Genomic DNA, 71,727 nt, shown 5'->3' on the forward strand with positions numbered 1-71,727 from the left:
GGTCCCGGGTTGCAAAAGGAGACGGTTAAGTAACGAATAAGTTAGCATAATCAAAAACTTGAACACAGACGGATACATACCAGACGGGGCATTATACCCCATATCTTGTTGACGGGCATAAAGTCTTGGTCATCAGGGTGACACATCCACTCATCACCCTCCATGAAAAAATAACGACTTTTCCAGTTTCTGTTAGAGTCCGGGGTGTCGCACACGAGCCTCAGCAACAGGCTCCTGGGCACAAACTATACATTCCCTTAGACTGAATAATCTCAATCGGACGATAGCAGTGAAAAAATTCTTCCACCATCAACCTGCACGCCCCTTTGGAAATGGCCTTATTCAAGACCTCCACGCCAAGGAAAACTCTCCAGGCGTTTAGGGAGATTTGGGTGACGACCAACCCTAGGTACTGAAGGAGACGACGATGGAGGGCGCTCAAGGGGAATCTGAGCCCTGCTTTCATTATTTGGTCATAGACTCTGATGCCTTCGACGCCCTCGTAATAACACTTCTCTGATTTGTCGGGTAGACGGAGGGGTATGTGGTCAGGTATCTGGTACTTCTCCCTAAGCGTTTTGAAGTGTGACTCTTTGATGGTAGAAATGAAGTCGTTTACCATCCACAAAGGAAGTATTATAAACTCCCTAAGTTCGTCAGTGCCTATGACGGATTGGGTTGGGGGTTCAACACCAATTAGGCCATCAGTAGAATCACCCTTTGACCTATCCATGTCCAAATCTTCATCCCTTGTGGAAGGTGAGGTGGTCGACGGGTTCCTTTCTTCACTTGAGGTGTTAGGGTCGTTCTAACCTGACAGGAATACCTCATCATAGCCCCCCCCCCCCCCCCCGCAGACACACAATTGGTTACTTAACACACTAGACATCTATCACCTACACGTGACGGATAAACCCTAAGACACTGACGGATCTACATAGACGACGGGTGTGCAAAGTCCAAAAAAATGACAATAGAATTCAACAGAAGGTAAAAAAATACTTACTAGTTGAAGATAAGCAGCAAGAAAGGTATGGATGACGAATGCACCAAGTAGACAGTATGATGATTTACTGAAGTAGACAGTAGCACTCTGATTACGAATTCACCGCAAAAAGTGAAAAATGAGAATTAAGAGAGCAGGTTAAGGGAATTAAGGGAACGACACGGAAGACGAAGGGACGCTTCCTTCCAAGAGATTGGCCATTGAGGGAATGACATGTACCCCTACGACATTAATAACCCTAGGCCAGCCTGTCAATCTGCACACATTTCTCAGTAGACAAGTCTAACCGTCACTTCACAGGTCCGTCCAGGAAAGGTGACGGACCCATGGAGTGAGGGGGCAACTAAAGAGTATAAAATCAGGGATGACGAATCCATTTAAATAGACCTAACGGTACTAGACTAAGTGGATGGAAAGTCTCCATACATGGACGGATCTAAGGCACACAGACACGAGGTGGACGGATCCCAAGGCTGCGTGGTATCCATAGGACTTAAGTGGCCTCCAAGGAATCCTAAATGGAAACAACTTGCGTCTTACGCTTAACCCTAATCAGTAGAGTTCTAACAGGAAAAGGATCCCATAATATACGCACATTTATGATGATATTCCCCATAAGGAAATACCTTCCTACGCAAGAAACGGAGGTTGGTACTACACTGCTATAAAAACCCAAGGCCCTTAAGAAAAAAGGTACGCATGATTCACCCCAGCTCTGACGCTCTAGAGTTGTGAAAATATTTTTAACTTAACCTTTGGAGGGTCTTTGGCCGGTACCACACTGGTACTCCTAGGGCTTTGTTTTTGTTTCGTAGGTATTAGATCGAGCATATGAGTACTGTGTGATTAATTGATGATTTTCGATATCATCAACTAGGGTCTCACATCCTATTGGGAACCTTGATAAGGGAATCAGTGCTTTAGACCACCACAAAAACTACATTGACACCTAATTAGTGTCAAAATAATATTTTTCCTCTGCTGTACACCATTCATTCATGTTCTTGCACTCCATTTTCCATTCTACTATAACCTAGCCAGAATCAGACAAAGCATGAGTATATAAAGGAGCGTAGGACAATGAAAAGAAATAGTATTAGCACCATATAAATAGTGCAACATATAATTGTGATACCCCAATTTGATTGATTATGTGATGTGTGTAGGTGTGTGATGAGTCCCACACCGGGTATTTACTGGGTTGAACTGGGTTTTATTAACAATTGCAAGGAGCCTCAATTGTGACTAGTCCTTTTGAGGTATAGCGCAGATGTGGCTAGCGCTTTTCTTTGAGTTGTTACATATGGTATCAGAGTCGGCCCAGTAATCCCATGTGGGCTCAGAGGCACTACTCCACAAAAGTGGGCCCTAATGAGGACGTTAGGGATTTAAGTGGGGGAGATTGTGATACCCCAATTTTATTGATTGTGTGATGTGTGTGGGTGTGTGATGAGTCCCACATCAAGTATTTACTAGGTAGATCTAGGTTTTATTAACAACTACAATGAGTCTCAATTGTGACTAGTCCTTTTGAGGTATAGCGTAGATGTGGCTAGCGTTTTTCCTTGGGTTGTTACATATGGTATCAGAGCCGGCCTAGTAATCCCATGTGGGCTTAGAGACACTACTCCACAAAAGTGGGCCCTAATGAGGACGTTAGGGATTTAAGTGGGGGAGATTGTGATACCCCAATTTGATTGATTGTGTGATGTGTGTGGGTGTGTGATGAGTCCCACATCAGTTATTTACCGGGTAGATCTGGGCTTTATTAACAACTAAAAGGAGTCTCAATTGTGACTAGTCCTTTTGAGATATAGCGCAGATGTGACTAACACTTTTCCTTGGGTCGTTACAATAATAGCAGTCTTGAGTTTTTAATTTCTACATGATCATTCTAAGAAGATACGACACAAGGAACATTTTGTTGAGTAGAAACGTGTGAACAAAGTCCCACGTCAAATAATAATTGCAATAGTAAGTGGTTGATTTAACATAATTGGGCTTAAGCTTATAAGGTCAAGCTTTTGAATTATCTGGTATCCCTATATATTATGTTGACTACTCAATTAGAGTGTCCCTCATCATTTGTCTTCCCAACACATTTCATGATGCTTAAATCATTTTTTTGCTCCTTTTGGAAATTGTTGAGGGCCATTTGTGGAAGCCCAGGCAGACAAAAAAGCTCAATAATGAGGGCTACAAAGAATTGACAAGATAAATAGCAAAAAACCCATTAGGCCCAAACGGCAGGAATAATGGATCACAGGCCCAACAAATAAATAAATGGGTCTTGAAGAGGCAAGCGGGCTCAAAGAAGCCAGGAAAGAAAGAAATAGCATCCCATAGGCAGTGTATGAGGTAGAAAAGTGAGAAAGGGCCGCCGCAAGCCCAAGGCAATGCAAACTAAAAGAGTAAGGGGTTTATGGCAGGCCCATGAACCCCAAAGATAAGAATAAGGTTATTGGGCAGGGGAAGCCCAATGAAGTTAGTAAAAAGCCCATGGGAGTGTGAAATTAGCAAACGGGCCGAGGAAGCCCAAATAAAGCAATCGGGCCGTGGATGCCCAAAGGAAAACCCAAAAAGACATAGGAGCCCATAAGTAAAAGCAAAACAGTGCCCATAACAGGCCACTGAGAAAAGGGATGAACGGCTGGCCCAAAAGAGGTCCAGCAGGATTAAATTATTACGGCAGGAATAACAGTTCAATGTAGCAGGCAATAAAGAAAATCAAAAGTGGGCCAAAGAAATGTAAGACCCATCATCATACGAAACCCAGCTCCTGAATGGAGCGAGAAACCAAAGAAAAGCCCACATGGAGGGTCAGGAAACGCAGACGGAGAGTCTCCAGATCACGGCAGACGCATGAGCAGCAGGCAGACTCTTGAACATATCTGAAAGGGAAGCACGCGCAAGACCCAAGCACCACCAGCCTGTACCCAGCCAATATAGGACATGGTGGGGCCATGGGCCAGAGGTAAGAGGTAAGAGGTAAGAGGTAAAGGGGGTATGGTTTGGTGGTGGAGAGAGGGGAAAAGATCTATTTGCGGCTCCTGCCCAAGCCCTTTTGGGAGGTACGTCCTGCTGCGATGACAGACCACCCAAAAGAGGCAAGTTTGAGGGGGAACCGTTAGGTGCATGCCTTGAGAGTGGAGAGAGAAAGTATTTATACCGTGGCAAGAAAGAAATGCTACGGTAGAGGGAGAAATGAAACCTGCCTCTGTCTGGCAAGAATGAGTGGCACATACCTCTGGTAGTCGGCAAGTACGCCCAAACCAGACAGAGACGGTTAAGGGGCAAAATGGTAAAACATTGGTCACGGCAGGCACTATAAAAAGGCTCTTGCTGTGCCCTGTAAAAGGGATCGAAAAACAGAGCATTTACACAGAGTGAAAAGAAAAATAGAGCAAGAAGAAAAGAAAAAAAGATAAGAAAGAAAACAGAGAAGAAAAGAAAGGAAACTAAGGAAAAGGGAGAGTTAGTTCAATGGGCATGCACCAATAGATCGGTTTCCCTCTCTCCCCCTTTAAATCTTACTTTCTTTCCAAAAATGTAAACAAGGACTCTTTCCTTTTGGGCAATAACCATTCAGATCCGACTCCCTCAAAGCCATAAATCCCCACGGCAGGATCTCTTTCCTGGGGGATTATTTGCATTGAGAAGAGGCGTTCTTCCCTCTTTGGCTTTGTTCCGGCAAACTAAGCTTAAAACTTGATTTATGCCCATTTGTTTAGCTCGTATTATTTTCTTCACTTTCTCTGTGAGTGACATTATCATGACTGTAATCATGTTTTATAAGTAGAGATTATATAGCCATTTGTTTAAATAGAAAAGAATATTCTGTCATTATTATTATTATCATATCTGCCTGTCGTAACTCGTCTGCAACAGTTCCGCTTGCCGTAAGTTTACTCCTGGCAGACAAGACATAAGTTTATGCACAAACCGGCCCAAGTTGAGCTACAATTGGACCGGCCCCAACTCCCTTACTCAGAAATATTCGGGCCCATTACCGCAGGAGGCAGCCCAAGCCCAATACACCATACATAGAATAGGCCCCTACAAAAATTAAACATGAAGAAAATTTAATTAACTTTATAACTTTCAGCACTATCAATTAGTATTGTAGATATGTCTGAAAAGCATTCACTTGAAGAGACACCAGTGGAAAGGACATGCATGTTGATGACGTTGAGAATTGTCACCAATAAGTCACACCGTACTCGCGAGTCAACGAACCTGCACAACAAGAACGAACGGAAGAAGAACCCTTAGAGAGCACCGGTGTGGTGCCGGCCAAAAGCCCTCCGAAGGTCAAGTCAGAATTCGTCCCTTGAGTTATTTTGAGGCGTTAGAGAGGGTCAAATCATCTTACCTTTATTTGCGTGAATATTACTCCTTTTTATAGTGGTAGAGAGTTGCTTTTCTTCTTAACCTCCAGATCTTTCCAATGTGGGACTTTGATACAATTTCCCTTATTGGATCTTAGGGCTTTTCTAGGCAAATAGAGATTTCGGATCATGGGCCCTTACCATGTCTGTCTGCGATGGGCCTTCAGAGCGCGTGGGCCCATCTTTACAAAGACCAAACAGTACCCATCCGTCAGGCCCATTAAGATAGGCCCATCAGACTAAATTTTACTATCTTCAGTTGCCCCCTTCACCCCAATGGTCCGTCTGCTTTTAGGTCAAAGGACCAATGGGGTGACGATTCTAATGTATGGGCGTGACGGGTATTTTGATGACGGAGTGGGATTCGCGAAACAGAAGGTTGAAAATGTTTGACGGATCCAACCGTCAGATAGGACGACGGTTTCATATGGATTTAACCGTCAGACATGATGACGGGTATCTTGCAATTTCAGACGGTTTAATCGAGTCAACGGTTACAAACTGTTGATGCGAGCAGACAGGTTGTCAGCATTTATTAGCATGCCACGTGTCAATCTCTGAATGGCCGTTGTATAGGATCGAAGCGTCGCTTCGTCTTCCGTGCATCTCCTATATATATGAGGCGTCTCAATCTCTCATTTTCGCATTTCCAAACAGAAAACGTCTGCCAGAGAGAACCGTCAACCTTGTCAGAGCAATCCGTCGAGTACTGGTAACCACCAATTACCACAACCGTCACCCGTTCTACGCCAGGTGTGGTAAGTATTTACTTCAATTTCACATTCAAGTTACATTTTCGTCCAAGCATTGTTGTTAGGCTTACTATACCCGTCAATGTTTTTAAACCCGTCAAGTCTTAGGTTTCATCATTAATTGTAGGAAATGTCTAGTGCGTCAAGTAACCAATCGGTGGTTCGTGACGGGACGGAATACGAGAGTGTATACCCGTCCGGTCATAAAGACCAAGATAGTCCAGGCGAAGATAGGAGTCCGTCTGCATCCTCTTCGTCCTCAACAAGTGAGGATGTGGAGATAATTGAAATAGGGGGTCCTGCTGACGACGGGAATAAAGCACAGGAGTCCGTTGTGGGTGCTGATGGACTAAGGCAGTTTATCATGTTACCAGAGTGGACAGTGCATAGGTTCACGTCCGTCATCCGGGAGAGACACTTCAGTACCTTTAGAACCAATTTTCAGATACCAGATTACATTCCAATCCATCTCCCCTACGTGTCGGAGAAATGTTATTATGACGGGGTAGAAGGCGTTGGAGTGTACGAGCAGGTGTTGAAGGCTAGACTTCGGTTCCCGCTCTCAACACTCCATAGAGAACTCTTACATTACCTGGGACTGTCCGTCACCCAGATTTCTCCGAACGCCTGGAGGGTCTTCATAGCAATGGAGATTCTTTATGGTGCATGGTCAGACGGAAAAAGGAGATTGACGGTCCGTGAATTTCTTCACTGTTACCGTCCAGATGAGATTGACAGATCAAGGGGGTTGTACCGTTTTGCTAGTCGAAGTCCCCTGTTGAAGATTATCTTTGAGACCCCAGACTCAAATAGAGACTGGAAGAGTCGCTACTTCTTCCTGGAGGGTGACAGATGGATGAACCGTCTAGGAGAGACGGAGTACATGCCCGTCGATACAACTTGGGGAATAATAAACCAATTACGTATACATCCGTCTTACTTGTCCTTTTTTACATATCCGTACACTTTTATGTGCGTATTTTGACCGTCTGTCTTTGCAGGTAGACAGCGTCCGCAGATTAGCCTCGAGGAATTTAGTTTCCTTGAAGAGATTTGCAGAAAAACTAGGCCAGAGGAAAGGACCTGGGCTAAGTTAGTGAATCCAAAGACAATACACTGGTATTGTGACGGTCCAGAACCTACCCGTGAGGCCATTGCATACGACGAAAGAATACACAAACGTGAGTCCGTCTACTTTTACCCTTGAAATTGAAATTTTATTTTTGAAAAAATATCATCATCCGTCCTGTATTGCAGAAATGGACGACGCCAAGAGAAGGGCAATGATAAAATCTCTAGCCGTCGAGCAAAAGAAGACGGGTGAGATCGTTGTTCCCAGTGTGCCGGGGTCATCGGGTAAGAGGAAGCAGCCACCAAAGTCCGACCGTCCACTCAAGCAGCCAAAGGTGTCAATGGAGCCCGTGGTGGGCTTGATGGCTGAGGGCCCTAAGGCCGTCACCCAAGTTAAACAAGGGGCCGGTAAGGGCCTAATGCATGCTCCACCCGTCAGCGAGGAGAAGCCCCCTCCCCTTCTCCGTGAGGACTCGAAGTTCGCTTTGGAGAAGCTTACGTCCATACTTTCTGCAGAGGATTATGAGGATCTTGGGAATCATTCGACGGAGGTGATGGGGGAGACGGGGTTATTTGCCGTCGGACAGGTAACTTTCCTTATCCTTCAGTTTATGTCCGTCCACTCCCTAGTTTCATTTTTGACACTTCTAATTTTGTCTATTTCAGTCCTTGGTTATGATGAAGGGCTTGATGGACCGCTGCCTCAACCGTGAAGCGGCTCTGGAACGGGTACGGTTAAAACTTGGGCAGACGGAAGAGGAGCTTAGCCAGCTGCACAAGTGGAAGGCCACGATGGAGCAGAAGTTCGAACTCTCTGAGAAGACGAGAGAAGAACTTGAACAGAGGACGGAGGAGGCTGGGAAGGCCTTGAAGGTTAAAGCAGACGAGGTGAAGGATCTGAAGAAAAAACTCCGTCATGCAAGGGATGACGCCGTCAGCGAATATCGCAACTCCGAGTCTTTGTTGAAGGAGCTGGCAGGATCGTTCCTTCAAGGCTTCGACGATTCGCTCCGTCAGGTGAAGAAGGCCTACCCAGATCTGGACTTGTCCATGATAACACTAACTGATCAAGGTCAGACGTCTGCTTTACCCGTCGCCTCCGAAAATACGGAGGATCTCTTTGGAGAAGAGGCAGCTCAGGGTGACGGAGAGTCCGCTATGCCGAATGAGGTCACTGTTGTCGACCCCAATAAAGCAGAGTAACCCATATAATTGTTGATGAGGATCCGTCTCCCTTTTTATGTATTGTTAATAATTTGTAGACGGTTTGGTTGAAGTTTCATTTGTACTGAACAATGCTTTTCATTTATTGTCTTTTCGTGATCTGTATCCGTTAAGGATTTTCTCCGTCTACTTTTATTTTGAATTTTAATTTGCACAAGCTCGTCTGTTGATCCGTCCACTTATAAGCTAAACTATTGAAGCTGACTTATATCGTCATGTTGTCCGTCCACCTTGTGGGCGTTTTAGAGCCGTCTGCTTTATGTATGTACGTAATTTATTCACCGTTTTTGCTATGCCGTCCATTTTACAAACACGTAGTATTACTAAACGTTTTGTTGGTCCGTCCGCTTTTCGGACATGTAGAATTATTCACCGTTTTAGGTGCGTAAATATCTCTAATTTTAATTACGGTGATCCGTTCGCTTTGAGACTGATACCGTCTAAATTATGGACTTGTATAATTATCACCGTCTTGGTGATCCGTCCACTTTATGGACATGTAGAATTATTAAACGTTTTGGGTGATTCGTCCACTTTGAGGAGTACACCGTCCAATTTTGGAATTGTGTAACTACTCACCGTTTTGGTGATCCGTCCACTTTATGGACATGTGGAATTATTAACCGCTTTAGGTGATCCGTCCACTTTGAGGAGTACACCGTCCAATTTGTGGAATTGTGTAACTACTCACCGTTTTGGTGGTCCGTCCACTTTATGGACGTGGAATTATTCACCGCTTTAGGTGATCCGTCCACTTTGAGGAGTACACCGCCCAATTTGTGGAATTGTGTAACTACTCACCGTTTTGGTGGTCCGTCCACTTTATGGACGTGGAATTATTCACCGCTTTAGGTGATCCGTCGACTCTGTGGACTCAACACCGTCCAATTTTGTGGACTTGTGTAACTACCACCGTCTTGGTGATCCATCCACTTTATGGACATGTAGAATTATTAAACGTTTTGGTTGATCCGTCCACTTTGTGGAGTCTACACCGTCCAATTTGTGGACTTTTATAAGTAGACACCGTTTTCGGTGATCCGTTCACTTTGTGGACTTTTACCTAGCTTTCGTTAAGTTTGACGACGATTGTAATGACATCAAAGTAGAAGAAGATCATAACTGTATCTAATTGCGTAAAGGAAAAGTGCCTGGCCCCTTGGGCTTAAAAAAGGCACGACAGGATTGTAGCAAGAGAAACACATGTTAAAGAAAAAGGCCAAATGGAAAATTGGTTGCCGTTCGCAGTGTTACTATCACTGGTAGTATTTCCTCAAATTCTCCGCATTCCATGGATGCGGTAGCTTCTCCCCCTCTGTAGTCTCCAGGTGGTATGTTCCCTTCCTTTTCCATGCCGTGACTCGGTAAGGTCCTTCCCAGTTGGGGCCGAGCTTTCCCTGTGTAGGGTCTCTAGCTGCACCCATGACCCTCCTGAGCACCAGGTCTCCTACTTGGAAGTCTCTGTGTCGGACCCGGGAGTTGTAATGTCTGGCCATGCGTTCCTGATATCTTGCGATCCTTTGCTCCGCTGCCGACCTTACCTCATCTATCAGGTCCAGCTGTAGCCTCATCAATTCGTCGTTCCTGCCTTCGTCATGGTTGTGAACCCTGTAACTTGTGAGGCCAACTTCTGCGGGGATGACCGCCTCATTCCCGTATGTCAGTCGAAATGGCGTCTCTCCTGTCGGAGTCCTCGCCGTTGTCCTGTACGCCCATAGTATGCTCGGTAATTCTTCGGGCCATATTCCCTTTGCCCCCTCGAGCCGAGTCTTGATAATCTTTAGCAGGGTTCGGTTCGTGACTTCAACCTGGCCATTGGCCTGAGGATGGGCGGGTGATGAGTAGTGGTTTTTTATTCCTAGCTGTGTACAGAAATCCCGGAAGTGGCCGTTGTCGAACTGCCTCCCGTTATCCGAGACAAGGACTCTACGAATACCAAACCGGCATACGATGGACCGCCAAACAAAACTTCTAATGTTCTTTTCTGTAATGGTGGCCAAGGCTTCCGCTTCTACCCATTTTGTGAAGTAGTCAATACCCACTACCAAGAACTTGAGCTGCCTTACCGCCGTTGGGAAGGGTCCCATGATATCCAGTCCCCATTGTGCGAACGGCCATGGAGCCGTCATAGGGGTCAGTTCTTCAGCTGGCTGTCCGATAAAATTGCTGAACCTCTGGCATTTGTCGCAGCTCTTAACGTACGACTCGGCATCCTTCTGCATGGTTGGCCAGTAATACCCAACTCGTACCAGTTTGTGCACCAACGACCGCGATCCAGAGTGATTCCCGCATATCCCTTCGTGCACTTCCCTCATTACGTAGTCTGCCTCTTCAACCCCGAGGCATCTTAGATAAGGGCGGGAGAATCCTCTTTTGTACAGAACGTCTCTTATCAAGACGAATCTCGCCGCTTGGACTTTCAGCTTCCTCGCTGCCTCCTTCTCCTGTGGCAGTAACCCGTCCTTCAAGTATGAAGCTATCTGGGTGGTCCAGTTTCTTTCGGAGCGTATCTCCAACATATTGTCGGGGTCTATTAGTGGAAAGAGTTGAACGAAGGAAAGTACATTACCCGGTGTCGTCACTTGCTCTGCTGAAGCGGCTTTGGCTAGCCGGTCGGCGAGCTCATTTTCTCCCCTGGGGATTTGGACGACCGTCGCTTTTAGTCCGTCGACTCTCGTTCTGACTTGATCAAGATATCTCTTCAACCTTTCCCCCTTGCATTCGTAGTCTCCGTTTACTTGATTGGTCACGACCTAAGAGTCGCAATGGACGGCCACACTTTCAGCTCCGGCGGCTTTGGCTAGGTCGAGTCCTGCCGCCACCGCTTCGTATTCTGCTTCATTGTTGGTAATGGGGAAGTCGAGACGGACCATACATTCGATCTTGTCCCCTTCGGGCGACAGCAACACTATGCCGGCCCCTCCAATTCGCCGATTGGATGACCCGTCGGTGAAGATGCTCCACTTGGGGGGTTCTTCTGCCCCCTTGTCCTCGTCACGCGTAAACTCCGCTATGAAGTTGGCTACAGCTTGTCCTTTAATGGCCACACGCGGACGGTACTTGATATCAAACTCACTCAATTCTATTGCCCACAGTGTCAGTCGACCTGCGGCTTCAGGATTACTCAGTGCCCTTCGCAAGGGCTTGTCGGTCATTACGTTCACGGTGTGGGCTTGAAAGTAATGTTTGAGCTTGCGAGCCGCCGTTATCAATGCGAAAGCGAGTTTCTCCATAGGTTGGTATCTTTCTTCGGCGCCGCGGAGTGCCCGGCTGGTGTAGTATACAGGTTTCTGTGCATTATCCTCCTCTCTAATTAAAGCAGCGCTGACGGCGACAGAGGAGACAGCCAAGTAGAGGAAAAGTTCTTCGCCAGGTTGCGAGGGACTCAATAGGGGTGGTGAGGATAGGTATGCCTTTAATTCCTCGAACGCTCGCTGACACTCGTCCGTCCGCTCGAATGATTTCTTTAATGTGCGGAAAAAGGGCAGGCACTTGTCCGTGGCTCTCGACACGAATCTATTTAACGCCGCTATCTTGCCGTTAAGGCTTTGTATCTCCTTCACATTTCGCGGGGGTGCCATTTCTAGTATGGCTCGGATTTTGTCCGGGTTAGCCTCAATCCCTCTCTGGGATACCATGAAGCCTAGGAATTTGCCTGCCGTTACGCCGAATGCGCATTTTCCCGAATTGAGTTTCATGTTGTAGGATCGTAGCGTACCGAACGTCTCCTTAAGATCTTCGAGGTGGTCTTCCTCCTTCTGGCTCTTCACCAGCATGTCGTCAACATAGACTTGAACATTCCTCCCGATCTGCTGCGCGAACATCTTGTTCATTAGCCTTTGGTATGTTGCCCCCGCATTCTTCAGGCCGAATGGCATTACTTTGTAGCAGAATAGTCCTTGGCTGGTTACGAACGAAGTCTTTTCCTGATCGGCCTCGTGCATGCGGATCTGATTATAACCTGAGAAAGCGTCCATGAAGCTTAATAACTGGTGTTGAGCCGTCGAGTCTACTAGGACGTCGACTCTTGGAAGGGGATAGCTATCTTTAGGGCACGCTTTGTTAAGATCCGTGAAATCCACGCACATACGCCACTTACCGCTCGCTTTCTTTACCATTACCACATTCGCCAGCCAGTCGGGATAATAGACTTCCCTGATGAAGCTTGCCTCTTGGAGTTTGCGGACCTCCTCCGCTATTGCTTGGTCTCGTTCCGTCGCGAACACTCTCTTCTTTTGTCGGACGGGTGGAAATGAGGGTAATACATTCAATTTGTGTACCATGACGGAGGGATCGATTCCCGGCATATCGTCATGGCTCCAGGCGAACACATCTTTATTGCTCCTCAGAAAAGCTACAAGCTCTTGACGGATTGCGGGTTTGGCAAGCGTTCCGATCTTGGTTGTTCTGTCCGGATTGGAACTGTCAAGAGTTATCTCCTCCAGCTTCTCTGTTGGTTCCGCCACCGTTCGATGCTCTTCTATGTTCAAGGACTGGATTTGGTCTTGCATCTCCATCATGGCGACGTAGCATTCTCGTGCGGCAACTTGGCTTCCGCGTAGCTCTCCTACCCCATACTCCGTTGGGAACCTGATCATTAAGGCGTAAGTTGATATTGCCGCCTTCCACGAGTTGAGCGTAGGTCGTCCAAGAATAGCATTGTAGGCGGACGAGCAATCGACCACCAAGAATGTCACGTTCCTGGTGATTTGTTGGGGGTAATCTCCTACTGTCACCCGTAACGTTACCGAGCCCAGAGGGAATACCTTACTTCCTCCGAAACCAACGAGCGGGGCGTCTGTCGGTATTAGCAGGTCCTTGTCAATCCTCATCTGCTGGAATGCCGGATAGTACAATATGTCGGCCGAGCTGCCGTTGTCGATCAACACTCGGTGCACGTTGTAGTCTCCTGTCCGCATGCTGACGACGAGGGCATCATCGTGTGGATGGTGTAGGCGCCGTGCATCCTTTTCCATGAACCCAACAATAGGTTCTTCTCCGTTTGTTATCCTTGGCACTCCGCTCGTCAACTGTACATTCTGTACCATCCGAAGGTATGTTTTGCGAGCCTTCTTTGATGATCCGGCCGCAGCAGTCCCTCCGACTATCATTCTTATGTCTCCAATTGGGGGTCTTGGTCGCTCGTTTTCTCGGCGGAGGTGTTGTTCCTGTGGGGGTTGATCCGTTCTCCCCTTGTTGACGAACTTCTGCAGCTTCCCTTGTCGGATAAGTGCTTCGATTTGCTGCTTCAAGTCGTAACAATCGGCCGTGTCGTGGCCGTGGTCACGATGAAAGCGGCAATATTTGTCTCTGGACCTTTTGCTGGGGTCCATCTGCTCCTTCATAGCCTGCATCTCCGCGATGATGGATTGTGGAGCAGTGTCCGTCGAGGAAGGGATGCTTATGTCCCGTCTTACTGGTCTGCTCGGGGCGTTACTCCCCTGTGGTCCGTCCTGATTTCTCCTTTCGGCGCTGTTCCCCTCTTGATCCGCTCCTTGGTTATTGACCGCGGCATTCTTTTGGTTCAACTGCTCTTGTAGGTCGTGGTTTTCCTTGGTGAGGCGCTCCACGGCTGCGGCGAGCGTCCTGACCTGTCTCTCAAGGGCCGTCGTAGGGGCTTCTTCCTGAACGTCATTCGTGGTTGCCATTGAGCGGGTGAGTACCATGTAACTCTTTTGTCTGGGAATCTACGAAGTACTATATGTCTCTCTGATTTCCCACAGACGGCGCCAGCTGATGACGTTGAGAATTGTCACCAATAAGTCACACCGTACTCGCGAGTCAACGAACCTGCACAACAAGAACGAACGGAAGAAGAACCCTTAGAGAGCACCGGTGTGGTGCCGGCCAAAAGCCCTCCGAAGGTCAAGTCAGAATTCGTCCCTGAGTTATTTTGAGGCGTTAGAGAGGGTCAAATCATCTTACCTTGATTTGCGTGAATAGTACTCCTTTTTATAGTGGTAGAGAGTTGCTTTTCTTCTTAACCTCCAGATCTTTCCAATGTGGGACTTTGATACAATTTCCCTTATTGGATCTTAGGGCTTTTCTAGGCAAATAGAGATTTCGGATCATGGGCCCTTACCATGTCTGTCTGCGATGGGCCTTCAGAGCGCGTGGGCCCATCTTTACAAAGACCAAACAGTACCCATCCGTCAGGCCCATTAAGATAGGCCCATCAGACTAAATTTTACTATCTTCACATGTAAATGGGAAATATTTAAACAGATCAAATGCTGAAACAGGGAGTATTTTACAAAAAGAAGCTACCTGCTATTATGGGATCGAGTGCATATCACTCGTGAGGCATTAGAAAGCATGGCAGGTGAAACAACCACTCAAAGAGCCCATCTAACGGGTTCTGCTGAATGATAGCGCGTTATGGGAAGCCCTGGTAACTTGATGGGCCTGATTGGCCAGCGTTGAGCTCCTCATTTCTTGAGCTCTCATCTGAATCGATCTAAGCTTGTTCATGATCTCGTCCATAGATGATGATCTCTTCTTTTCGAGCTTCATCTTAAATATATGTCAAGTAATTAATTAAGGGCCATAGTACCAAATGCTTATGCCTCCCTTATTCAGAATATGAACACATAATGCATGTTTGTAGGGCGGGCTGAACCATAGATGTAATTAATGCAATCGCCTAAGGCCCCCAAATAAAAGAAGACCCTCATTTATAAAATAAAAATAAATAAAATTTATATATATAATATTCATCTATATATTTTAATTACAAAAAAAAAAATTAAGTACTTTTATTGGTCATTAAAATGCATTAAAAAGACCACATTGTATCTTAAAATGCAGAATACTGCACAGTAATAATGCACACAACTTGACAAGACAAAACTACACAATACACACAACGCTACACACTCTTGTCCACAGGTCACAGCTAGACCCACACGCCACATGGGCACACACTAATTAATAAGTTATCACATTTTTTTTAAATGCAAATTCTTACTTTATCAATTATTATAAATTATCACACCAATTAATAATTTAATATATATTATATTAACTCATTTGTATTATAGTGATACTAATTTATTGAAACATGTAATAAATTAATTTTTATTTGTGCAAGTTTAGACTATAAAGTTTAAAAAATAACTCACTTAAAATTTTCGCCTAAGACCCCAAAATTGTTGAGCCAACCCTGCATGTTTGACAAGGATGCCATAAACTATGAGAGAGAGAGAGAGAGAGAGAGAGAGAGATCCATAATCAAGCTGGCACAATTTGAGATGTGAAACGTAACTTTTTCCATAGAGACTTCTTATTTCTTAATTGTGAATTTAGCAATCCTGAAAAACTAATTCTTCTTCTTTAAACCATTGGACCATTGCAGGAGACTAATTGTTTAATTAATTACTTTAAGCCATAAGCATAATTAATTACTTAAAGCCATAAGCATATGTCTCTTACCTTACATTTTTCAGAAGTTAGGAATACTTAAAGCCATAAGCATATGTCTCTTACCTTATTTTTTTATTTTTTAAGTTAAGAATTGTTGTATATAGAATTACAGATATAAATATTGAGTTTCTTTGCTAAAATTTACGGTAGTTTTCCCAATTGAGACATTGACTTTATCTATTTATTTTTTTAAATACACTTTCCAACATATTTTCTATCATTTCTCTATCTTAATTAAATATTATTTTTCTATCATTTTTTATTATTTTTTAAATCAATTTTTATTCATTCCCAACTCCCAAGTCTCAACAACTATATTTTCCAAATTATAATAGCTACATTTTTAAATCTCCTAACAGTATAATTTTTAAAAATATTTCAATGATCTATTTTGTTAATGGTCTAATTTTAATTCTCACGCTTTCATTATTTATCTGTCCGTCATTATCAAATCTACCTTAGCATTATGCAAGTTCTTTGAAAATTCTATGTAATTTAAAATTTATCAAATCTAAGTATATTTGGAATGAGTTTATTCATTAAGAAATATTATCTCCACAATATATATTCAAATTATAGGTGACAGATTATTACAAGTTGTTATCAGTGGACAAAAAAATAATTTTAGTAGTAAGTTAAAATTTGAACTAATAACTTTGTAGAAATAAAAATATTATAGAAATAACATTTCTCTTAATTTTTTATATTATAAAAGACAGACTACTAATTTAAAGCCCACACCCGTTTGGGTGTTTCACTTAAACAAAACAATAGAAGCCATTCACAGATCTCCATTTTATTTGTTCTCATCTCAGACAGAGAGAGAGAGAGAGAGAGAGAGAGGGAGAAATCGTTGTTTTGCTCCATTGAGTGAGAGATCATCGTCTTCCTCGTCTGCTCCACCTCCACCACCAACGACATGCGGCCCAAATGGGTTAGTTCGGTTTTTTTGTTGCTTTTATTGTTCTAATTTCATTAGCTTTATGAGAAAGGATTGTGTTTTGTGATTTAATTAACTTTATAACTTTCAGCACCATCAATTTGTATTGTAGATATGTTTGGAAGACTGGAAAGTATTCACTGGAAGAGACTCTAGTGGAAAAGACATGCATGTAAATGAGTAATATTTAAGCAGATCAAATGCTGAAACGGAGTGTATTTTACAAAAAGAAGCTACCTGCTATCATGGGCCGAGTGCATATCACTCGATAAGGCATTAGAAAGCATGCCATATGTCTCTTACCTTATCTTTTTCAAAAGTTAGGAATACTTACCTTGTCTCTTAATTACCATAAGCATATGTCTCTAACCTTATCTTTTTTCGAAAGTTAGGAATTGTGGTATACAGAATTGCAGATATAAATATTGAGTCGCTTTGCTAAAATTTGATTACCTGGTTTTCTAATTGAGACATTGACATAGCAACCCATCCTGCACCTTCTCCATATTACTTCTAAGCCATGTCTTGTGATGAAAAAAATTTCAGCAAAAATTATTTTGTGCTGAAGCCAGATAACGCTAGTTTCTATGATCTCGGTTGCTTTCTCTTTTCCTCTGAATCAAAAGATTGTGAATTCATTGAGTGCTCATCAGAAGACCTTAAGGGAGGTTTTTGGAGAAGATGGTACATCTTCAGCTCCCTTTTTGCGCAGAAACTTCTTCTTAAGGTGGAAAACCCTATGAAAAAATTAGGGAAAGTATTAGAGCAATGGCTGAATCTTCTTTCAAGAAACGGTTGATTACTCAGGCTCTTCACCAATTTCTTAACAGGTTTGGCTTGTGTTATATGTAGCATGGTATATTGAGCATTTAATAGGTTATAAAGTTCCATTTATATAATCTGCATGCATGTACGGCAGGGATTCACATCTAGTGCAATACCTAGGGTATTGGACGGTGTGCAATACCTCAAATCCCAGCCATCCATTTAATCCAATGTCTCCTTATTTTGACACCTACCAGGATACGCTGGCAATCCGTGTACTCACTCAAAATTTCATTTTAGCTTCTGATTTTTGAATTTCACTAAAACTCTCTCTCCCATTTTTGAATTTCACTAAAACTCTTTCTCCTCTCTCTCAATACCTCCGAGCTCTATCTGTCACTCTCCCTAACGCTCCACTCTCTCAACCCTAACTGCGCCTCCACCACTCTTTCAACATCCACGATTGCTCTCTGCCTCTCCGTCAACCCCGTCTTCACCACTTCCCAAATACCCAACTCAGACCCATAAGCAAAAACAAAGAAAAAATGGCGGCTCACTATCAGAGATCCCGACCCCCAAACACGCACACCCTTTTTAGACCCAGATCAGAGAGAGTAAGGGTTGGGGTTTGGAGAGAATCGGGTGTTTGAGTGAGAATTTGATGCTTTTCAGACCCAAATCAGAGAAAGTAAGGGTTAGGGTTTGATGCTTTTTCAGGTTAGATCTATGGAGGGATATGAGATTGAGAGAGAAAGAAAGAGAGTTTGGTCGAAGGAGAGAAGAAGCCACCATCGAAGGTGGTGGTTGTGATGAAAATTATCCTTGCCGATTTGGGCTTGTTTCAAAGAGAGACCACCACTCGGTAGGGTTTTCTTTTATCTCTATTATTTTTAATAAACTCTGTTTTCTTTTATCTCTATTTTTTAATTCTGTTTTTTGTTTTTTTTGGTTTTTAGCTTAGAAATTGAAATCAAGTCTTATATTGCTTGCAATTTTTGTCAATTGTTTAAAAATGCTTGATACAAAAATAATGATTGTGGAATTAAAAATGCTTTCTCTGGCATTAAAAATCTACCAACGTGATACAAAAACAATATATTAGAACTGTACATCTTCCAAAAATAGTGATTGTGGCTGCTCAACTTAAGGACTCTGGAGGAATTTAGTGTAGATTTTACATAATGTTTTGTAAAATGAATAAGTAAAATAGGTAAAATAGCTTTTTGTGGTGCCAAATAGCTAAAAAAAAATAGCTCCACTGCTATGAATGCTCTTATATTCCATCAAAAAAGAGAAGAAAAAGAAAGAAGGTACCTATTGTGAGGACAAGGATGCACCTTGGACCTCGGGGACAAGCAGCTATGTGAGACGCATAAAGTTAAAACATCAAGAAGGGAAGAAAGCAGACTTGGCACGGAATACAAGAAGGATGAGGAAAGAATGGTGTAGAAGCCATCCCCTCCACATTAAATACAAGACAACCACTCCTCTGACCGCATTAATGAGGAAATGATTATGAACAGTGGTGGCACAGCTAATATTGCAAGGTAAAACTTATTAATATGTTCCAGATGAGACAGGAGTCCCAGGAGTACAATCTCAGCCCCCCAAGCGTAAGATTAAGATGATCTATGGTTGGGTATAAAAGGAAAAGGAAGATCCATATACAAAGGGGGGAGGAGGGAGAAAAAAGAGCTTTGTAGTCAAGAACATAAACATTTGTATAAGTTAGAAAGAAAAAAAAAACACACACACACACACACATATATATATCAAAAGATACCTTCCTCGGGCTTGGCCGAAGAGTGTTTTTCCTTTCAAACTTGCTTGTCTTAATCATTTTTTTTGCTCTCTATCCCATTGTGATTAACATTTAGCTCATTGAACGTTCGTTATCCAACCCACTCTATAACAAATCTATTATTGTGGGCTTATTGGGCCATTGTCCAAATCTCTTTTGGGCCATGGATCAAATTGGGTCCTTACACCTATGTATAAGCTAAATACTCAAAACAAAACAAAAAAAAAATTAAGAAAAAGTATTGGTCCAATACCTATATGTCTATATGCATTAGTATATACTAACAAATTAAAATAATAATAAAACAAAGATGTGATCATAATAGAACTTGCAAATTCTAAAAAGAAAAGAATATATATATATATATATATATATTTTAAAAGTATAAAAATAAGGACAAAATTTGACTACAAAATTGGTTGTAATCTAAGATTAAAAGTTTATTCAGTAAAATAAACATTATTATATATTTTGAAAATCAAACTATTGAATTGCATGTTCTTTATACCCGTAATACACATGTCAAATTTTGTGTAAATCGGAAATTATTTACTATATAATTAATAAGTTTATATTTTATGCGTAATTTTAAATTACAAAAACTTGCAATTTAAACAAATTTTTGATTACATATCTATTAATCTTTAATTTTTTAGAAATTTTGCAAGTATGAAAAATATAAGAAGATGTAATTCAATAGTAAATTTGTCAAAATTCAGCTCTAATAATATGGCTAAACTTTGTCCTAAAAATAATGTGACTTCAAAATTCAGATGCATGGTAGCAGAAAAAGAAGCTCTTGCTTGGAGCTGAGGGAGCTTGAATCCCATGATGAGAGCTCTCTGGAACTCACCCTTCTTATTTCCTTGTTTTTTTGGGGAAATATTGTAGTAGCCGAACTTGATAGAGCTGGATAGTGTGTGATTTGGTATTTTGGTTATTTAAGCCAGCCTGACTGAGCCCAATACTCATTAAAGAAAGTGGGCCAAGCCACAGGCCTCAAAATAAAAATGGGTGTCCTTTTGAAGTTTTTGCTGAGCTTGAACAATTCCACGTAGCACAACCACACTAGAAATCCATTCAATGACACCCATATTTAGTGGTGCGAATTAGAGGCATCAAGGCCCACAGTAATCGGTCATAATATCTGTTTGCAAACTTATAATTAATGAGCTAACTCGTAAGTATTCTAATTTTTTTTAGACAATAGGTAACATTAAAAAAAAAAAAAATCCATTTTTAAGTCAACTTTATGATGATTATACATAGTTGGTAGTGGCAGAGTCAGAAATTTATTTTGGGGGGGGGGGGGTCATATATAATTTTTTTTTTTTTTTTTTTTTGTGTGTATGAAATGTAAAAATAGTAATGTATAATACTTTATAATTCAATATATGCTAAAAATAAAAGTGTATTTAATTAAAATTAAACAATCATGAAACAAGATTGACAAAATGATTTAATATCTTTAATCAACTATGAAATGTCAATATAGTAGTATATACTGCATATTTTAATCAACTAATCAAATAAATTTATAATTTATAATGCCATTCGGTATATAATATATTGATTATTATAATAATAAATAATATATTATAAGGAAAATAAAAAAGAAAGCAAATAAAAAGTAAAGTAAAAAAAAAAATCAAAAGAAAACAAATGCAAAGTACTTGAGAAAGAGTTAAAAACAAAGGGCCAGTCGGTCAGTTAGGGGTACAAAGTACTACATAATCAGGGGATGAAGGGCCCATAGCTTTAATCTTTCACTCTTTCTTGTCTAGTTTAGTCACATAGTACAAAACTTTTACTTTTTATATTGTAAACAAACTACAACAGAAATGGGAGGAAAAAAAAAAAAAAAAAGGCAAAGGACAAGTTGCCAATGGAGAGAGAGAGAGAGAGTCACCTATGTGAGGTAAAATGTTTATGCAACTGTATGGGGGGACTTGGTGGTGCGGCACATCAACAAAGTTTGACTTTTCGATTTTTCTATTGTTATGATACAAGTAAACCCTAGATGTGTTGGTATGAAAATTAGAATTGTTTTTTTTTTCCCTCTTATTTGTTGAGGTAATTGTTAAAATACCTATGTCTTCATTTTAAAGATGTTAAATGTTTTTTTTTAAATAGAAAAAGACACTGAAAGTTTAATTATTGTAATTTGCTGACATATATATTTATGGATTGTATTTTATTTAAATGAAAATTATGTTTATTTTTAGACTTTCTTAAATATGTATATTATCAAGTATGAGGGGGCCAAAATAATAAGATTATTTAAAAAAATTCAAATTATTTAGGATACTTCCAAAATAATAATAATAATAATAAAATTTTTCCAAATTTGGGAGGGGGGGGTGCCAAGGCCCCCTGGGTCCTCAAGTGGCTCCACCACTGGTTGGTTGGAAATTAAAAATATAAAATATAAAAAAGAAGTCGAAGACTATACCTAGTTGGTTTAAAAAATCTTTGTTACAAATTTATATGAAATTCTTGTGGTAAAATAATGGTTGAATGACTAAATTCGACATTTTTTAATAGCTTAAATTTTTTTTAATTAAGTGTTGGGATGTGATGGAAAAATGGAACATCTCACGTGTTTGGCTTTATTTAAGAGAAATATGAGGCAATAGGTGAAGAAGATTGTTAGAATAATGGTCAAATAATTAAAATCACAATTTTTTTACCAATCTTAAGATAGATAAGAAACCTATAAACCAATAATTTTTTAGATTGACAAGAAAAATCAAAACAATAATGAAATTAATAACTACATTAAAAAATTGCCAAAAGTCTTGTAACTCAATCGACATCTTGTGATATTTCTAACGCATTTAGGATTCAAATCAAACCTCCCATTCTCTTTTTTCTTTTCTTTTTCTTTTTTGGGACAAAATATTTCCCCTTATTGAAACTATCAAAATAATTAAAAACAATAATAGTTTCAATACTTAATGGGCATTTGCATTTCAAGTAGCAACTAATAAATATGCTAGAGAATTGTTATGTCTACAATATTTTCACAACAAATTTTAAGTGACAGTTGGTTACTAGTTATTATTGGTGAGCAAAAAAAGTAATTCAAGTGGTGGGTCCAAATTAGAACTAATAACAACTTACTACCTATGATTTATTGTGAAAGTGTTATGAAAATATTGTGAACGTAGCACTTCTCCATTGATTATGATTGCAACCCCATTTTTCCAAGTTAAAGAACCCCCTAAAAATCAATTATCCAAAACTGGATTAGCAGAAGAATTGTATATTATTAGGGAGTAAACACCGCGGGCTGGTGCACCTAAAAGTGAAAATTTCCAAAATCCATCAAAATTGCTGTCATTGTTGGACCTCCTATTGATCTTCTTCTTCATCTTGTGGATTAGGACTTGACCATTTATTTACGCGAATGCTAGCTTTCTCAGCCTGAAATCCATGAAAACAAGAAATGAATTCATATGGGTTTTACATGCACAAGCACAACACAATGTCAACGTTATTATAACAAGTGAAATTGTGTTAAATTATAGTACCTCCTTTTCCCAATCGCATCGTGCTGTTATGATAGCCAAAATCACTGTTTGGATTGCAGTCCCACCCAAAATCATTCCACCCCAGATACCCTGTCACATCAATTAGTTGTATTACATTTCAACACATTGGAATCCTAGTCATGCCAAATGGAAAATTCTTTGTAGAGGAGCTTATACGAGGTAAATTCACCAAGAAAAACATAAATGGTTTTTTTTTAGTTCGTTAACCTTTTCTTTTAACAAACTGGTTCTAAATTCTAATAGAACCCATATAAATTCCTTAGTTTAAATTTGATTCTTTCAGATATCCATTCTCACCAAAATCAAGTTTTTAAAATTTTGGTGTTTGGCTGCACAAGCATATTTCCACTGTAAAATTTAAATTTTCTTGTGCATGTTAAACACCCACATGAAAAATTGGACTGATTTTGGTTTTGGTTTAAGGGCCAGCTGAACAATAGATGCAATTGATGCAATTGTCTAAGACTCTCAAATAAAAGAAGGCCCCCACTTGAAAAAAAAAAAATATATATATATATATGTGTGTGTGTGTGTAATATTTATCTATATATTTTAATTACAAAAAAATATTTTAGTCCTTTTATTGGTCAGTAAAATGCATTAAAAACCCCCATTGTATCCTAAAATGAAAAATATTAAATAGAAAAAAAAAAAAAACAAAAATAACCAAACTTCAGCTAACAAAATTAAAATTTAAAAGACAAATTCATTAACTCATTCTCAAAATATGCTAAAATCAAAATTAATACTAAACAAATTTATTAAGTATACAACATAATTATCTAGAAATATATTAAAATAAAGATTATAAATTTCTTAAAAAAAAAAAAAAAATCCCTTATCTTTCTATCTCTTTGCCTCTCTATCTATATTCTTTTCTTTCTTTTCTTCTCTTGATCTTTTTATACAAGCTCAGTCATTCATTTTAAATTATATTTTTTTAATTTACTTGATTGATAGGACAAGGACAATAGGCTGAGTTTTGATTCTTGATCTTTTTCTATAAGCTCAAGTCATTCATTTTAAGTTATATTTTTTAATCTACTTAATTGAAAGGACAAGAAAATGACAACATTTTAAGTTATATTTTTTAATCTACTTAATAGAAAGGACAAGGACAACACGCTGAATCTTTGATTCTTGATCTTTTTCTACAAGCCCAGTCATTCATTTTAAGTTATATTTTTTAATCTACTTAATTGAAAGGACAAGGACAACACGCTGAATCTTTGATTCTTGATCTTTTTCTACAAGCCCAGTCATTCATTTTAAGTTATATTTTTTAATCTACTTAATTGAAAGGACAAGGACAACACGCTGAATCTTTGATTCTTGATCTTTTTCTACAAGCCCAATCATTCATTTTAAGTAATATTTGTTAGGATCCGGTTAATATGAGAACTAAGAATACACATTAATCTTTTTATTTTTAAAAATATTTTTTCAAAAATTAAAAAAATTATCATTACATTTTTAAGAAATTTTTTTAAAAATAGAAATTAATGTGTCCTAAATATACCCATCAATAAAGAGTAATTCTTAAGTACTCTCGAAACACGGAAAATTGTGCTCTCTTCTCTCACATTCATAATAAAGTCCGTTCATTAAATTCATGATAAGATCTACTATAAATATGAAAGAAAGAAACATCATTTTACTATACTCCAGAATTATCTAAAAAATTTTCATCAATAAAATCTTATTGTCTAATCTACTTAATTGAAAGGACAAGGACAACACGCTGAGATTGCTCCTACACTTGCACAATCTGCTCACACTCACTGATGCACACTGCACAGTGACAATGCATACTGCACAAAGCTTGATACTTGTTGATTAAATGACAAGACTTAGCACTGCACAGACACAGTGCAATTGTTGAGTATATAATACTTTATAATCTAAAAAAGTGGAAAACAATTTTAGGCCCCCACCAACACAGCTACAAACTCCCTAATCCACCCACACGGCCCACACCCAATGGATACCCACTCAAATTAATACATATTTTTTTTTATGCAAATTTTTACTTTATTAATTATTATTAGTTATTATACCAATTAATAATTTAATATATATTATATCAACTTATTTATATTTTAATAATACAAATTTATTAAATCAAATAATAAATAAAAATAAAAAATAGATTTTAAATAAGAATAAAAAATTTTAATTAATATTATTTAATTACTATTTAAATATAAAAAAAAAAATTCACTTAAAATTTCCTTCAAAGTTGTTGAGCCGGGACTTTAACTTGTATCAGAAGATTCAGAACCAAACTAATTCTATGATCCCTTATAAAACACGAAGACAACCAGCCATTCAATCCGGAATGCAAACTAAGTCCAAACTTCTTATGTAACTGAACATATTAAGCCTATTGTACAACCTAGAAGCTAAAACCAATTTTTTGGTAGGAACCTGGGTTCTCTGACAGTCTCGTGCTTAGGACAGCCCACAAGTCCTAGAAATAAATTCAGGAGGGTGACAATATAAGAGAGCCGCACGTGAAGTTATTCAATTTTTGGTACGTAAGTTATTCAATTCACGAAGTTCAGCATATTTGTCAAGTCATAGTCCTAGTGTTAGGGGCTTAGGGCAAATAGGCAACTGACCTAAAAGGTCTTCAAAAGAAGACAAAATTTAACTAGCTGATGCACTTTCACCATGTATGTGCTAGGAGCTGTTGGATAACCTGCAAGGCTCTTTTCTTTTCTTTCTAAAATGGTTTGAGGCATTAGCCACTAGAGCCGTGTCAAAGGAGAAAGCATCTCCTTCTTCCATTGAGTGGGTAAAAGTATCTCTTATGTTTGCTCTATAAGATGGGCCTTTAAGATAATTTTCGATCTCAAATATTTGTGGGTTTAATGTCTGTGAAATCTACTAACTTCCCTAACTTGTGAGAGACGTGTTCAATTTAGTATTCTTATAAGATATTTCCTGGTGCCAAAGGATTTTTAGGACAACACAATTACGGATGCGTCTCTTTTCATACCAAATTTCACAATTTGTTCATTTGTGTAATTGTGAATGATTAATAAAAAGTGATGAGTCTATATAGACAAAATGTGTGTTCGTTATTCATAATTACATAAATCAATAAGTTGTGAAATTTGGAATAGGATTGAGTATTTCTAGAATTTTTCTAATGGGTTCAACATACCCAAAGTACATGACTTTTGATGCACATTTACTTTCATGATTGACTGAGTTGGTAGACCTATATTCACGCTACAAACATGACTCTTAGCTTTGTTCTTGACCTTTCTTTATTTTTTTGGTTTTAGACTTCACTCTGTTCATTAGGGGCCATGTTGAGGCCGAACCAACTATCATATGTAAATGCCCACAAAGCCAGTGGCGGATTAGGTATATATCATAATCTCTACTAAATCGGAGGCTAATGAAAGAAGTTACGCATACCATAACTCCAAGGTCGAAGACCAATCCCATTACAAGTCCAAGTGGGAGCCCAACGACATAGTAGCAGCACAGATTTATATATGCAACCCATGCCTGCCATCCCGATCCAACAGCCACTCCTGTCATAGTGAAGAAAATATATTTACAACTGATTTCAAAGAGGAAAAGACTAGTACTTAGAGACATCGTTTGATAACCTATATTTTCTTCTTTAATTAAGTTTTGACAAAATTTAATGCCAATATTCAAATCAAAGGGATAACCACCAAATATAGGTTCAAAACAAACAAAAATACTATGTTTGATTAGGTGTGTTTCATTTTATATTCTAACAAATGTGATATATCATATGTCAAGCTATGATTAGCAAAGCATACAATGAAACACAAACATTAGAACAAAGGATTTTTATTTGTTCAACTCTATGGTATTTTTCACATCTCATGTTCATGGTGCTCTTCAAGAAGCACATCTAGATACTAACACTATGTGGTTTTCAAAAGTATAAACAATTTGATTAGAAATTACCTATGTAGCACAGATACGAACACGATACATAATACGACATAATACGTAGTACAGTGACACGACATTTCTTGAAAAATTAGGATACAATATGTAGAGGATACAAGAAAAAATTACTTAACTAAATTTTTTTTTAGGTATATATATTTTATATTTGAAATAAATTATGTTTATTTTGGATTTAAAAAGTATGTAACAACAATTAAATACTTGAAAATATATCTAAAATTAATTTAAAGACAATAAAATATTGTTTAAAGTACGAACAAAAGAGTTCAAATAAATTGGACACCCATAAAAAGAGTTCAAATAAACAACATTCAACATCAAAATAGAAAAACTAAATTAAAAAATAATTTTTTTAAGTGCGTATTTGACATGTTTGTGTCCATGTTGAATATGTGTCATGTTGGATATGTGTCCGACGCTAGTACGTTAGTAATTTTGCTATGTCCGTTCTTCTTAGGAAATTACCTGATAAAATAGGTTGAACACTGTTTAGGAGAATTGTAACAGCTAATAGAACAGTGAACTTATCAACTGCTTCAAGCACTTCAATGGTGGTTGTGAATAAATAAGCATACTTGTCATGGAGTATCATGATTAGAGCGCAAAAAAAGATCCCAATCACACTCGATTGTATCACGGAGACTATTGTTGCGAATTGTGCTGCCTTGCCATTCCCAGCTCCTAGCTCATTGGCTACCCTAACTCTGTAAATTCCATGACAAAAAGTTCAAATAACTATCATTCCATGTTAAAAAGTCAAACTAAACGCATTTGAAGGGATACAGTAAGTTACAAATTCTAATCATTCCCTAGCATCATTTTTATCTTTCTCACCCAAATTGCCCACAAAGTTCCAAATTCAAATCAATCTTTCACTTTTTATTATTAACATTATTAAAGAATTTTTATTTTAGTCTTTAACCAAATTAATCCACTTCCCACCCATAAAACACACTAAAAACCGGTTCTGGTTGAATGACTTGAATCTCCTCCTTCACTTTGTTTTATTAAGTTTTAAAATTCTTTTCTTAACTAAAAAAGTCAGTTTTACTTTTCATTTTATTTCTGTACCTAAACAAGTAGGTTGGTCTCCCTATTTTTAAGTAAGTTTTGTTTTTTTTTTTGACTTTTTTTGACTTTTTTTAGGTGCATTTATGAACACGTGATGCAGAGGTTGGTCAAGTCCCGTATCCATTTTTTTTTTTTAAATAGTCTTCTTATTTTTACTAAATAATCTCTTAATTAATAGTTATATATAATTATATATTGAAAGAAATACATGATAGTGATAAGACAATCAAATATTGGGAAAAGGACTAAGGAGTTGTCAATTTGTACCCGGTACCAGCAAAAAAGGCCAGAGGAATCATCATCTCCCAGCCATTGATAGTCATGCTGCAAAATTGTAATTGAAATCCACCAAACAAACCGAAAAAGTGTTACAAAAATTTCTTATAGCTTCATACTTTATACCAAACTACCAAGGGAAAAAGGTGCAATTTCCATTTCTTCCTGAATATTAAAAAAACTCATTTTTCTTTATGAAAGTCTCTGTGCTTCATTTCAAAAGTATAATTAAAGTACTTGGCGGTAAGAACTACTTTTTTTTTTTTTTTTATTTAGCAATCACATGACAGTAATATATAACTAATAAAACAGATTATCAAAAATATAACTAATAAAATATGGGGAGAGAAGAGAACCACGTACCAGATTGACAAAGCATCCACGGCTAAAGTGGCATTCTGTAGGAACCCAGTCATTAATATTAGTATTCTGTAATACCAATTCTCCAAGCTACACAAATTACCAACAACACCCACATAAAAAAATAATAATAATAAATAAATAAATAATGATATCAAAGAAAGAGTTTGAGAGTTGGAACAGTGAATAAGTAACACACCAACCAAAATCTTCTATCCCCTTGGGTTGAACAATGTTTCATTTTTTTAATCCACCAATTATAATATTTAATGCTTTTTTTTTTCAATTTTTTTTCTTGGAACAAAATATGCAAACTATTGTTATTGGGAGTATAAAATAGAAAAGAAATCAAACCAGAAAAAAAAAAATAGAAAAGAAATGAATTATTCAAAACGGAGAGAATAGTGTTCGCTCCTTTCATGTATAAGGCAGATTGTACTAAAATTTAATCAATGGGACACGTTATTATTTTTAAAGGATCTTTGTATGTTTGCATTATCCTTATAATGTAAATTTATAATATAACACATAAAAAGTGATAAATGTTACTGTCAATGTGTATATAATGTGGGTCGTTATTAAGTACTTCAAGTGTATATTTCTTCCATGTTTCTTCTTCATAGGATAGTACTAACTCACCATGAGACCTACCTCTATTTAAGAGGGAGTATTCAATAATCTTCCCTTACATTGCACTGGACAACGTAAAAGAAAAAATTTCTCAAATATTGAATAATTGATATGGACCATCAAAAAAGAGAGAGAGAGAGACCATAGCATAACCCCAGAAGCAGCAGAGAGTTTGAGAAATTCCCATAGGCCAGAAAAGGCTTCAGTGGAGAACCCATGCCAAGTCAAAGTACAGCCACCAAAGGCAGTATAGCCGTACAATCCAAAAATCAAAACCCACCAGGAGATATCCAAAGCAAGAGCCGCACCCACAAGGCCAAGATCCAACACATAAATGAATAGCCAACTAGTCAACACATTCACCAACAGACCCACCAAAGAAACCCAAGCAATCACTATGTTCTTCAGCTGGGACTGCAAGAACCTTTGCAATGGGAACTGAAACGCAAAGCTGAAATGCAATGGTATTAACCAACAGGCCACCACACCTGAAGCCTCTGCCACGTCATCGGGTTGTCCTATGAGTTTCAGCAGCGGAGAGGCGAAAACGTAGAAGGGTAGTAGCAAGAAACAACATAGGACTAGCACAATCCATGACCTTTGCATGTATATTCCCAACATGTGGTACCTCTTCGCACCAAATGCTTGCCCACACAATGTCTCTAACGCACTTGCCATCCCTAACTGCTTGCCCAAAACAAAAATACCCAAAACCAATGTTAACCAAAGTCAATCATTGTTTCTAATTATCTCATATATCAGAAATATGCATCATTCACTTCACACTAGAAGAAGGTATTTCATGTTTCGAATATATATACTTTTTTGAACATCAAATAATGATTGCTCGGATGCATCAGATATATGTATCGTTTCTTTGTCTAACAACGAGTAAGCCTCATACAGCTGTGAGGTAGTCTGTAGTCAAGACATGAATACATGAGATAATTAATTAGTATTATTCCGACTAGTATGGAGTTTTGATGAATTACCAGTAGGCCGAAATTGAAGCCAACGATAACAGTGTTGGCAATGGAAATCGCAGCAAGTTCAACTTCACCAAGGCGGCCAGCGAAGGCTTGGGTGACAACGTTCATGGTGTAAGAAGCGATGCGGCTGAAGATGGCGGGACCCACGATTTGCCATAGCTTCTTGGATTCAATCCACACCCTTGATGAAAGATCTTTCTTTTCTTCATCTTTGAGTCCAACTTCTGTGGTTGTCGATTCCGGTGATAGTGGCTCGTTAATGCTCCCCATCAGAGTGAGTTTAGAAATTAGAATTTAGAAACAGTCTCAGCCTAATGGCCTAAATTTAAGAGAGATTGATAGAAGGGTAGTGATGTAGGACAACCTAGACTTCCCACCTAGATTAGTCCACCAGAAAACTTTAGGCTTCCCACTTAAGGTGTTTGGAATTGTTAAATTACCAATTGTCCCAAAAACTTAAACTGTTAGGAAATGGTGAATTTAATCACTTAACCATAAGTCTAACACTCCCCCTCACTTGTGGGCCTAAACTTCCCCTTAATAAGTGGGGGCCCAACAAGTGGGAATTTAACATTTTAAATGGGAGGTAGAGTAAAACTAAGGATCGAACTCAGGATCTTCTACTCTAATACCATGTTAAATTATCGATTGTCCCAAAAATTTAAGCTGTTAGGAAATGGTGAATTTAATCACTTAACCATAAGTCTAACAAGAATCACCACCAAACAAATCAATGAAAATAATCTCAATAATAATAATAATAGTCTGTCCAACACAAAGGAACCGTCTGGAGTTTTATATACAGCTTCCAAGAATCATAATGATAAAGATAAACTCTCCTAAACAAATCATAAACAATCTCAAATACTAATACGATAATCCTAATAATCTCAAATACTAATCAAATACTAAAGATAAACTCAAATAAAGATAACATAAATGATAAAGATAATCTCCACAGATGTGCCATCATGTGGTGTCCACACCAACTCCCCTAGGGTGGGAGAAACTCAACCTCGTCGAGTAAAGCTCATAAGGATCAAGTGACATCAGAACAAACTCCATCAAGCCACAAGCTCACTGGATCAGCATGACGCCTCCGTCAACGCTCATATGTGCAAGTGATAGGAGGTAGAGATGAGGTAGTAGCAAGTGTATCCAAGTAAGCCTCCAAAAGAGCAGGATCAAGCTGCTGCAACTCCTCTCTGGTGATCCATGTATAGAATCAGGCTGTCCTCGCCAGCGAACCAAGAAGCGCTGAACTATTCCATCCCTAGTGAAAAGAGACTGCTCATCCAAAATAACATCAATAATATCTTTATGTGCCTTTTGGAAACAAGATGGTGTAGGGCTAGGGATAGGGTTAGCCAAAGAAGAAGAGGGAGGATCATCAAAAGGGTTATAGGGAATAACTGTTGGACCTTTAAAAACAAGTAAATCAGCAATATTAAAAGTAGAACTAATACCATAATCTGAAGGTATATCAATCACATAAGCATTAGGTCCAAGTTTCTTTAATACCTTGAATGGGCCAGCACTGTGGGCCTGCAGTTTCTTAACGGTTCCTAAAGGATACCGTTCAGGCCTGATATGAATCATAACATAACCTCCTACATCAAAGTCTAAATGACATCGATGTAAATCAGCCTGAGTCTTATACTTAAGGTTACTAGCATGAATTCGTTTGTTGATCTCTTTATGCAACTTATGCATGTGACTAGCAAACTCTACTGCAAACACAGAAACCCTATCATGTGAGGACATTGGGAGAAGGTCTAAAGGTCTCCTAGGTGTATAACCATGAACAACTTCAAATGGGCTCATATCTATGGACCTATTGATTGAGTTATTGTAAGCAAATTGGGCTACAGGGAGTATAGATTCCCAAGTCTTACCATTCTCACCTATGAGACACCTTAAAAGATTTCCTAGACTCCTATTGACAACCTCAGTTTGACCATCAGTTTGAGGATGGTATGCTGTGGAGAATTTCAACTTTGTTCCCATCATGTGCCAAAGGGTCTTCCAAAAATAGCTCATAAATTTAACATCCCTATCTGACACAATTGATTTAGGCAACCTATACAACTTAAAAATCTCATCAAAGAAAATCTTAGCTACCTTGGATGCATCAGAAGTCTTAGAGCATGGAAGAAAGTGAGCCATCTTAGAGAACCGGTCTACCACTACAAGGATGGAATCAAACTTCCTAAAGGTACGGGGAAGACCTAGTATAAAGTCCATGCTAATATCCTCCCAAGGACGAAATGGAACTGGTAAAGGAGTGTAAAGGCCAGTATTTTGCTTGCAATGCTTAACCAGTTGACATTGACGACATTGACCAATTATTTTGGCAACATCCCTCTTAAGACTTGGCCAATAGAACTGCCTCTCTACCTCTTCAATTGTCTTATCACATCCAAAATGTCCTGAAAGTCCTCCCGCGTGTACTTCCCAAACCAAAAAGTCTCTAACTGATGTGCGGGGGATACAAAGCTTATTGGCTTTAAACAAGTAGCCATCTCGGAGGGTAAAATCATCAACAACCTGAAAATGCTCAGTCTTAAGTGTAGTGTACACTTCTCCAAAATCTGGGCAAGATTCATACTCTTACAACTTCTCAAACCCCATGACTTTTGTGCTCATCACAGAAAGTAAGGTGACTCGGCAACTCAAAGCGTCAGCTACCTTATTCTCAACACCAGATTTATGTCTCAAAACAAAAGAGAATCTTTGCAAAAACTCATGTGGGGCTGTAGGGTATATACGGATTGCCGGGGTTGTTTTGCAGATCTCGTGAGGTAGGGATTTGGGTTGCTTTGGTTTGCAAATCTCGTGGGGTAAGTATTTGAGTAATGGCATGTTTGGAGGTTGATTTGTTTGGTGATGGTGAGTGTGGTTGTGGGATGTCAGTCATGATTTTGGTTACTGAAAGAGGAGATCAGGTTGGGCTTTGATACCAAGTTGATGTAGGACAACCTAGGCTTCCCACCTAGATTAGTCCCACCATAAAACCTTAGGCTTCCCACCTAAGGTATTTGGAATCACCACCAAACAAATCAATGAAAATAATCTCAATAATAATAATAGTCTGTCCAACACAAAGGAACCGTCTGGAGCTTTATATACAGCTTCCAGGAATCATAATAATAAAGATAAACCTTCCTAAACAATCTCAAATACTAATGCGATAATCCTAATAATCTCAAATACTAATCCAATACTAAAGATAAACTCAAATAAAGATAACATAAATGATAAAGATAATCTTCACAGATGTGCCATCATGTGGTGTCCGCACCAAGTAGGTTCATATATTGGATTTGGCGGTGGACTTTGAAGAGGAGGACACGTACAATATAAAAGGTGGACTTCACTTCCTAAACAGACTATCAATTTAATTATCAAAGACCCTTTTAATTTATGCGGTGTGAATTGTGACGACAGGTATATATATATATCCAGGCTTTTTTTGATAAGCATCAATATTATTTAAGAGAAAGACAAAATTATAAAGGATCTGGTTAATGTGTGCCCTAAGGGCACACATTAAGCTTTCTATTTTTGGAAACATTTTTTCGAGAATTGAAAAAACTGTCATTACTTTTTTAATTTTTGAGAAATTTTTTTCCAAAAATAGAAATTGTTCCTCTCTCTTTCCCTACCCGTTTCTCTCTTTCCCTCACTCACTCCCAGCTCGCCAACCCAGCCGATCCAGCTCGCCGCCGCCGCCACCTCAGCCATCAGTTGATTCGGCCTCCCTTTCGCTTTCGCCCTCCCCCTCTCCTCCACAACTGACCCTTCGCCTCCCACCTCCAACCGACGACAGCAATGGAAGATCCGGCGACAGCAATGGAAGACCCGACGGCAGCAGTGGCAGCAGACCTGACTCCATTGGGCTGGGTTTTCCGGTGGGTGTGGACTGTTTTTGGGTTGGGTTTCCTGGTGAGTTTTAATTGATTTTGAGTTGGGTTGATTTTTGGGTTTTTGTTAATTTTGGGTTAGGTTGATTTTTGGGTTTCTGTTGATTTTGGGTTGGGTTGATTTTTGAATTTCTGTTGATTTTGGGATTTTTTCTGTGCTAGGTTGTGGTGTTTGGTGGTGGCGCTGGGTTTGGTGGTTGGGTTTGTTGTAGTTTGGTGGTGGCGCTGGCGCTGACGCTTGGATATTCTTCTTCCTTGCCGCGCTAGTTTGTTGCAGTTTGATAGAAAAGAGAGAAAAAAAGAATAAAAAATTATTTACACATTGAACAGTAACCGTGCATATATGCACGGTTATTATTCATTTACACAGCCGGGTGTATATTTTACACATCTTTACACCCACTGATGTGGGTGTTTCTTTGCCTAAAATGTGTAAAACTTGCACCTTTTTCTATTTTAGAGGACTTTACATGAGCTAATGGGGATGCTCTAATATCTTAGATTTCGTAAATAATTTGAAAACCATGACTGTAATGCAGTGTTATCTTTCTATAAAACAATCTAATTTAATGCAATCATTTGTTTAAATTTAGTTGAGAATTTATTATTTTCTTCCAAAAATTGATGGAGTAAGTGGGTTTTGTAGGAAAAAGGGAAAGAACGCCGAATAGGTTATCGGCAAAGTTCACATCTGTGGTGGGAAATCTTGATCCAAGAGTGGAATTAGACAAAAGTATCAGATATGGTAACACAAAATACAACGCTTTTCTCTCAATTATGGCCTCCAAATTGTCGTACGAAAATGAAGAATTCGCTAAAATCATAATCAATGATCATTGGAATGTAAGTATCATTAACATGGCAAAACTTTTTTTCTTTTTCTTTTTTTGATTCTGCCCTTGTGATATATAATGGCTATGATGAAGATTAACGTTTCTTTTTTCATTTTTGCACAGATGAAATTCTTGTACTTCGACAACTATTGGAATGGTAAGCATCAACCTATATTATATTCCAATCCTTAAAAAAAATTATGTAGTTATAGCCTAGGTTATAGAAATCATTTGTCTCACTCTTTTTAATTAGTTAAGTATAAAGTGGGACAAATTATTTGTATTAAGAAGAGTCGCAAATTAAATAATATGCCATCTAAGTTTACTTCTCTTAAAATTAGCTTTTATTCACAAGCATATTTGTCATCTGGTAAAATTATAAAAACAAATTTATCTATTAAAAAAAAATGTTATGTCTACAAAATTTTTACAATAATTTTACGATAAATCATAAGTGGCTGATTGTTACATATTATTATTGGTGGGGAAAAAAAATTAATTTCAATGGTAGGTTTAAATTAGAACCAAATATTGTAGCCATAGCACTTCTCTAAAAAAAGTGATTTTAAAAAGCAAACATAACTCATAAACAAATAAGCTAATAAACTAATATAAGAAAAGATAAATTAGCCAAATACATACTACTAACTAATGGAGGAAATAGTTTCTCAAAAATAAATAAATAAATAATTGAGATAATTTGTCAATTAATAATGGACTGAGATTATAATTAGTTAAAAGTGCACTTCCCTTTTATCTCTTTAAATCCAAGATCCCATGAAAAGTATAGATCCAATTACTAATAAGAGAATGCCTTTGATACAAAATCATATGGATTATGGATCCCACATTTGCTTTTATTTGCCCCATGTGAAACCACATGGAAGTTGAAAAATGGGCTAGGGTTGCAAACCTGTACCAAATTATATATTATGTTCTTTCCGTAACAAAATAAAGGAAAAAGTTAATGGGTACTCTAAGGACATTAGTTTAAAAATTATTTTTAAAAACTTTTATATGAAAATAAAAAATAATTAATTTTATTTACTGTTTATTATATTTCCCATAAAATTAGTTCAAAAATTTTTTTAAATAATTTATTAACAATTATTCTTTTTTGCTAAACTATTAACAATTGCTTTAAGATCTCTGATTAAGAAAGTTTTGACATCACTTTTATGAGAAATATAAAAAGTTGTCAACAATATTTATTATTTTATCGTTCTCCTAATAAAATGTTTCTAAAAATAGCTAAAGGCATTTGTTAACATTTCCCTAAAATATTATATAAACTTTCTTCCGTCATTGCTTACAGGCAAACCGTTGGCAATATTTTGCTAAACTAAATGTTAGTTATTGAGATTAAAATATGAAGTGTTAATTTATAGTGGAGTACTCTATTATTAGTCCACTTAGATAAACAAGGTGCTTAATTATTTGTCAAAAGGTTAAACTAACTTGTCTTTAATTATTTCTATAAATAACAATAAAAACTCGTTTTTAATTATGAAAATAAAGTACAAAATCATATAATTACTAAGAATTACAAATGTCTCCCTTTGGCTGTAAAAGAGTGAAACAAATAACCAGGGAAAAAAAAAAACTCAAAACTCGGCTGTAACTTCTCAACTATTTGGACAAAGGTCTCTTAGCTTAATAGAGTCTTCGACTTAAGAATGACATTATTTTATACTATCTATTAACATAATATGGCATGACACGAGTTTATGCAGATTAGTATTTATTTAACAATTTATTACAATTTGTTTTATGTCTTGACCCGAGCTGATCAACATTAAGTCTTCCCCCTAATGGCATGCTTTTCTTAATTTCTTTCTTTAATCTTTGATTGTTGGTCATGTCATATTTCTGTAGAAGCAATCACGCAATAGTAGTGCCTCCCTCTAAATTCTAATATGTGTTGAGGAATCTTTTCTCTTTAAAAAGAGAAGAGGGAGCTTGCTTGTATCATTGGGTTTATTGTGCTTTCTATTTTTTAGTTTTTAGCATAGGATAATAGGGGTTCAATATTTTTTTTTGGCTACCCAACCATGGTGGATGGGGTTTGGCCCATTAACCCATGGGCCTAGGGTCTTCAACCAGTGTTAAAAACTCCACCTTAACAAACCCAACATAGATCCAATCACTTTTATTGTCCCACTTGATAATAAGCCTACGTTACCAGGCTTGACAGGGCTTTAATCTTTAATAGGTTGCTAAATGGGGACTTTAGTTACGAAATTATTATGAAATTGTTGTATTGATGGCCATGATTGTGCCAAACTCACATGTGCAATATTTCATGAGCATCAATATGACAGTGAGTGATGGCTGCCGAGTTTTGCACAAAAATTAGTGTATAGACCTTCTAGATTTCTTTGTTTCTAACCTCTGCTCTTTTGCTCTTTCTTTTGTCACACTATCATTTGGGCTTCGATAATTTGTTATCCATTGGCCCATGTCATCCATTTAATACCAATCTCTGAGGATTAGGGCAAAAGGCCCACGTTATGCGTTAGTGAGTCGGGCCATGGCCCAATATGGGCTTCATCTAAAATAAATGTCAGCTAAATTTAAACTGTTGTACTCAAGAGTCAAAACCTGATACGCTTCAAGGGCCCAAAATTATTTTGTTTATTTTCATATATATTTAAAAATTAGTAATTTTATATTATTTGTGGTTTACTGTTATACCAAAACTTTCTTCAAATCATAAGATTGGAAAAAGTTCCTCACGGTAGGAAGCCCTTTGCCTCCGGAGATTGATGTTATATATCTTGATTATTTTCTTCTTCATTGCTCAAATATAAATTCATCGTGCTATTGGCTGAATCTCTTTTTAAAAAGTGTACACTTTACAGGCACCTAGTTTGTGGGGTTGACGCACATAGTTGCAGTGCAATCATTTGGTAAGATGATAGATTCTTTAGTTCTTATTATTAGTATTAGGAAAAAAATAATAAAAATAACCACATTTTGTATTGTTCCCCATGCTAACTGTAGGACTCAAATTTGAAATTGTGTCTCAATTTTTACTTTTGTGATAATCTTATTCCCCGTGTTTAGTGAAAGATTAGTATGTGCTTTACCTGCAAATTGCAATTTTACCTTTTTCTTTTTTGGCTAACTAGAAAATAAATTGTTCTAATCCAGTGTTTGACAGATTACGTGAAGGACTATACAACTCAAGCCATTATGTTCCAAGATACAAGGGTTGACCCTAACCTGATCGTGGTTGCATTTAGGGGCACCCACCCATTTGACCCAAAAGCTTGGAGAGTAGATGTGGATCTCTCATGGTATGAAATTGAAGGGGTGGGTCAGACTCATAGTGGCTTTATGAAAGCTCTCGGTCTTCAAAAGAGAAAAGGATGGCCCGAACTAGGAAGTAACCAAAACAAATATGCTTATTATGAAATCAGACAAAGGTTGAGAAAGTTATTGCAAAAAAATAAGAATGCAAAATTTATATTGACAGGGCACAGCTTGGGTGGGGCATTGGCGATTTTGTTTCTGACTGTGCTAGCAATACATGAAGAGGAATGGTTGATGGATAAGTTGGAGGGAGTGTACACATTTGGGCAACCAAGGGTTGGAGACAATCAGTTGAAGGAATATATGGAGAAGAAGTTGGAGCAATATGATGTGAGGTATTTTAGGTTTGTTTACTGCAATGACATAGTGCCTAGGGTCCCTTATGATGATGATAATGTCTTTTTTACTCACTTTGGAACTTGCTACTACTACAATAGCTCCTATAAAGGAAAGGTCAGTCCTCTCTCTCTCTACTATGTCTCTATCCCTCTCTGTCTTTTCAAGCATGTAGATTTTTAGATTTGGTTCAATGAGGTTAAACTATGCATCCTGGTTGGAGTGCGGGTCATTACAGAGGAGCCGAATAAGAACTACTTCTCAGTGCCATGGACCATTGTCAAATTCAGGCTTAACGCAATTTGGGAGCTGAACCGAAGTTTCATTTTCCCATATACGAGGGGTCCAGAGTACAAAAAAAGTTGGCTAATGAAAACTATGAGGATTTTTGGATTGGTATTTCCCGGATTAGTAGCACATATGCCCCAAGATTTGTTAATGCTACCCGATTGGGATCTTTACCTCTAGACCTCCAAGACCTCCAAAGCACAATTAATGCATCAACTAGATTCTAAGGTTAACTGACCTACACAAATACGAAACCGAAACTGTACATATTATTCACTTTTATCACATTAACATTTCCCCTTGATAGTCAAGAGATCAAGTACCGAAATAAATTTCATGAACAAAAAATAATAATAATAATTGCTTTTGCATACCTTATTCAAGTTATTAAAGCTACAAATTGAAATCCAAAGTTCCAAACCCCTCTCTTCAAATACTTCAATCCAAATAAACAACCAATGTATTTAATGGTCACAGCTGCGAATATAATCTCAAAAGGAATAAGGTATGCCTTCATCAAAGGCAATTTACTGATGTCTGAAACCACTGCCTGCTTTCTAAAAGCAGTAAATGGCTCTTAGACTGTTAAATCAAGTACAAGAGGATATGCCCAATATTGGTAAGAAAATCTAACAGACTGTAATTGTGGGAACGATTTTAGAGATCTCAACATCACTGTATCTAAAACTAAGAAACCAGGGACCCGTTTGGTAAATGTGTTTAAAAACTGAAAATTGTTGTTTGAAAATATTTGTTGAAATACATGTAGGTGAAAAAGTGCATTGAAATACGTGAAATATTGTTTAAAAACTGAAAATGATTATTTAAAAACATAAACCAAACACCCCAGACCATTCAAAATTAAAGCAGTTTATTCATATCAATTTTCAGATACCACATTAATGGCAGGAAAGTCATATGTCTCATTTCTCTAATGGCATGCTGATACTTCAAAAACAATTGATTCCTATATTAAAATAACATATCATGTCCGAAACCAAACTACTGCATCTTAGATAGAAGACGAAAAGGTAGTGAAGTACACTACGAGTTATATTGCCCACAATATTACCAATTGGAAGAATTTCAAAATTTAACAAATCAATCATAATAATGCAGAGTGCACATAACCTAGTCACTTTCAAGCTTTGATAAAAACTAGAGCTTAATTAGATGAGTGGTATCTCCACGTGTACGACAAAATGTCATGGTGAAAAAAACATTCCCAAAGAGAAAAAGAAAAATCTAAAGATTGATTTACATACATACATGCATTATTAACCATTGAATCCCCAAGATTGTGTTTACTGGGGTCTCACATCCTGTTGGGAACCTTGATAGGGGAACCAGTGCTTCAGACCACCACAAAAACTGCGTCGACACTGAATTAGTGTCAAAATAATATTTTTCCTCTGCTGTACACCATTCATTCATGTTCTTGCACTCCATTTTCCACTCTACTGTAACCTAGACACAGAATCAGAGCAAAGCACGAGTAAACAAGGGAGCGTACAATGTTAGGATCATATAAGTAGTGCAACATATAATAGCATTTGAGTTTTTAATTTCTGCAAGATCAATCTAAGAAGATAGGACATGCATGTAAATGGGAAATATTTAAACAGATCAAATGCTGAAACAGGGAGTATTTTACAAAAAGAAGCTACCTGCTATTATGGGATCGAGTGCATATCACTCATGAGGCATTAGAAAGCATGGCAGGTGAAACAACCACTCAAAGAGCCCATCTGACGGGTTCTGCTGAATGATATCGCCTTATGGGAAGCCCCGGTAACTTGATGGGCCTGATTGGCCAGCGTTGAGCTCCTCATTTCTTGAGCTCTCATCTGAATCGATCTAAGCTTGTTCATAATCTTGTCCATAGATGATGATCTCTTCTTTTCTAGCTTCATCTTAAATATATGTCAAGTAATTAATTAAGGGCCATAGTACCAAATGCTTATGCCTCCCTTATTCAGAATATGAACACATAATGCATGTTTGTAGGGCGGGCTGAATCATAGATATAATTAATGCAATCGCCTAAGACCCCCAAATAAAAGAAGACCCTCATTTATAAAATAAAAAAATAAAATATATATGTATATATATATATATATATATATAATATTCATCTATATATTTTAATTACAATTAAAAATTAAGTACTTTTATTGGTCATTAAAATGAATTAAAAAGACCACATTGTATCTTAAAATACAGAATACTGCACAGTGAAAATGCACACAACTTGACAAGATAAGACTACACAATACACACAGTGCTACACACTCTTGTCCACAAGTCACAGCTGGCCCTACACACCACATGGGCACACACTAATTAATAAGTTATCACATTTTTTTTAAATGCAAACTCTTACTTTATCAATTATTATAAATTTTTACACCAATTAATAATTTAATATATATTATATTATCTCATTTGTATTATAGTGATACTAATTTATTGAAACATGTAATAAATTAATTTTTATTTGTGCAAGTTTAGACTATAAAGTTTAAAAAATGACCCACTTAAAATTTTCACCTAAGACCCCAAAATTGTTGAGCCGACCCTGCATGTTTGACAAGGATGCCATAAACTATGAGAGAGAGAGAGAGAGAGAGAGAGAGAGAGAGAGAGAGAGAGATCCATAATCAAGCTAGCACAATCTGAGATGTGGAACGTAACTTTTTCCATAGAGACTTCTTATTTCTTAATTGTGAATTTAGCAATCCTGAAAAACTAATTCTTCTTCTTTAAACCATTGGACCATTGCAGGAGACTAATTGTTTTTTTTTTTTTTTGGAGGGGAAACATCGAAATTTTTATTAAAAAACACCTCTTAAATCGGCTTGAACAACAGAATAAAGATGTGATGAAACATCCTCTATCCACGCTAAGAAATCTGGTATGCCAATGGCATGTCTAGCCAGACCATGAGCTAAAGAATTACCTTCTCTAAATGTATGAGAATAAAGTAATTTAACAAATTGTGAGGATAAACTTTTCACCTCATCTATGAATAAACCAAATGGAGCTAAAGGGACCGAATCATCCGTTTGAGCCTTAAAAACTTCCAGTGAGTCTCCATCTAAGATAGCTTGTTGAACTCCTATGTCTGATGCCAAGGAAAGGGCTGTAACAGCCGCCATCGCCTCAACCTCTCTACTGCTATAGGCTTGATGCAATAGTTTCGAGCATGAAGCTATCACTTCACCATCTCCATCTCTTATCACCACTCCTATCCCTGATTTATTTTCTTTCGAAAAGGTCGCGCCGTCGTAATTTATTTTCAAAAACTCACTCCTCAGAGGCTTCCACCTGCTTCTGGCCCGTCGCGTTTCTTGTTGTACCTGGGATGCATGATCTACTTGCCTTCTTTGAAATTCCAGTAGCCACGTCCTGGCGGTATGAGCAAGTTGGTGAAGACTATCAGCTGGTATATTAAGTCTGACTCTGTTCCGCTGGTTCCAGATCATCCATACCGTTGCTGCAAATAATTCAACATCCTTTTTCTGCATAATCAACCACGACAATAGCTCTTTGAAGTCCAGGAAGTGCACTGAACTTCTGAAACCCCACAGCTCTGCATTGGCCCACACCGGATCCAGTTCAAGACACCGCCACAAAGCATGTAAAGAGTTTTCTGCCGAGTTACAGCATCGCTCACACACTGAATCTTCAATGATTTTGCGACGGACTAAGGCTTGCTTTGTTGGCAGAGCTTCACGGCAGGCCCTCCACAGCATGGTCTTCACCTTTTGTGGTGTACGCATAGACCAAATGCTCTTCCAAATGTGCTTATCCCTGTTCTGTTGATCCTGTGCAACATCACCCAAAGCAGCTGCCTCCTCCTTTAGGAATCTATAGCCTAATTTATAGCTGTAGACACCGTTGCTTGAATGGGGCCAAAACAAAGTATCCTCAGATGAAGCTCAGCCTAAAGGAATTTTTTTAATCATCTCGGCATCCTCCCTTGTAAAAAGACCGTCAACCAGCTCCACTACCCACTGCCTGTTCAATGGATCAATGAGTGTATCTACCGTTGAATCCTCAAAGTCTTGAATTGGACATTCCGGTAAATAAGGTGGGTGCTTCCTTGGCAGTCAATGGTGCTGCCATATCTTAATCTTTTGCCCATTACCAATCCGCCATCTAGCACCTCTCTGTAAAACTTCTCTACCATGAAGGATACTCCTCCAAGCGTAGGAGCCCATCCGTGAATCTGTGGCTTCCATAATAGTAGTGTTAGGGAAAAATCGGGCTTTGAAAACTTTGTAAAATAGTGAATCAGTATTGTGCAATAAACGCCATGCTTGCTTTGCAAGGAGAGAATCATTGTGCAAAGCAAGCTCTTGAAAACCCATTCCACCTATTGTTTTTGATCTTGTCATATCTTCCCATTTAACCCAATGAATCCTCCTTCGGTCTCCTCTTTGGCCCCACCAAAACTTCTTGATTAAGCCCTCAATCTCATTACATAAGCCAATGGGAATTTTGAAACACCCCATTGTGTAAGTAGGAATAGCTTGGATAACCGACTTAATCAACACTTCTCTACCCGCCTGAGAAAGTAACTTCCCTTCCCACCCTTGGAGTTTCCGCCACACCTTTTCTTTAATATAATTGAAACTAGCCTTCTTTCCTTTACCCACAAAAGATGGAAGACCCAAGTATCTTTCATAATGCGTTATTTCTAACACACCCCAAGCCTCCTTGATAGCCCTCTTCGCTTCAACATTTGTTGCTTTACTAAAAAAGATTGTGGTTTTGCTCTTGTTCACTTTTTGACCTGATGCTTCTTCATATTTATTCAGCACTTCCAACACCTTTCCACACTCCTCCACAGTTGCCCTGCAAAAAAGGAGACTATCATCTGCAAAAAGCAGATGTGTTAGTTTTAGACCCCGTCTGCATAGAGAAAAGCCATGGATATCACCCCTCCTCTCAGCCTGCTTTATCATCCCATTTAACCCTTCAGAAGTTAGGAATACTAAAAGCCATAAGCATATGTCTCTTACCTTGTCTCTTACCACAAGCATATGTCTCTTACCTTATTTTTTTATTTTTTAAGTTGAGAATTGTTGTATATAGAATTATAGATATAAATATTGAGTTTCTTTGCTAAAATTTACGGTAGTTTTCCCAATTGAGACATTGACTTTATCTATTTATTTTTTTAAATACACTTTTCAACATATTTTCTATCATTTCTTTATCTCAATTAAATATTATTTTTCTATCATTTTTTATTATTTTTTAAATCAATTTTTATTCATTCCCAACTCCCAAGTCTCAACAACTATATTTTCCAAATTATAATAGCTACATTTTTAAATCTCCTAACAGTATAATTTTTAAAAATATTTCAATGATCTATTTTGTTAATGGTCTAATTTTAATTCTCACGCTTTCATTATTTATCTGTCCGTCATTATCAAATCTACCTTAGCATTATGCAAGTTCTTTGAAAATTCTATGTAATTTAAAATTTATCAAATCTAAGCATATTTGGAATGAGTTTATTCATTAAGAAATATTATCTCCACAATATATTCAAATTATAGGTAGTAAGTTGTTACAAATTGTTATCAGTGGACAAAAAAATAATTTTAGTAGTAAGTTGAAATTTGAACTAATAACATTGTAAAAATATTATAGAAATAACATTTCTCTTAATTTTTTTATATTATAAAAGACAGACTACTAATTTAAAGCCCACACCCGTTTGAGTGTTTCACTTAAACAAAACAATAGAAGCCATTCACAGATCTCCATTTTATTTGTTCTCATCTCAGACAGAGAGAGAGAGAGGGAGAAATCGTTGTTGTGCTCCATTGAGGGAGAGATCATCGTCTTCCTCGTCTGCTTCGCCTCCACCACCACCAACATGCGGGCCCAAATGGGTTAGATCGGTTTTTTTTTTTTTGGTTGCTTTTATCGTTCTAATTTCATTAGCTTTATGAGAAAGGATTGTGTTTTGCGATTTAATTAACTTTATAACTTTCAGCACCATCAATCAGTATTGTAGATATGTCTGGAAAGTATTCGCTGGTTAAGAGACTCCAGTGGAAAGGACATGCATGTAAATGAGAAATATTTAAGCAGATCAAATGCAAAAACGGAGTGTATTTTACAAAAAGAAGCTACCTGCTATTATGGGTCGAGTGCATATCACTCGATGAGGCATATTAGAAAGCATGGCATATGTCTCTTATCTTTTTCAAAAGTTAGGAATACTTACCTTGTCTCTTACCATAAGCATATGTCTCTTAAATTATTTTTTTCGAAAGTTAGGAATTGTGGTATACAGAATTGCAGATATAAATATTGAGTCGCTTTGCTAAAATTTAATTACCTGGTTTTCCAATTGAGACATTGAAATAGCAACCCATCCTGCACCTTCTCCATATTACTTCTAAGCCATGTCTTGTGATGAAAAAAATTTCAGCAAAAATTATTTTGTGCTGAAGCCAGATAACGCTAGTTTTTATGATCTCGGTTGCTTTCTCTTTTCCTCTGAATCAAAAGATTGTGAATTCATTGAGTGCTCATCAGAAGACCTTAAGGGAGGTTTTTGGAGAAGATGGTACATCTTCAGCTCCCTTTTTGCGCAGAAACTCCTCCTTAAGGTGGAAAACCCTATGAAAAAATTAGGGAAAGTGTTAGAGCAATGGCTGAATCTTCTTTCAAGCAACGGTGGATTACTCAGGCTCTTCACCAATTTCTTAACAGGTTTGGTTTGTGTTATATGTAGCATGGTATATTGAGCATTTAATAGGTTATAAAGTTCCATATATATAATCTGCATGCATGTACGGCAGTATATATGCCCAAAATTGCGTGCATGCATTAATTATTATGCTATTATGTATGTGTTCTAACTTACTATATATCTAATTTAAGGCAAATATTTAGGAACTAATATCTTAGATTTCGTAAATAATTTGAAAACCATGACTGTAATGCAGTGTTATCTTTCTATAAAACAATCTAATTTAATGCAATCATTTGTTTAAATTTTGTTGAGAATTTATTATTTTCTTCCAAACATTGATGGAGTAAGTGGGTTTTGTAGGAAAAAGGGAAAGAATGCCAAATAGGTTATCGGCAAAGTTCACATCTGTGGTAGGAAATCTTGATCCAAGAGTGGAATTAGACAAAAGTATCAAATATGGTAACACAAAATACAACGCTTTTCTCTCAATTATGGCCTCCAAATTGTCGTACGAAAATGAAGAATTCGCTAAAATCATAATCAATGATCATTGGAATGTAAGTATCATTAACATGGCAAAACTTTTTTTTTTTTTTTTTTTTTTGATTCTGCCCTTGTGGTATATAATGGCTATGATGAAGATTAACGTTTCTTTTTTCATTTTTGCACAGATGAAATTCTTGTACTTCGACAACTATTGGAATGGTAAGTATCAACCTATATTATATTCTAATCCTTAAAAAAATTATGTAGTTATAGCCTAGGTTATAGAATTCATTTGTCTCACTCTTTTTAATTAGTTAAGTATAAAGTGGGACATATTATTTGTATTAAGAAGAGTCACAAATTAAATAATATGCCATCTAAGTTGACTTCTCTTAAAATTAGCTTTTATTCACAAGCATATTTGTCATTTGGTAAAAATTGTAAAAACAAATTTATCTATTAAAAAAAAGAAAAATGTTATATCTACAAAATTTTTACAATAATTTTATAATAAATCATAAGTGGCTGATTGTTACATATTATTATTAGTGGGGGAAAAAAAGTAATTTCAGTGGTAGGTTTAAATTAGAACCAAATATTGTAGCCATATGACTTCTCTAAAAAAAATGATTTTAAAAAGCAAACATAACTCATAAACAAATAAGCTAATAAACTAATATAAGAAAAGATAAATTATCCAAATACATACTACTAACTAATGGAGGAAATAGTTTCTCAAAAAAAAAAAAACTAATTGAGATAATTTGTCAATTAATAATGGACTAAGATTATAATTAGTTAAAAGTGCACTTTCCTTTTATCTCTTTAAATCAAAGATCCCATGAAAAGTATAGATCCAATTACTTATAAGAGAATGCCTTTGATACAAAATCATATGGATTATGGATCCCACATTTGCTTTTATTTGCCCCATGTGAAACCACATGGAAGTTGAAAAATGGGCTAGGGTTGCAAACCTGTACCAAATTATATATTATGTTATTTCCGTAACAAAATAAAGGAAAAAGTTAATGGGTACTCTAAGAACATTAGTTTAGAAATTATTTTTTAAAAATTTTATATGAAAATAAAAAATAATTAATTTTATTTACTGTTTATTATATTTTCCATAAAATTAGTTCTCAAAACTTTTTTTAAATAATTTATTAACAATTTTTTTTTTTTTGCTAAACTATTAATAATTGCTTTAAGATCTTTGATTAAGAAAGTTTTGACATCACTTTTATGAGAAATATAAAAAGTTGTCAACAATATTTATTATTTTATCACTCTCCTAATAAAATATTTCTAAAAATAGCTAAAGGCATTTGTTAACATTTTCCTAAAATGCTATATAAACTAGAGGTGTGTATGGGTCGGGTTGGGTCGGATTGAGGGGATTTTTTGACCCAACCCACCATGGTGGGTCAAAAAAAATTTAACCCAACCCATCACATAAGTCCAACCCAACCCACATGAGTCGGGTTGAACCCATGGGTTTGACAAATTTTTATTATTATTATTAAATTCAGTAGAAAAAAATATAAATAGTAATATATTAAAAAAACCTAAAGATTAGTGTAAGGACATGATTCTCCGGCGGCCCAATAAGGATGTTGGGCTCACGCGTGAAAGATCCCTCACAATATGATTTGTAGAGAGTGGGCTTGAAAAACTAGCCGCTGGTCACGGGGCGGTGCCCGGTCAGGGTTTTGGAGGAATTCATGTAAAAAGAGAATTGGGCTTGAACATTTAAGCCCTAAGATGTCACGCCCTATGGGATGGGTCTCCTCGGACTTAATCCGAGGACCATTGAGGCCTTATTCCGGTTATCCAACGACGGACTTTCTTCAGTGAAGTCCGGTGTTGTTGAGATGTTCTCCCCCCTGTGATCTTTCTTTTTCGGAGGTGGGATGGGCTCCCCTTTAGATTTACTTACTTTCCTCTTTTATACTCGTCCGTGTTGATTGTCCTTCGTCCACGTGTAGGGTCAATCTATACAAGACTGATATTTGTCCCATCAGTCTAATCCCAGAATTGTTGGGTATGGTTGATAAGGCTGCAGAGTACGGCTCTGTCATGTGTTGGGTCTTATCTGGAAGGGTAGTAAGGATAACTTCCCTAAGATATTTTGGATCTCCTTACAAATTCGTCCCTATACCAGTTTTACCCCTTTATTTCGGTGGGATTCAGGATCTGCCGAGGACCAAACTGTCCTCGGCCGCCTTCCAAAATTGTTTTGTGCTCTGTATTATAGAACTTGGGCCACAGCTCTCCTCGGACTGGGCCTTCGGATTTTCCAGGAGCAATTGGGCTTGGTCCTTAAATTATTGGGCCCCACAATTAGTATCAATGTAACTCCTTAAAGGCAAATAACACTAATGACTAAATAACAATAGTAATTTATTAGGATTTGTGTGAACTAATTGGCTTTTATATAGGATAGGAAGAACTGGTTATTTAAAAAAATTTATTAATTATATAATATATTATATATATATATATATATTAAATTAGTATTAGTAGGAGGAACCGAGGAAATGCTGCTCTATAGCTAGTTTTAAAAAAAAATTATTAAATATATAATATATATTTAAAAATATATATATAAGTGCCCTACAGTTGATTTTTATAAATAAAAAAAATTATTAAGTATGTGGGGACAAAGTTTGAAGCCCGAGCCTACAATGAGTAAACTCCAAGGTTAAAAAACCCAATGTAATGAATTTTGTAGAGTGTGGATTAAATAACTAGGTTTTGATAAGTTAAGCAGAGGTTTGCATAAGATTAAGGAACACACAGACAAGAACAACAACTATTATGATAAGAGAACCTCTGATCCGAGGAGACATAGAATTTTGTTTATGAATTAATATCACTACGTTAGAGTTCTTTTGCATGCTCTCCCCCTTTCTATGGGGGCTTTTATACATTATATAAGCTCTTCCTTATCATTTGGGTTTTATACTTGTTGATCATCCAATCCTCCACTTGAGCACCTGTCCCATCAAACACCTCTTTCAGTCTTTTATGAGTTGTGGTAGCCAATGTAACACTGTTCAAGGGTCTTTTCCACATTAATGCGGTCAGGAAAGTAGCTGTAGTGCATTCAATATGGTGGTGGCAGTCTTTGTTTAGATATTTTGTGTCTCCTTCCTTTTTACGTATTTAGGGGATGTGCTTCAGTGGCTTGGATGTACTTCGCTCCGGATTTTCAGTGTCCGAGGAGGAATTCCTCCTTGGACCTTTTTTCTTTATTTTCCAAGATAAGATTTAACGTGGATCGCTTAAGCCATGTTGCCTCCTCGGACGGGCCCAAGGCCCAACTCGTTACTTTGGGCCATAGTCCCCACAAAATATATAATATATTAAATATGGTGGGTTGGATCGGGTTTGTAATTTTATGACCCAAACCCAACCCGACCCGCTATAATTTTTTTTTGGTAACCCAATCCAACCCACCAAACCTTAAAAACCAACCCAACCCAGCAGGTCGGTGGGTTTTCTGCACACCCCTAATATAAACTTTCTTCCGTCATTGCATCCAGGCAAACCGTTGGCAATATTTTGCTAAACTAAATGTTAGTTATTGGGATTAAAATATGAAGTATTAATTTATAGGGTAGTACTCTATTATTAGTCCACTTAGATAAACAAGGTGCTTAATTATTTGTCAAAAGGTTAAACTAACTCATCTTTAATTATTTGTATAAATGAAAATAAAAACTCGTTTTTAATTATGAAAATAAAGTATAAAATCATATAATTACTAAGAATTACAAGGGTCTCCCTTTGGCTGTAAAAGAGTGAAACAAATAACCGGGAGGAAAAAAAAACTCAAAACTCGGCTGTAACTTCTCAACTATTTGGACAAAGGTCTCTTAGCTTAAGTCTTCAACTTAAGAATGACAATATTTTATACTATTTATTAACATAATATGGCATGACACGAGTTTATGCAGATTAGTATTTATTTAACTATTTATTACAATTTGTTATGTCTTGACCCGAGCTAATCAACATTAAGTCTTCCCCCTAATGGCATGCTTTTCTTAATTTCTTTCTTTAATCTATGATTGTTGGTCATGTCATATTTCTGTAGAAGCAATCAAGCAATAGTAGTGCCTCCCTCTAAATTCTAATATGTGTTGAGGAATCTTTTCTCTTTAAAAAGAGAAGAGGGAGCTTGCTTCTATCATTGGGGTTATTGTGCTTTCTAGTTTTTAGTTTTTAGCATAGGATAATAGGGGTTCAATATTTTCTTGGCTACCCATCCATGGTGGATGGGGTTTGGCCCATTAACCCATGGGCCTAGGGTCTTCGGCCAGTGTTGAAAGCTCCATCTTAACAAACCCAACATGGATCCAATCACTTTTATTGTCCCACTTGGTAGCAAGCCTACGTTACTAGCTTGACAGGGCTTTAATCTTTAATAGGTTGCTAAATGGGGACTTTAGTTACAAAATTATTATGAAATTTTTGTATTGATGGCCATGATTGTGCCAAACTCACATGTGCAATATTTCATGAGCTTCAATATGACAATGAGTGATGGCTGTTGAGTTTTGCACAAAAATTAGTGCATAGGCCTTCTAGGTTTCTCTGTTTCTTTATTTTGTCACACTATCATTTGGGCTTGGATAATTTGTTATCCATTGGCCCATGTCATCCGTTTAATACCAATATCTGAGGATTAGGGAAAAAGGCCCACGTTATGAGTTAGTGAGTCGGGCCATGGCCCAATATGGGCTTCATCTAAAATAAATGTCAGCTAATTTTAAACTGTTGTACTCAAAAATCAAAACCTGATACGCTTCAGGGGACCAAAATTGTTTTGTTTATTTTCATATATTTTTGAAAATTAGTAATTTTATATTATTTGTGGTTTACTGTTATACCAAAACTTTCTTCAAATCATAAGATTGGAAAAAGTTCCTCACAGTAGGAAGCCCTTTGCCTCCAGAGATTGATGTTATATATCTTGATTATTTAATTCTTCATTGCTCAAATATAAATTCATCGTGCTGATTGGCTGAATCTCTTTTTAAAAAGTGTACACTTTACAGGCACCTAGTTTGTGGGGTTGACGCACATAGTTGCAGTGCAATCATTTGGTAAGATGATAGATTCTTTTGTTCTTATTATTAGTATTAGGAAAAAATAATAAAAATAACCACATTCTGTATTGTTCCCCCATGCTAACTGTAGGACTCAAATTTGAAATTGTGTCTCAATTTTTACTTTTGTGATAATTTTATTCTCCGTGTTTAGTGAAAGATTAGTATGTGCTTTACCTGCAAATAGCAATTTTACCTTTTTCCTTTTCGGCCAACTAGAAAATAAACTGTTCTAATCCAGTGTTTGACAGATTACCTGAAGGACTATACAACTCAAGCCATTACGTTCCAAGATACAAGGGTTGACCCTAACCTGATCGTGGTTGCATTTAGGGGCACCCACCCATTTGACCCAAAAGCTTGGAGAGTAGATGTGGATCTCTCATGGTATGAAATTGAAGGGGTGGGTCAGACTCATAGTGGCTTTATGAAAGCTCTTGGTCTTCAAAAGAGAAAAGGATGGCCCGAACTAGGAAGTAACCAAAACAAATATGCTTATTATGAAATCAGACAAAGGTTGAGAAAGTTATTGCAAAAAAATAAGAATGCAAAATTTATATTGACAGGGCACAGCTTGGGTGGGGCATTGGCGATTTTGTTTCTGACTGTGCTAGCAATACATGAAGAGGAATGGTTGATGGATAAGTTGGAGGGAGTGTACACATTTGGGCAACCAAGGGTTGGAGACAATCAGTTGAAGGAATATATGGAGAAGAAGTTGGAGCAATATGATGTGAGGTATTTTAGGTTTGTTTACTGCAATGACATAGTGCCTAGGGTCCCTTATGATGATGATAATGTCTTTTTTACTCACTTTGGAACTTGCTACTACTACAATAGCTCCTATGAAGGAAAGGTCAGTCCTCTCTCTCTCTACTATGTCTCTATCCCTCTGTCTTTTCAAGCATGTAGATTTTTAGATTTGGCTCAATGAGGTTAAACTATGCATCCTGGTTGGAGTGCAGGTCATTAAAGAGGAGCCGAATAAGAACTACTTCTCAGTGCCATGGACCTTTGTCAAATTGAGGCTTAACGCAATTTGGGAGCTGAACCGGAGTTTCATTTTCCCATATACGAGGGGTCCAGAGTACAAAGAAAGTTGGTTAATGAAAACGATGAGGATTTTTGGATTGGTATTTCCCGGATTAGTAGCACATATGCCCCAAGATTATGTTAATGCTACCCGATTGGGATCTTTACCTCTAGACCTCCAAAGCACAATGCATCAACTAGATTCTAAGGTTAACTGACCTACACAAATACGAAACCGAAACTGTACATATTATTCACTTTTATCACATTAACATTTCCCCTTGATAGTCAAGAGATCAAGTACCGAAATAAATTTCATGAACAAAAAATAATAATAATAATTGCTTTTGCATACCTTATTCAAGTTATTAAAGCTACAAATTGAAATCCAAAGTTCCAAACCCCTCTCTTCAAATACTTCAATCCAGATAAACAACCAATGTATTTCATGGTCACAGCTGCGAATATAATCTCAAAAGGAATAAGGTATGCCTTCATCAAAGGCAATTTACTGAAGTCTGAAACCACTGCCTGCTTTCTAAAACCAGTAAATGGCTCTTAGACTGTTAAATCAAGTACAAGAGGATATGCCCAATATTGGTAAGAAAATCTACCAGACTGTAATTGTGGGAACGATTTTAGAGATCTCAACATCACTGTATCTAAAACTAAGAAACCAGACCATTCAAAATTAAAGCAGTTTATTCATATCAATTTTCAGATACCACATTAATGGCAGGAAAGTCATATGTCTCATTTCTCTAATGGCATGCTAATACTTCAAAAACAATTGATTCCTATATTAAAATAACATATCATGTCCGAAACCAAACTACTGCATCTTAGATAGAAGACGAAAAGGTAACGAAGTACACTACAAGTTATATTGCCCACAATATTACCAATTGGAAAAATTTCAAAATTTAACAAATCAATCATAATAATGCAGAGTGCACATAACCTAGTCACTTTCAAGCTTTGATAAAAACTAGAGCTTAATTAGATGAGTGGTATCTCCACGTGTACGACAAAATGTCATGGTGAAAAAAACATTCCCAAAAAGAAAAAGAAAAATCTAAAGATTGATTTACATACATACATGCATTATTAACCATTGAATCCCCAAGATTGTGTTTACTGGGGTCTCACATCCTATTGGGAAACTTGATAGGGGAACCAGTGCTTCAGACCACCACAAAAACTGCATTGACACTGAATTAGTGTCAAAATAATATTTTTCCTCTGCTGTACACCATTCATTCATGTTCTTGCACTCCATTTTCCACTCTACTGTAACCTAGACAGAATCATAGCAAAGCACGAGTAAACAAGGGAGCGTACAGTGTTAGGATCATATAAGTAGTGCAACATATAATAGCATTTGAGTTTTTAATTTCTGCAAGATCAATCTAAGAAGATAGGACATGCATGTAAATGAGAAAATTTGAAGCAGATCAAATGCTGAAACAGAGAGTATTTTACAAAAAGAAGCTACCTGCTATTATGGGTGAGTGCATATTACTCGATGAGGCATTAGAAAGCATGGCAGGTGAAACAACCACTCAAAGAGCCCATCTGACGGGTTCTGCGGAATGATATCGCCTTATGGGAAGCCCCAGTAACTTGATGGGCCTGATTGGCCAGCATTGAACTCCTCATTTCTTGAGCTCTCTTCTGAGCCGATCTGAGCTTGTTCATAATCTTGTCCATAGATGATGACCTTTTCTTTTCGAGCTTCATCTGAAATAAATGTCAAGTAAGGGCCATAGTACCAAATGCTTATGCCTCCCTTTTTCAGAATATGAACACATAATGCATATTTGACAAGGTTGCCATAAACCATGAGAGAGACAGAAAGATAGAAATCCATGATCAAGCTGGCACAATCTGAGATGTGGAGCTTTTTCCATAGAGACTTCTTATTTCTTAATTGTGAATTTAGCAATCCCAAAAAAACTAATTCTTCTTCTTCTTTATATACTATTTGCAACTCACACACATGCGAGAGAGAGAGAGAGAGAGAGAATGATTTCTTTACTACTTTTATCATTTCTTTCTTTGGCCTGCACATCCACCAGAGATGAAGGCTTAAAATGAATAGATATCTAACTGATTTTAGTGAAAATTCTTCTATAATCCTATTTCCTGCAAATTTCAGTTCAAAGGTTGGGCTGAATGGCCTTCCCATAATTCTCCAATGTCCTGCTATTAAGTAAAAGGAAAAACATTCTTGCAAAATTTCAACTGACTTATTCAAGAATAGTCACTTTGTAGCATGTTCAGGAGTGAAGTGTGTCATGTTCCCCACCAGTAAACCTAAACTAAAGACAATTTGATTAACCCAGAATTCATCTTTGGTGATATATTGACTAGAAATAAAATCATGCTAGACTAGACCAAAGTGATACATTGAAAAGATATATTCGAATGACATTCCGGGAAATAAGAAAAAGACAGTACCAAGGACTGATCATTGGTAAATGTTTCAACTGATATAAAATGATACATGATGAAACACTTTATTAAAAATGACCTCTAGTTTGCGAATTGCTGCCTCAGCTTTTGCCTTCTGCAGGTTCTCCCATGCATTGATTTTGGCTTCCTCTCTTTTCAACCTGGAAAAATCAGCCATTGACACATTAATATAGAATAGATAAATATCTGCATAACTTTCGTGACAGTAGCTACTAGCACAGGGTGAGTCTTATCCTCTGATATGGTACTGTGGCCAAACTTCTTTTCAGTAATTAAGGCTTATAAGTAATAAAATCGGTGGCCTGAAATATCTTTACTAAACTAACCAATCAATTGCTATCATCTGGAAGGCTTGGAGCTGAATTATTTTGGGAAAATTTGTTCGAGTTCATGGTAACAGCTCAACTTCTTGAGAGAATTAAATTACTATATATCATAGGTCCGTGCTCCACTCAACTTAAGAACCTAGCCATCTTCTTAGGATGATTTAAACAATCATTGTCTTTCCAACCATAACATGAAAAGATATATCCTAAAGTTTATAATGGCAGTGTTACAAAATCAAAAACCCTTTCTTCTATTTGACCCCATGTTGATGACCTATGGAACAATATTAAAAAGAAGGTAAATTCAAAGATTTCCTGTTAGGGGACCTCATGATTTTTGGAAAAGAGAACATTGCTTCTTTGACATTTTTCTTTGCAAACCTTCAATGACCCAATTTGCTTCTAAGGTCTCCTTCGTATCATATTTTCATTCAATGATCCCACAAAATAAAGATAATGTAAGTAATAAAGTTGTCAAATATTCATACTTGGAAATTGTCTTTATATCCCAATCTGAAGATTGAGCATCCAAATCTTTCTTTTTCCAGTTATCAACATTGTCTGAACCCTTCCCAGGAAATCGGGCTTTATGTTTCTTGGACCACCTAGTCATGGTGACACGTTCATCTACCTGCACATCCCTAACTTCCAATTTAGAGGACGGAACACTCTGCAACTCCATTATAGGCAGGGCAGAGGGATTGGAGTTAGAGAATGAAAGCCTCCTTTCGGGAGATGAATGAGAGCTACCCTCTGGGCTCATCTGGGTTGCCATGTCCCTTCTCGACACACCACGAGATATATCAGTGCCAGCATCCTTGACCCCATCATTTTTTTCATCTGTGTTAGATCCAAGGTCAAAAACCCAAATATCAGATATGTAAAAATACAACAGGTTTAACAATTTCGTTAAAGATCCCCATCTTCAAAGACAAAGATAGACTTAAACTCAACATAGTCCAAATCCAGCACCTCACCCACATCAATATGTTCCTACTATTATCTATTATAAGAATCCTAACCAACTTTCTTCAACTAATCAAGACCACACCTATTAATTGGGTCAACAACTCACTTTATCAAACAAAACAAAAAATAACCAAAAACCCATTGAAGAAACTGACATCCAGTTATTAACTCAGTCAGCTTTTTTTTTTTTTTTTTGGGAAAAGACAATTTCATGTTTTAGATTAGCATTACAAGTCTAAAGGTATATTGAGTACCACATTCGAAATCCACAAATTAAATGAAATCTGAATAACATGCAAGTTCTAATTCAAGAAACAGAGGCTTAAACAAAGCTAAAGTGTTAAACTAGTAGTCTAGTACCTCTTGACCCAGGCAATGAAGACTGGTTCAGCATCTCAGAGTACCCATGCACACTAACCGACCTAGCCATGCAAGGCTCATTCCTTCCTATAAACCCTCCACCATTGCCACCACCACCACCGCCGCCGCCGCCGCCACGCATGGCCAATCCATCGGCCGCCATGACTCCGGCCGAGAACGGAGACCCCGCCATCACAAAATTCCCCACGTTCCCTCCATCAAATATCGGCGAATACAGCGAGTAATACGCAACCCCAGGCGGCCCGAGCGGTCCGCTCTTCGACTTAGGCCGCCTTTGCTGCGGCAGCGGCTGCTGAGGCTGAACTGAATTCCTCGAACTACCGTTATCTCCCGATACCGGACTGAAAATCCACCTCTCTGCATCTTCCCATTTCGAAGGCAAAGTCCTTCCATTGTTGAAAGGTAACAACGAAGTACTAGTAGCTAGTTGTCTACGGTTACCACCGCCACCACCACCACCACCACCATTCGAGTGCGATGGTACTCGCTCTGAGCTCCAACCTTTTTGCATTCCTACACTCGCGTGCCGATAATTAGGCGTACCGGGACTCGGAAACGTACCGCCGGATTTCCGAGACGAAATCGCCGAGGCCTTTTTCATCGATGCCAATCGCGGCGATGACGCGGCGGCGGCGGTTGTAGCATTGTTTAGATCCAACGAAGCTGGTCTTCTTCTATCTAGCTTCTTCGATAGCGCTTCAGATCTGGATCTCCGATCCTGGCATTCTATATAGAACAAAGAAACAAACAAAAAGTACAGCTGAACAAGTTTAATACTATTTTCGAATACAATCATGAAAGTAAGAGCTCAGTGAAAAGTGTACCTTTGAGAGCAAGAGAGAAAGAGCTTCTAGCAGAATCTAGCGGAGGAGATTCGTCTTCAAAGTCTCCATCATTATTATTGTCTTCTTTTTGAGCTGCGTATTGTAGAAGGAAACAAACAGTGAGTGAGTGAGTGCGTGAGTGAGAGAGAGAGAAAGAGAAAGAGAAAGAGACATTGAAATTTCCTTTTGGAAAAAGCGTCGTCGTTTGTACTTTTTGTTTTGGTTCGTTTGAATTTTCAAAGAGCCAAATCTACGAGAAAAAAAAAAACACTGTGAGTGTGAGTTGAGTACCGTACCTTTTGATTTTTCTCCTCTTTTAGAGAAAAAACGACAGTGCTGTTTGTTGTTTGGATCTGGATTTGGATCTGGACCACTCAAACTCTCGTGATGATGATTATCTGTTAAATGCTGCACCGACTAGTTGTTTTTATTAGCTGCCTTCAATTCTAGCGGTAGAAATGCGAAATCAAAATAGAAAAAAACAAACATAACATGCAAAAAGAATATTACTAGAGAGATTTCGGAGGCAAAAGAGTCGTGATCGTGAGCATCCGAGGCGAAGGAGCAGCGATCGACGCTAGCCGAAGCCGAAGAAAACAAGCTGAAGTTGGATTCGAGAGTGAAGATCACAGAATCAGGACTAGCATCGCGATGAGCTCTCAATCCTGATGATCTCGACGAGAGTTGCTGCTGCTGCTCTTGAAACCCTATCTCCGGCATTGTATATATGTAAGTTTACGAGTAAGCAGCTTTTTCAATTCCCTCTTTCACATTGCATTCACACTAAAAATGTGAATGATAGAGACTCTCTCTGACTGTGTGTGTGAATGGCGGGTACGAATATATAATACTAAGCGTTAATTATGTTTAGCGAGCGTGCTTGGCGTTGTGTTTATGACTTACTGTTTTTTTTTTTTTTTTTGAATTATTTAAGCGTGAATGGACTCGAGAGAAAATACAACGGTTTTGGCATTTTTATCTAAATTCTTTGGGCGGGGTTTTGTTTTTGTTATAAGGTGGAAAGTAAGTGGGGTTTGCTTCTTTTTATGTTTTGTGGGGGTCTTCATGGACTTTGACTGACTGTAAATTTGACTGGACAGGAATGACAGTAGGACCCTTGGATCTTATCTTGGATTTGAATGTGTGGGGTTAATGATATTGGGCCTATTTAGGGGTATTAATGACTTTTTGGTTTGTTACTTTTTACCAATGTAATTATTACTATTTCGAAAGGGATTTTTTTTTTTTTTTTTTGAAAGGGGAATGTAAAAAATCTCGCAATCCAAGGACAAAGTCATGGCAGGACATCATTATGACGTATGTCGTGGGAGTAAATTTTAACGATAAAGGTAAAATATTTAGCTTTTAAAATCAATCAATCAATCACTCACTGAAAACAACCTTTCATTAAAGAAAACAAAACGTTGTGAACTCATCTTTAGCTTTTAAATTAGTAAAATATTTAAATACCACTTCCACGTATCTTGCAAAAAGAAAAAGGGCTGAGGCTGAGCAATAAGTAATAACCATCTTTTGCTAAAAAATTTGAAATTGTGATACTGTTAAACTTGTGAGTAGTAAGTAAAATGTTTTGGTTTCAAATTTTTTTAGTTTGTAGTGTAATGGATTTGATTACGACTAATATAGAAAGGAAAATCATAAAAGAAAATTTTCTAACAAAAGTTTTTTTTTTTCCTTGGCTGAATAGTCATATATTCACAAACTATTGAATTGCACATCTCAATCAAACTGTTAAACAGCGACAATGTGGTTATTCTCTAAAGCACTAAATTATTCTGTTAAATTACACCAAACTGTTGAAGTGCACATCGCAATCAAACTGTTAAAACAGCAAAAAAGATTATTTTTCTTATTCTTTTGACACATGGCCTTTTGAAATTTTGCTTGTTTTGTTTGTGCTTTTGGAACAGACTCACTAAGATTTCGCCGGCAAGATTCTTTAACCAGCGCCATTTATGCCATAACCTCATTACGTTACCCATTCTCTACTTTCACTTCATAGAAAATTATTGTATATTTTCATAATATTATAAATGTATATTCTCCCCTCTCACATAAATAGTTGGTCTTACTAATTAAATTCATGATAGGACCTACCATTTATGTGAGAGGGATAAGTACGCATTTATGGTACTCCGGGAGTACTTAATAAATTTCCTCACTTCCTAGACAAACCATATTTTCACCTAGCTTTTTCTCAATCAATATATATAGTTTTTATGGAGGAAAAAAAAATTAATGTTTTGACAATTTTTTTCATTTCCTATAAAAATGATGTCAAAATTTTCCTAAAATGGATTGTTAACAAGTGTCCTAAGGGCACTTGTTAACATGACCCTATATATAAATATAAACAAAAAGGTCGAATGGAAGTTACACAACTCAATAACTTATAATAAAATTCATATTTTAAAAATCTCACCATTAAATTATATGTTCTTAAAATTCATGCTAATTTTCATGTCAATTGGATATTATTTATCATTTGATTTATAAACTCATCTTTTATGCATTATTTTAAACTACAAAAATTTGAATTTAAACAATTAATTGATGATATAACTATTAATCTTTGATCATCTTGAAATTTTGCAAGTATAGAAAATATACGAATGTAGGGGTGATAGGCCCAAGAGCCCATATCTATGTATATATTGGGCCAGGGGCCCAATCCGAGCACGTTAGGTAATCCGAGGACGGGTAAAACACTTTCATAGGAATCCATGTTAGTAGGTGAAGAAGTGAAGTCTGATCAAAACCGTCCAGGAGGGTGGTCCGAGGAGGAGTGCCTCCTCGGCTGAGCAAAACCGAGGTCAGAGAGTGTGGACTGCTATCAAGAGTAATGTTCCGGATCATTCCATGGATGAGGATAAATATCAGAAAATAACAAGTTAGAGGAAAGCTACGAAATATCTAAAAAGAAAGTTACTACCACCACATTAAATACTCTGCAGCTAACTCTTTGACCGCATTAATGAGGAAGTGATACTTGAACAGTAACTTTCAGTCTTACAGCTGCTACCCAAACACTTTAGGAAGGTGCTAATAGGACAAGGATCAACACCAACAATCTAATCTGCACGTGGAAGGTGGACATGAAAGGGGAAGATAATATAAAATGGAAAAGAGACCCTGAGAGAGGGGGATCGAGAAATAAAGAGAAAAACACTGTAACAATCAAGAATGAAACTTGTAATCTAACTTAAGAGAAATATATAAAAACTGATCTCCTAAGATTGTACTGAGGATAATTTTATTTAGAATAAACTAGTCTATCTTCAATTTTTTGTTATCTAAATACACTTTACTTCTTGTCTGATTCATTAAAATCCAATTTTCCAATCCACTGTCTACAAATTCATTGTATTGGGTTTTTTGGGTCTAAGTTCATTTATCCTTCAAATTGCGTCCTTACAACGAATATAATAGTAATTTTGTCAAAATTCGCATTCAATTAAAAAATATTGAGTGGTTTAATATTACTTAAAGTTACACCAAATGTAATTTGAACCCACTAACTAATGGATTCCAATTAATCTAACGATAAAAGAGTAATCATCGAAAACGGATGCCATAAATTAAAACACTCTACAAAAAATTAAAGCAAAATATACATTTTTACCGAACAAAATTCAATTTTTTAAAATAATAGTGCCACAGTCAGTCATTCATGTATTCATAAGGCACCCTATGTATTGTTTCTATCCCCTGCGGGAACGGAAGAAATGTGATCGTATCTTTCTGTCCCCATAACCGATGCCGCTGGACCTGGTCGTCCTTTTTGTTAATTGACTCTCTTTGTCACGTCTATGCATTGATTTTTTTAGATATATAAACTTAAAATAAAGTTTCGGAAATATATGTTAAAGGGCAAAAATTAAGTATGGTTGCTAAACATTGTGTCATAAGTTTTTTAATCAAATTTGGTCATGTAGTTATATATTGTCCAAAGATAATATTCGTTGTGATTTATTGAATAATGAAAGACAATCACAATAAAACAAAAAATGAATAATGCTATTACAAAACAAAACAATACCCACCACTCAAATGATGTTGTAATCGATTCAGTACTACATCTTGAATGATTCTTCCATTCCATAACAAAAAATCACTTGTGTCCAATCTACCAAGTTAGGTAATATTAAAGGAATCCCATAAAAGCATTCTATCAATAGCATTTCATCCTTGTTTATTTACTTGGAATTGAACTATTCCTCACAGAAAACGTCCAATATGTACTTCAATCAAGGATCACATATATCGGTGATTGAGATTGACTCATCACAGGGGAAAAAAATGTAAAGAAAAGTAATAAACAAGTCCTCGAGGAAGGAGCTCTCTGGCTTTTTTGTCAACAACATATTCAATCGGTGGCAGATAACAGATGGTGAACCTGGGCTCAAGCCGGTCAAACCGGGTTTTGCAGCAAACGAATAATAAAATAAAATAAAAAATTCTTTAATTATATAGAAATCTCCAACTAGATGGAAATTGGAAAGTTCTAAATCTATATAGCAATGGACAATGGTGGCTCATATAGCATGAATTTAAAAACTTGAAGATAACACGTGAAGAAAGTGATAAAACACTTGGGTAAGAACAAGCAAAGCTGGCCTGACTCATTTGGTAATATATATATATATGAGATGAGAGCATTAACTATGCCAAATAGAGTCTGTCTTTTACCTCACTCAGTCACTCGTGAGTCGTGACCTAACACTGTGCAACCCCACAAGGCTTCCCAAGTTGCGATAAGAGTAAAGAGCTTTCTATTTGGTTGAGCTTAGGCGATGCCCCATTCCTCGAATGGTCACTTTCCTTTGATCATCAACTCACATCAAGGTCTACTTAAAAAAGTAATGACAACACAAAATTAAGGTCAAGTTGGGATGTAATGGGAGGTTCAACTCTCAATTCAATTATTCAATTCTCTTCCTAAATTCATTTTGATAGAATAATAACAAAACCAAGTTCATTCAAGCTGGGATGCAAATCAATAATCATGTAATGGGATGTCCAAAATGCCAATTCAATTATAAGCTTTTGATAGTGTCAAGTTGGGATGCAAGTCATGCAATGGGATGTTCAAATGTCAATTCAATTATATGCTTTTTATAGTGTACATTTCGAAACCATATATTTTTCGGTAAATTTTTTTTTAGAGATAATTTCAAAACGTCATTTTCTGATGATTACTCTTTTTTATCAAATTAAGACACCAATTGATTTTTTTGGTATAGATGTAGATTAAATCCCATAACTCTTATCAAAAGATAGTGTCTATCAAAATATATATTTTTGTGGTTTTTATGTTAAATGTGTAACAAAAAAGACTAAAAACTAGCAAAAAAACTAGTTAAATTAAATTAAAAAATGAAAATGAAAAATTGATAAAAACTAAAAATTAACAAACACTTTGTAAATTTAATTTTGACGAAAACACCATTTTGATCCTTACATTTTAGGGTTACAGTCAATTTAGTCCCTACAGTTTTGTAGCAATCAATTTAGTCCCTGTTATTTTTAGTTTGCAATCAATTTGGTCATTACCGTTAACTTACTAATGGAAAATGCCTACGTGGTAAACAGTGTGCACTGTTGGCACACTTTAAGCTGAGTGACAACTAAAATAATAATATTACATGCCACATCATTTGGAAAAAAAAAAAATTAATTTATCAGTTTTAAAGAAAAAAAAAAATCAGATGTAGGAAGAACATGAACCCAGAAAAATCCAACCAAAATCCACTTCCAGCATATTCTTTAAGCAAATCAAAAAATAAAACCAAACAAATATAAAAAATGGTTAACAATAGAGCACTGAGATAGTTTTCTTCCTTACAGCACCTTAGCCAAAACGAAAAACACATAATTGACAGTACAGTGATAGCAAAATAGAGAGAACCCATGTAGGTCGAAAAAACCTTTCTCTCATTTCTTTTGTTCTTGGTTCTTTGAACAATTGAGAGATTTGTGTGCTTAAGCAATACAAAAAAATCTCATCTCTTCTTTCTAAGCCTTTGCGTCTTAACCAAGTGCCAACTGCCAAGTGCTCGATACAGTACTCATTGTATTAACCCACTTATGTCAATCCCACTATGAACATTTGTGAAGTTGAAACCACAAAGCCAAATCTTTCGTGAGGTTAACCATTTGATATTTGTTTGATCTTATTTTTGGATTTGCTTAAAAAATATGCTGGAAGTGGATTTGGGTTGGATTTTTTCTAGGTTCACCTTCTTCCCAGATCTTAATTTCTTTCTTTTTTTTTCTTTTTTCTTTTTTTCTTTTTTTGTTTCTTTAAAAGTGATAAATTAAATTTTTTCCAGATGATGTGGCCTATAATATTATTATTTTAGTTGCTACATAAGCTTAAAGTGTACCAACAGTGCACGCTGTTTGTTACATAGGCGTTTTTCGTTAATGATTTAACAGTAAGACCAAATTGACTGCAAATTGAAAATAACAAGAACCATATTGATTGCTACAAAAATATAGGGATTAAATTGACTATGACCCTAAAATATAAAAACCAAAATGGTGTTTTTGCTTTTAATTTTTCATTAAGAGTGTTAGGTGCATATGTTAATTAGAAAATTACGTGATTTGCACTTTCAACTATAAAATAAAATAATTATTTTAAACCCAAAATAAAATTAAATTAAATACAAACAACAGAGGATGTATTATGCTAAATCCGGTACAAGGAAAAGGCAGCACCGTTAATGGGGAAGCTTTCATGATTTAGAAACATGACACTCCGACATACATAAATAAAAAGACGTAGTATAATAAAGCTTTCAGCTGCAGGTTGTTTTGTAGTTATTATGGCATTCAAATCAGTACAATTTTTGTTCTGACAAGGATATTTATGTGCTGGTCCAACTAAAAGGCCCTTTCCTCTTCAATATTCATTGAAGTTCTAGGCAAGTTGATACGTAGCAATCTCACAACCAAATTCACGAAGCCTTCCTTCTTTCAGATTTTTTTTGTATTCAATGCTCGACCTATAATTAAATACAACTCGTATATTCCATTGCCAACTGGGAAGCATACACGTCCATCTCTAGAAATTTTAAGAAATTTAGGAAAGTCCGTTGTCAAGTATCTTACACCATTTGTTAATGAACTATTTTAAGAAAATTTTAATATAATAAATTTTCTTTAAATAGTTCTCTAGTTGTATAGTATAATAAACCATCGGACCATTGCCTTGAGCTAATTAGTTCGGATATCAACATCTTTAAAGTTTAAACTCTTAAATATTAATGAATAGTGACTCATCTTGAGCTCTCTTCTTACCAAGACATCAATAAATCCATTGGCATAAGTGGAACGAAAAATGCAAACATTTATGAAGCCAACATTCACAAGTCATAACAAAACAAGACCTTACACCCACAAGCACACGTGTTGAGGGAACCAGAGAGAGGTGTACAGGTTGATTGTTCTTCATAAACAACTACAATAGTCCAACGACCTTCATTATTATATAGCTTTAGGGAGCAACAACTCTAGAACCAATTGATTCAATTCTTTGAACCCTTTAATAGTCAATATTTCATTTGATTCGTTAAACTACTAAAGATTAAAAATAAAATTAAAATTAAAAAATAAAAAAAAGGCCACCCTCCTACTTCAATGGGTGGCTGCGTTACCAAACTCAACTACATGTTTCAATGACGCATTTACTAATTTGAAAGGAAAATATATCGTAGAAAAACCTCCTCTCTAGTTGCTGAACTAACCATTAATTCATATGATCCACAATCTACCCAATAAGGACTCTAAAGGTCAGTTTGGATGGAGGGGAAGAGAAAAGGAGTAGTCCTTTTCTGTACTACCTCTTACCATAATCTACAGGGTATCGTAGTCTTCCCGTACCAGGAGAAGACTCGCCTTATTGACTTGGAATTTTATTCTGTTGGTCACCATATTTTGTTACAACCCAATGTTAGTTTATAGGAAAAATAACATTTCTTTAATTTATATGGAAAATATCTTTCCAACACTGGCTAATATTGCACTACATAATCTATCAAATGTCCAAACAAAGTCGGTCCGTATAATAATTTACAAAATTGTACAAACGCTGTAGAATAACTTACAAAACTGTACATACGCCATGGCTACAACTAGATAGCCACTTTAACAGGTGCTCCATGTCCATATAATATGGAGTTCAGCTACCATCTGATCTCACCACCGGTGGTGCATCAGTGATCAGGCTGATTTATTGCCAACTGCTGAGGTATTGAAGTAAGCAGTTATTGCCTTCAACTTGCCATTTAAATAGTTCTTTTCAACCTGGGACCATGGACCTTGGCCATTAGTAATGAAAATATAAAAAGTAGTAAGTGAAAAAAAAAAATTTGCACAATGAGCTGGTCCTGAAAATATCAACAAACCAAACAACAAACATTGAAAGTCCATATTAAATTGTATTCCAGGCTGTCAGTGAGAATGGGGCAAGACTGTAAAAAGATGCCAGTAAATTCTCTTACTAATTCTATGGCAGTATTACTAGACACAATTTAGTCCCAATTTTTCATTTTACCATCAGCTTTACAGCACAATGTAACATATAATAATTCTTTCTGGATAACTAACAGATATAAATATTAGAAACAGGACACTTTTTGGACACGATTCATTCTTAATGGAAACTAGAGGTCCAAAGCCAATTTCGAGAAGAAAGACAGAAAGTTGATCCATCACCGTTCATTAACAAAGACTCTAAAGAATGAAAATTTCCATCTTAAAGGTGCTAGCTACCCCAGCTAGAAATGTTTCTCAGTGGGTACCAAAGACAACAGCCCAAAGCCTGCCTCACTGAGGACAGATGTTAAAGGGATAGGAGAGCACTAACACCACTACGTAGTCAAGAGGCCTAATTGGCATCCAATGGACCAAAATAATGCCATTTCATAAAATCTTAGAATTGATCTTAGCATTTTTAGTTATTACTAAAGGATGAAATATAACCCTAAAAGCTACATGAAGCCTGAAATGCAATTAAGAAATGCTGCAATCACAAACATCCAATTGAAACCATGGGCCAATGATCATATCTTAAATTGACTTTTACACATGGAGGAAAGAGTGAAACATCTACCAAATATTAAACTTAGTGTTTGTTTGGCAAAAATTATTTTTGCCAACTTATTTTACTATTCAACATATTTTTGCTACTATTCATGGGTCCCATTACACTTTTTGGTACTATTCATGAGTTTCACTATACTATTTCAACTAACTTTTACCTTTATCTACGGTACTTTCAGCAAAAAAAATTCAGTTTTAGCAAAATAAGCGGATCTCAAACGAACACTTGGAGAAAACTCACCAAATAAACAAAATTAAGAGATGTACCTCTAGTGCCCATGGAGGATGAGCAGATAAACACAACTCTGCCAATTGGTTGAGATCAACATTTCTTGGGAGAAACATGACTAGTCTGGAAGCAATTTCCTTTGCAGTATTAAAGAGAGAATATCTGCACAAGTACATATCAGAGCAGCATGATGTTAACACCAGCCTTCAGAAGGGAAAAAAGAAAATTTTAATATAATGCCCAACTTAGAAAGGAAATCCTCACCCATCACGTGGCTTTAGCATTGTCTTGATGTCATATGTCTTCACTTTAGTATAATCAGGTCCCCCCCAAGGCGGTGATAGAAAAACTGTGTCTGCCTGCAGCACCAAAGCATACTTGTTGAATACAATCAGAATATCAAAGAAAATAATTACAACATCAACAAAGCAGTAGTCCCAAATTTTTGAGGTCAGCTATGGCTTCTCAACAAATTGGTCAAGGTCAGCCATGTCTATTCTTTTCCTCCATTCTATTCTATATGTAGTCATACACACATGTATAAATAAATACATCTTAAATGCATCATACAGAATAGTAAATGTTTACCATTTCATCGTAAAGTTTAAACATTGTAACAGAATAATATCTGGGCTAGCTACCCAACTCAAGAAGTTTTAAATCACCACAACATTATTTTGAAAACAAATAAAAGAAATGTAATTTTTTTCACAGCTTATGAGGGGGGATGCTACTTAAAGATAATTTTTCGCACCACTTACTGTTCCAGCCAGATCTGTTCGACTATGAGCCCACCAGGCAAATAACAGACTAAAATCAGAATATTTTCTATTGAAGGACCCTTGAACATGAAAGATACTAGAATTAATCAGTATGAGGGATTCTGATTGAAGGACACCTTTCAAAACAAACATTTAAACAAGTCCATGCCAATACCAATTGGTTGTAGAAATATTCCCTTTGTACAAAACAGCAGAATTGCTTGAAACTTCTCAACATCACATCTTAAAGGCTGATCCTCAACATATACAAATGTTAATGCTCTTAACCTAAGGCACCAATTCTTTACTTTCACTAAACGGTCCATTAATAGACTAATGTAATACTTTTGGGGTACTTAATGTTGTTCATAACAACAAAGCCTTCAACAACATTAATGATAACCTAACATCACCATTGCTCCTCCCTAACAACAAATAACTATCATAGAACTATTGAATTTTTTTTTTTTTTTAATTTATTCTAGATTATATCTCTTTATACCCAACTTAAAATTGAGAGGAAATAGAAAATGTACCAACTCAAAGCATCATGCAATTTCCACCACTCTGCAGGACATCAAACACGGTCACATGTTATTATGTTAAGAAACCAATTCAATACCTTCAGTTTGGGTGCCAAACTGAAAAAGTCTCCATTTATGAAATCAATGCGGTCATCAACTCCATAGATAGCAGCATTGTGATGTGCATAATCAATCTTATTTTCATCAATATCAATTGCAATCACATGTTTGCTCCTGAAAATTGACAAATACAAGGGCAAGCATAAATAATCAAATATATAGTGCAAGAACATATTGGGAAAAAGAGCCATGAAGTTCCACCTGATCCCTGCACATGTATCATGAATAAAAACGAACAGGGTAGATGAAACCTGAATTTATAGAGGTACTTAAAATTAGTTAACATGGGTAAAAACACCAAACACCCATAGTTTCACAATATTCAAAGAGGAACACTTGGGGTAACAAAAATAAGGAGTAGAAAAGGCACCACCAAACCAGAATAATTCAAAAAAATAGAGTAAATAAGGGGAAAAAATCAATAAAGTTTACGCGTGTAATAAAGACATCCACTGTTTTTATAAGTGAAAAATTTAATTAAGAAATGAAACAAGAATAAAGACGTCCATTTTTATCCACTTAAAAAAATACACTTCAACTATACTAAATGTCTTACTAAAGGGTAAAAGCATGAGGTCTGTGGTCTGAATACTGGCCCTGTTGGCTTCTGTTTATCATATATGGCAGCAGAGGAATGCATAGATTCGTTGTGGAAGGATTAAAACAGAGTAAAGGATTCTGCAGATCAGATGGGAAGTTATGAACAGGGTGGGAGCAAAAGGAGGCTTTTGCACCCTATTTTTAATAGGGCCCTTTCTTGTACCTGGGATATTTCAGTGTGTTAAAGCATTCAGTAATTTTATCTTGTGTTAAGGTTTGATGGGATAGCGACAGCTCTCAGCAGCTCAGCTGCAGTTCTCCTCAAAGCTAACTTCATTTTTTCATTCAGGAAAAGGTCCAATCAAGCTTCAGCATGATGCATACACAGGAACTGCAATGGAAGTCAATGCAGATCTCAATTCAATCCTAAGATTCAATAAATTACCTTTTCATCCTTACTATTTAGGATTGTTAGTTGACAACCCTTACCTCACTTGCAGTCTTGGAAGCTTAAATTCAATTCTGAAGGTCAAAGACTAATCAAGTTTCAGTAGAAAGCTTCAATCAAATGTTTACTTGGTGACTGTAACGGACAATTTTCCTCTTTTTTTTGGATAACGTAGGGAACCATTCTAAAGAAGAGCCCTTCGGACTCGCCTTTAGCCAGACTTACAGGCAATTGACCCAACTTGCCAAAAGGACAAGTTTCATTTATTATTGACAAGCAATCAAAAAGTCAAGAGGAAATCAAAGATAGCATGATGGAAACATGAAAGCATCAAAAAGAAGGTGACTCGTATCTTATATTTGACTGTGACCCCTTTGATAACATGAAGCATCTGGAGAAATCAAATCATCAAATAGAGATTTTCAACTTTCAGACAGTTACTAAATTGGCAATAGCATAGTTTATTAAATTTCATCACAGGTTTTTTTTTCTTTTTATCATTTTGATTGGTAGTTTACACACATACACAGAGGATCTTGAGCTCATTACCTCACCCTCCTCTCCATTTCACGGGGGGAAGAGGCGCTATTTGAGCTAGTGGTCATTAGAAAATTTCATCACAAAGTTGAATGGCAAGTTTAACATATTGGAATTTTGTTTTTTGATAAGTATATATTGGAATATCTACAAAGAACAAGAACTAACGTGGAAGACAAAGGTATACATTCTGAGATGCGCACCTTAATCTCCCCGCAACAATAACAATCATTTAACAGAGAAAAGAAAGAAAAAAATCACACCCAACACAGCGAGACATCACAGCTATAAAAGCATGTATAAGATGAACTTACAAAACACTAATTAATAATAGCTTTTAGCTTAAGGATCTTCAAGAACAAACACACCACTTGAAATGCCAAAGACTAACAAGTGAAACTTGGTAGAGAATTATAAAAACCCTCAGGTTTACTCAATACAATGGAGTCATGACAAAATAAAATCACAAAAATGGAGTCACATCAAACTCACCTTTGAGCAAATTGGATGGCATTCCCACCAACTCCAGTAAAACAGTCAACTATGATGCCACTGCCACAACGAGATGCATGATGCCTAGCTATAGACTCTGGAGTGACAGAAAACCATCCTTCTTCATCCATTTTTATACCATTATCAAATCTGGAAAAAAGTAGGTACCTCTGCCACCAGTACTTGGCAATATCAGCAGAAAATTCTCCAGGAATTCCTTGAAATTGAAGCTCTGCATTATGCAATTGGTTTATCACAATTTAACCAAATGTTGATGATATTTGAAGTACCAGAAACTACTATCGACAATAACAGCACAAAGCAGTTAACTATCTTGGCAAAAAGAACAAGCACACTGAACACATACAAAGTGGAAGTACACCATATTATCCTTCAATGTGGATAGGCCAATATTACAGGCATGAGCACCAACCATATGAGCAACAGTCCTATGTTTGGGAGATCATGATGGAAGGACAGTAGGGAATGAATAGGCATATTCTTATAATACATGTTTGGTGCAGAATAAAATCTGTTTATTTTTATATATATGAAAAATGCATGATCAAATTACACAAAATCATCATTATAGGTTACATTTTTTTCCTTTCTTGCTTCATACCTTAAATTACAGTAAAACGATAAAGATCATTAGCATCTATGCACTTCATTCTTTGAAGATGTATGAGTCATTCTTGTGATTGAGATTAAAACTATTAAGTCTAGAAGTAACACAGGGATCATTAGTTGAGGGAAACACAGATTCATGCTAACATAAGGGTGAATTTGGGAGGCGAGAAGAACAGAACAATGCGATAAAAGGATTCCACCTATACAATTTTCAGCAGAATCAGCAAAAATTAAGCTGGCAGCACAGCTGCATAAGTCTATCATGCCACCTTGATCTAATTAGTCAGTCTATCATGACACCTTCAACCAAAAATTTACCAGGGATGGTATGAATCATAAAAAAATCACCACGTAGATCAAGGGGCAAAAGGTCTAATTAAAATTGAATATGTATACACTTAAAGTTACAGGGACCAGAAGGTAACAACTAGCTTGTTGAGGCCTCATGTCCTCCTATCAAAGATGGAGGAGAGAAAAAATCTTCACCAAAATATTGTGTTTAACAGATGGCAGGCTGCTGCCTCCCCTTGTGTAGCCCCAAACCCATTACCTCAAATGATCACACACACACGCAGGAAAATTATTTCACAAACCTTCATCATCATTGGAAACATTTCTTTGTCCTCGTGTTCTTCTCACTTTCTTTTTTTTCTTTTTCATGATGAGGGCATCATAGGTATCTATCTTATCTGTTACAGTTTCCAAATTTCCCATAGGCATATAACCAGACTCAGAAACTACTTCAGTAATTATATTGTTCAAGCTGCAAAACAAGTTTACATGTTAGAAGTGCAAGCAGGCAAAGCATTTTATGTAAAAGCTGAAACAGACACAACCATGACCAAGCTTTTATATTCTACCTGCTAATATCAAAAACTTGAAAGGCTTCATCATCTTCATGATTTACATCACAAGAGATAATTTTATTACATTTATCAGGGAGATTAACACAAGCATATATACAGAATTTAATGAATATCTATAGAAACACACACTAATGGAAAACAAAATACCTATCAATATGCTCCAGGGCATTTGGTAACAAGCACAATGTATTTACATCAATGCAACTTCTA

General features: G+C 36.9%; 5 protein-coding genes and 1 long non-coding RNA gene across 13 annotated transcripts in view; 2 read left to right on the plus strand and 4 right to left on the minus strand.

Annotated features, from left to right (window-relative positions):
• The first annotated feature begins 17,566 nt into the window (after nt 1–17,566).
• Nucleotides 17,567–39,721, plus strand: LOC115957796. The gene is made up of 6 exons (XM_031076129.1): nt 17,567–17,633; nt 34,782–34,978; nt 35,092–35,125; nt 38,132–38,356; nt 38,447–38,736; nt 39,677–39,721. The coding sequence occupies exons 2-6, from the start codon at nt 34,913–34,915 to the stop codon at nt 39,719–39,721; spliced, it is 660 nt and encodes a 219-aa protein (XP_030931989.1). The 5' UTR covers nt 17,567–17,633; nt 34,782–34,912.
• On the minus strand, nt 22,432–30,597 carry LOC115974168 (protein DETOXIFICATION 27-like). The gene is made up of 8 exons (XM_031094398.1): nt 30,216–30,597; nt 29,366–29,907; nt 28,597–28,683; nt 28,225–28,281; nt 27,352–27,590; nt 26,353–26,471; nt 22,903–22,992; nt 22,432–22,795 (listed from the first exon to the last, which is right to left on the minus strand). The coding sequence occupies exons 1-8, from the start codon at nt 30,480–30,482 to the stop codon at nt 22,724–22,726; spliced, it is 1,473 nt and encodes a 490-aa protein (XP_030950258.1). The 5' UTR covers nt 30,483–30,597; the 3' UTR covers nt 22,432–22,723.
• A 270-nt stretch (nt 39,722–39,991) lies between the features above and the next one.
• On the minus strand, nt 39,992–40,617 carry LOC115978310. Its single transcript, XR_004088681.1, has 2 exons — nt 40,575–40,617; nt 39,992–40,374 (listed from the first exon to the last, which is right to left on the minus strand). It is a non-coding gene; the product is annotated as an uncharacterized LOC115978310 (long non-coding RNA).
• Nucleotides 40,618–45,309: 4,692 nt separating this feature from the next.
• LOC115974171 lies at nt 45,310–53,451 on the plus strand. The gene is made up of 5 exons (XM_031094402.1): nt 45,310–45,648; nt 45,992–46,188; nt 46,303–46,336; nt 51,486–52,090; nt 52,200–53,451. The coding sequence occupies exons 1-5, from the start codon at nt 45,339–45,341 to the stop codon at nt 52,482–52,484; spliced, it is 1,431 nt and encodes a 476-aa protein (XP_030950262.1). The 5' UTR covers nt 45,310–45,338; the 3' UTR covers nt 52,485–53,451.
• Nucleotides 53,116–58,137, minus strand: LOC115974169. Of its 3 annotated transcripts, none has more exons than XM_031094401.1 (8): nt 57,752–58,137; nt 57,538–57,649; nt 57,242–57,334; nt 56,397–57,143; nt 55,556–55,907; nt 54,800–54,881; nt 53,762–54,006; nt 53,116–53,563 (listed from the first exon to the last, which is right to left on the minus strand). In XM_031094401.1, exons 1-7 carry the CDS (start codon nt 57,959–57,961, stop codon nt 53,800–53,802), a joined length of 1,803 nt encoding a protein of 600 aa, XP_030950261.1. In that variant the 5' UTR covers nt 57,962–58,137; the 3' UTR covers nt 53,116–53,563; nt 53,762–53,799. The 3 variants fall into 3 exon arrangements, with proteins under 3 accessions (XP_030950261.1, XP_030950260.1, XP_030950259.1); XM_031094400.1 differs by having other exon boundaries at nt 53,165–53,556; nt 57,538–57,658; nt 57,752–58,116; XM_031094399.1 differs by having other exon boundaries at nt 53,165–53,563; nt 57,538–57,658; nt 57,752–58,112.
• A 7,082-nt stretch (nt 58,138–65,219) lies between these two features.
• The window catches only part of LOC115974172, a 9,083-nt gene continuing 2,575 nt past the window's right edge, over nt 65,220–71,727 (minus strand). For 4 of the 6 annotated variants that reach the window (XM_031094405.1, XM_031094406.1, XM_031094403.1 and 1 more), the window contains 7 exons: nt 71,665–71,727; nt 71,245–71,414; nt 70,022–70,253; nt 67,983–68,118; nt 66,864–66,958; nt 66,638–66,761; nt 65,220–65,572 (listed from right to left, as the gene is read on the minus strand). The exon at nt 71,665–71,727 is cut by the window's right edge. In XM_031094405.1, the coding sequence (XP_030950265.1) occupies nt 65,489–65,572; nt 66,638–66,761; nt 66,864–66,958; nt 67,983–68,118; nt 70,022–70,253; nt 71,245–71,414; nt 71,665–71,727 (904 nt within the window). In that variant the 3' untranslated portion in view covers nt 65,220–65,488. Of the gene's footprint in view, nt 65,573–66,637; nt 66,762–66,863; nt 66,959–67,982; nt 68,119–68,205; nt 68,256–70,021; nt 70,254–71,244; nt 71,415–71,664 lie in introns of those variants that run through there. The other 2 variants (XR_004087843.1, XR_004087842.1) reach the window with 2 other exon arrangements.

This window comes from Quercus lobata, chromosome 2 (assembly GCF_001633185.2).
Source record: "Quercus lobata isolate SW786 chromosome 2, ValleyOak3.0 Primary Assembly, whole genome shotgun sequence".
Classification (NCBI taxonomy): Eukaryota; Viridiplantae; Streptophyta; class Magnoliopsida; order Fagales; family Fagaceae; genus Quercus; species Quercus lobata.

Excerpts from the sequence above, each read along its gene's own strand:
- LOC115974168 (XM_031094398.1), bottom strand. The coding sequence starts at position 30,482 with ATGGGGAGCATTAACGAGCCACTATCACCGGAATCGACAACCACAGAA. Across the intron at positions 28,684-29,365 it reads GCTTCTGGGGTTATGCTATG|CTTGGAGAATTGGTATTACA; the intron begins GTCTCTCTCTCT and ends TAATTTGTGTAG. Across the intron at positions 26,472-27,351 it reads TGTTCAACCTATTTTATCAG|GAGTGGCTGTTGGATCGGGA; the intron begins GTAATTTCCTAA and ends TCACTATGACAG.
- LOC115974171 (XM_031094402.1), top strand. The coding sequence starts at position 45,339 with ATGTCTTGTGATGAAAAAAATTTCAGCAAAAATTATTTTGTGCTGAAG. Across the intron at positions 46,189-46,302 it reads TAATCAATGATCATTGGAAT|ATGAAATTCTTGTACTTCGA; the intron begins GTAAGTATCATT and ends ATTTTTGCACAG. Across the intron at positions 46,337-51,485 it reads CTTCGACAACTATTGGAATG|ATTACCTGAAGGACTATACA; the intron begins GTAAGTATCAAC and ends AGTGTTTGACAG.
- LOC115957796 (XM_031076129.1), top strand. The coding sequence starts at position 34,913 with ATGGCCTCCAAATTGTCGTACGAAAATGAAGAATTCGCTAAAATCATA. Across the intron at positions 35,126-38,131 it reads CTTCGACAACTATTGGAATG|ATTACGTGAAGGACTATACA; the intron begins GTAAGCATCAAC and ends AGTGTTTGACAG. Across the intron at positions 38,737-39,676 it reads ATAGCTCCTATAAAGGAAAG|GTGAAAAAGTGCATTGAAAT; the intron begins GTCAGTCCTCTC and ends AAATACATGTAG.
- LOC115974169 (XM_031094400.1), bottom strand. The coding sequence starts at position 57,961 with ATGCCGGAGATAGGGTTTCAAGAGCAGCAGCAGCAACTCTCGTCGAGA. Across the intron at positions 57,335-57,537 it reads AAGAGGAGAAAAATCAAAAG|CTCAAAAAGAAGACAATAAT; the intron begins GTACGGTACTCA and ends TACAATACGCAG. Across the intron at positions 57,144-57,241 it reads TTTCTCTCTTGCTCTCAAAG|AATGCCAGGATCGGAGATCC; the intron begins GTACACTTTTCA and ends TGTTCTATATAG.